This window comes from Lithobates pipiens, unplaced genomic scaffold, assembly GCF_037356315.1.
Source record: "Lithobates pipiens isolate NorthernLeopardFrog02 unplaced genomic scaffold, aLitPip1_a1.2 Scaffold_18, whole genome shotgun sequence".
NCBI lineage: Eukaryota > Metazoa > Chordata > Amphibia > Anura > Ranidae > Lithobates > Lithobates pipiens.
The window spans coordinates 612364388-612436476 of NW_027507758.1; the positions used below are offsets into that span (position 1 = coordinate 612364388).

The window sequence follows — 72089 nt, forward strand, 5'->3', positions numbered from 1 at the left end:
ATGATAAGCCTCATGGAAGTATGGAAATACTGTCTTTGGCATTGGTTCCCACCACAATAGGAAAATTCTGGCTTTCTTGACCTCTATTAGTAGTAGATCACAAGCTTGTCCTTATTCTCAGAGTAGGTACCCGGAACCCACACAATGACATCACCTGTTAAAACTCGCTATATGCATTTCATAGAATGACTTCATCAGGGGCACTCAGGATTTACTGTTCATAGAGCTCAAGGCAGCCAAAAGTTTGTGTTGTGGTGGGACCCTATGCAGATAAAAGTATATACTTTTTTTGCCGTGTATTCAGTTCAAATGAGGGAATATGTGATTTCAAAGTCCACAAGAATATACTTTTTACTTTACACTGTTTTTTTAACGTTTAACGTTTAAAAGATGGATCCAACTAAAAGTGGTATTGCAGTTTTTAGCATTGTTTTGCAGAATTGCAGTCAGACATGACATCAATATGTGACATTATTTCAGGAAGAGGGTACATCTGTCTACAGCACAAACACTGAGATGTAAATGTGGAATTCATTGTCTGCAATCACTCTATAGTGTATATAAAGAGGATGTGACCGGCTTTTTCTTATCATTATCACCAACACCCAACACCTTCCCTGTGAAGAGCCATGTTACTTGATCCTGAGCTGTACGGACCTCTCCTCATCTCATGTCTTATATTGGGGTACTTGAGGTTATTATCTCCTGGTGTCCTACCTGGTGTCCTATCCTCCTGTCACCCCTCTACTGTACTGCTCTGTGTAATGCTGATGTGTGTGGCACCTTGTGGATCTGAGATCCAGAGACCTTCCCCAGCTTGTCATCTGGATCTTGTTAGAACCATTGAAGATTATGAATATGTGCAGGATGGAGATATTATCATTGGAGGGGTTTTCACTGTGAACCATTTTATGACAGGACTGGGGCCAAAAAAAGATTATGTTAACAGTATGATGGTGTGTCTAAGGTGAGCGGCATTGAGATTCTAATCATCTTGGAGATTATAAAGAGACTTTGGTGTGCTTACTTCATGTATATTTGTCTTGTTTGAATGCTAATGCATCATTTTTTGTACATGTAAGTGGTGTGCAGACAGCAGACCTGACCACATTCACCGTTGCTGTTAGTGTATGTCTGCCCTGATTGTGTGTGCACTCCATTTTTGTTGTGTGTTTTCTGACTGCTTATCTGTTTGTGTGTCAAGCTTGATTAAGTGTGTGCCTCTCATTTGCTGGTTTCTGTCATTTGGAGTGGTCTAGAACAGGTGTCCCCAAACTTTCTAAATAAAGGGCCAGTTTACTGTCCTCCAGACTTTAGGGGGGGGGGGGAGCAGACTGTGGCCATTGGGAGTAGAAATTACCCTGGTGTCAGTGGGAGCAAACAATGCATGCATCTTTGGTATTAAGGGGATGGATAGTGCCCCATTGTTGGTGTCAGTGGGAGGAATAGCACCCTATCATTGGTGTCGGTGGGAGGAATAGTGCCCCATCATTGGTGTCAGTGTAAGGAATAGGTAAGGAATAGTGTCCCATCATTGGTGTCAATGGGAATAATAGTGCCACATCATTGGTGTCAGTTTGAGGAACAGTGCCCCATTGTTGCCATCAATGGGAGAAATAGTGCCACATTGTTGATGTCAGTAGAAGGAATATTGCCCCATTGTTGGTATCAGTAGAAGGAAAAGGCCCTCGAGTAGCAGTTTGGATACCCCTGCTCTACAACTTCCACAAGATATAATCCAGGGTCTGCGTAATCCAATGATGACAACTGCTAAAGAGGCTGGCCTGGGTTCAGATTGCAGGAGGTTTTGTGAAGCCATCCTTAATTGTCAAATTCCAAATGCAGCACCCACACTACATTGATATCTATAGAAGTGTATGCGCCATGGGTACCCAAACACATGTGGGATGTGTACCAAAAAATAGCATTCAGCAGGCAGTGGGTCTTTTAAAGTGGTTGTAAAGGCACCTTCATGCATTCTATGAAAGAAGGTAAGCTAAGCCCCCTCTTGATCTAGCAATGTCCACAAGAGCCTTGCCTCTCCAGGGAACACTCCTGAATGGCTTTTGGCAGCAACGGAAGACATTGTCTCCCACTACTGTCAATCACAGCCAGTGAGCCAATCACGAGGCAGAAGGAGTGGGGCCAAGCCACGGCTCCATGTGGGAATGGACACACAGAGCCGCAGCTCAGGAATGAGCTTCCTTAGGTGCCCCCACAGCAAGCTGCTTGTTGTGCGGGCACCCAGCGGGAGGAAAGGGCCAGGAGCACTGGCGGGGGACCAGAGAAGAGGAGGATATAGCTGCTCTGTGCAAAACCATTACACAGAGCAGGTAAGTATAACATATACAGTATCTCACAAAAGTGAGTACACCCCTCACATTTTGTAAACATTTTATTATATCTGTTAATGTGACAACCCTGAAGAAATGATACTTTGCTACAATGTAAAGTGGTGAATTTGCTCTGGATCTGGGATCCATTGAAGGCTGCCTATGCTGCCTATCCTTTTCCTCCTGAATCTTGATGATGCTAGCTTCCAACAATATTTTTGGTTTAGGGCACCACCAACACCCAAGGCCCAATTTTTCTGCCCCTGTTTAACAGGGACATGTAATTTCAATTTTTTAAATAAGTGTTTACAGCAGGACCCGTTCCTGTTCCCAATAATAGTAACTGTGAGGGGTTAGTGTTCTGGCACCACCAACAACTAAGGCCCATTTTTTCTGCAGAGTATATAGAGAAGTATAGTATATACAGTTTTTCTCAAAAGTGAGTACACCCCTTACATGTTTGTAAATATTTTATTATATCTTTTTTATGTGACAAGACTGAAGAAATGACACTTTGCTACAATGTAAAGTAGTGAGTGTACAGCTTGTATAACGGTGTAAATTTGCTGCCCCATCAAAATAACTCAACACACGGAGGGGCGTGGCATCCGAGCTACAAGATGGACGTGTGAGCTGAGAGCTCCACTCGGCCGCCGGAGAGAACCGTCCATCCGAACGTCCATCGGTGACTACCGACAGACCTGCCTCGCTCGTTACATAGTGCGGACACCAAGGCATCAGTCAACTATGCCGAAGAACAAAAAACATCCACAGACGCCGCGGAAACTTCCGAACTTCTTCGGAGCGCGCGGACCTTCACAAAATGGCGCCGGAGCACGAGAGGACAACTCTATGCAACAGGCGACGATCGTTGAACAGGCCCTTCCTCACCGATCGCATCCTCGTGCTGCCTCTCTCAGCGACACCTCATCAGGGTCAGCCAGTCCATCCACAAGGAGCCCAGTAAAACCAAAACCGAGGATCTCCTCACCAGACAACCGTGACATGGAGGTAAGCGGGCCCTCTGATGTAGGCCTCGTTCCTCAAGTACATAATCCAGACCCCATTGCAGCGTATCCCACCTCAGACCGACCGGTATCTGATACAGTCTTAAAGGAGATGCTGTTATCCCTCAAGGCCTCTATACAGGCAGATATCACTGCTGAACTCACTTACTGTCGCAAATAAGTTTTAGCTCTGGGAAACAGAGTAGATCAGGTGGAAGGCAAAATGGGAGAATACACTACCTCCTTCAAAACTTTGGTGGAGGCCCATAAGTCCCATAATGAAGAAATCTCCTGGTTGAGAAACAAAGTAGCTGACCTCGAGGACAGGCCCAGGAGGTCCAACATAAAAATTAGAGGCATCGCAGAGGCCATACCCTCGACCCAATTGCTGCAGTATGTGCACACACTATTCTCCACCATTATACCTACACTATCTACTCAGGACTTAACTATTGATAGTATCCATAGGATCCCCAAGCCGGCATTCCTCCCTGATAGCTCTCCTAGGGATGTATTGCTTAAAATGCACTACTACCATGTCAAAGACCAAATCTGGGCTGCGTCCCGCAAAAATGAGAACAAACATCCGCAATATGCAGAGCTAATTCTCCTTCCTGATCTGTCACGGCATACCCTTCAACAGCGCCACAACTTAGCCACTGTCACAAAGGCTTTAAGAAATCATAATATTCCACATAAGTTGCGTTACCCGGCAAAATTGTCTCATGAAGGGGTCACTCATATAATTTCTACCCTGGCTGAAGGGATCACACTGTTGCGAAAATGGGGCATAATACCTCAGCAAGGCCTACTCGAGCCACAGGTCACGCAACTTGGCTCTTCTCCTGATGAGTGGCAGGTGGTCTCCCGCAAACGGGCGCCTAAAAAAGTCACCGATGGAACTACGTGAATCACATCATAGTCTTTCCGGTTCTCTCCTTGGACACAAGGGCTCTACATTACTTTGCATCCCTTGTTTTTTCCCCTGGAATATATTACCTATGCAGCTATGTCTGCGCATGAATCGATATCAAGATTCTTTTCTTAACGTTTTATTTGTTGTTTGTTATTACGTTTCCAGTTCTTATCTACTTAGCACCGCTTCTGCATACCCTCATCAAGTACCTCCTATTTCAACGTATCCAAGACAACTATGGCAGTACACTATGAACCAATCCCATGGAGATGAGTCACTCCCAACACCATTCAGAGGACACAGTGAGTACGGTCCCTCACATTACAACCTATTCCTGTTAAATGACTATCACCTGTGTGTCCATTAACGCCAGGGGTCTCAACCACCCTGCTAAAAGATACTCTCTGTGGTCGGAAGCCCAAAAGCTGAAGGCCGATATTTTGTGTGTGCAAGAAACCCATTTCCAACTAAACAACCACCCCAACTGCACACACATAAATTATCCGCATATCTTTCTGGCAACCACTCCACATAAGAAAAAGGGTGGTGTTCTCCTGGCAATTCGTAATACCATCTCTTTCAATTTCTGAAACTCCTGGATTGCTGAAAATGGTTGTTACATTATTCTTCAAGGGGATATCAACTCTAAGCCCTACACCATTGTGTCGGTATATGCCCCTAACAACCACCAGGTCAGATTCCTCAGCAGACTGCTCCGCAAAGTGAAATCCACCCAATATGGGAGTCTTATTTTGGCTGGGGATTTCAACCTGATTGTTGATCCCAAATTAGACACCTCCACCACCAGTCGGCCTGGCCAGGCATATATGAACAAAATTCTCCATGCTGCTGACTTGTACGACGTGTAGAGAAGTACACATGGTAACGAGCGAACATATACCTTTTTTTCTCACAGACACGGTTCTTACTCGAGAATCGACATGTTTTTGACTGATAAGTGGACTCTGCAGGATGTCTCCTCCGCATGCATTTATGACATTATGTGGTCAGACCACGCTGCTATCTCATTGTCCGTACATGAGAAGGGTGTCTCCCCCTCCCCACCTATCTGGCGCAGCAATGTTAGATTATTAAAAGACCCTAACACTCAAAAATTGATCGCTCAACATTTACTGGACTATTTCCATGACAATGAGCATTCTGTAGAAAGCCCATTTACACTTTGGAATGCTCACAAGGCATTTGTAAGAGGTATCCTAATTCAGCTGGGAGCTAGAGCAAAAAAGCGATACACAGCGACCCTTGACTCTATTACAGCTGACATTTATAAATTAGAGTTACTAAACATGGTGTCCCCCTCACAATTGTTATCCGAACAGCTTTCTGCACTTAGAGAGAAGTTAAGGGAGCATCTCTCCCAAAAGTATGATATATACTTTCGTCGCCTACAGCTGTCCTCTTACGCCAACGCAAATAGAGCAGGTAAATACCTTGCTAACAGGATTAAGACAATACGCACCAGAAACAGAATTTCGCACTTAATACACCCCATATCCAAACACAAAATTCTTAACCCTCAAGATATTGCAAACCAATTCGCACAATACTTTAGCGAATTATACAACCTTAATACTGACCCTCATACCGTACAGCCCACCGTATCCAAAATACAACGCTTCCTAAAAGATTTAAATCTCCAGATGCTCTCCGAAAGTACAGCTTTCTTCTCTAAATTCCCCATTTACTACCCCTGAAATAGAATCTATTATTGCCACGCTTCCAAATGGTAAATCCCCTGGACCTGATGGGTTCTCCAATGAATACTTCAAAACATTTCCCAAAGTTCTTGCCCCTTACCTACAAAAAGTCTACACACAAGCAGCAGACAACGCATCATTTCCACAAGAGATGTTGAAAGCCTACGTAACCACCATCCCCAAACCAGGGAAAGACCCTACCACCCGAGTAATTTTAGACCTATTTCTTTACTTAATACAGATATAAAGATTTACGCAAAGCTGTTAGCCAAACGCCTAGAGTAATACATACCATCTTTAATTCAAAGCGATCAGATGGGTTTCATACGGGGGAGACAGACTTCTGATGCGACGAGACGTATTGTTAATATTGTTCATTATGCTGCAGTGTCTAAAACGCCTTCTCTGCTGCTCTCCATTGACGCAGAGAAGGCGTTTGATAGGGTGGAATGGTATTATATGAAAGAGGTGCTCTGTAGGTTTGGTTTTGATGGCCTTATATCCAATGCAGTGTTGGCCTTGTACTCTTGTCCATCTGCCCAGGTCTTGACTGCCGGTATGCTGTCCAATCCCTTCTACATTTCGAATGGCACCCGCCAGGGGTGTCCACTATCTCCTACTATCTTCAATCTTATGATAGAACCCCTGGCGGAGGCCATTAGATCGAAAGCTGACATCTCTGGCTTCAAAATAGGTTCTCGCAACCATATTATTAATTTATTTTTGCGGATGACGTCATTCTGATGTTGACGAATCCGTCCCAGTCCCTACCAATTATTCATGAAATTCTGCAGACTTTTGGGGAGATCTCACATAATAAGGTCAACTTTGCAAAATCATTGATTCTGGACTTGGGAGTGGACAAACGTACAAGAGACCAACTTCAACGTGACCTTCCATACAAGTGGAGGGAGGATGGTATACCATACCTGGGTATCACAATAACCAACTCCATAAACAAAATGGCCACCTCAAACTTTGGGACCCTACTAGTTAAGGTTAAAGAGACCCTTCAACATATTGCTAAAACAGAACTCGCTTGGATGGGCAAATTAGCTGCGTGTAAGATGTTGGTACTTCCTCATATACTATATATGTTTAGGACCATACAGATCCACGTTCCGAATCACTTTCTTAGAGATATCTCCACTCTTTTGTGGAGATTCTTGTGGAAAGATAAGAAAGCACGATGCTCCCCCGTAACCTAATTTCCCACAGACGTGCTGGAGGAGCAGGGTTAATAAATATCTACGATTATCTGTGGTCCACAAGACTAGACCAACTCAGACAGTGGTTTAGAACCTCAAACAAACCATTATGGGCTGAGCTGGAACAGGCCATGGCTCTGTTTCCTGACCTTGTAGCACTACTTATGGGAGACATATGGAAACCATGGGATATGCGCACCTTCTCTCCCACCATCCAAACCTCCCTGCAAGCATGGAGGTTCTTCCTAAACCAGAGTCACAACATCCTCCATACTGTGGGCGGCACAGTGGTGTAGTGGCTAGCACTCTCACCTAGCAGTAAGAAGGGTCGCTGGTTCAAATCCCAACCACGACACTACCTGCCTGGAGTTTGCATGTTCTCCCTGTGCCTGCGTGGGTTTCCTCCGGGAACTCCGGTTTCCTCCCACAATCCAAAGACATGCAGGTAGGTAAATTGGCTTCTGTTCAAAATTGGCCCTAGGATATGAATGGGGACCTTGGATTGTGGGCTCCTTGAGGGTAGGGACAAACATGAGTGTGCAATGTACAGGGATGGGGACAATTGTATACACTCACTCAGGTTGAACTGGATGGACTGGTGTCTTTATTCAACCTTACAAACTATGAAACTATAGATTACCAATTTCCCCTGAGCCTACTTGAAGCCAGAATCCCGATGCTGTCTTTAAAACAGTTCCCTAGGTATGGTATCCATACCATCCAAAACTTGTGCTCTAATGACAAAGCTCTCACTTATACTCAGATAATGGATAAATTTGGTCTCCCTAATCACCATCTTTTCTCGTGTCTCCGAATTGCACATTTTCTGAAACATAACCCTCTCCCTACAATTACAATACCACCCACTGCGTGGCACTTCTTTACCCGAGAGTCCTCAACAAACAAAGGCATATCGATCTTTTACACCCTTCTGCAGGACAAGAAGTCCTTCAAGAGGACTAAACAGATCAATGCTTGGGAAGCTGACTTAGGAAATACATTCTCAGATGATCAATGGACGACAGCCTTCCGTGAGATCCAAAAAGCCTCACGCTCTTTCAATTACTGGGCTATGACCATTAGAATTCTTAATCGATGGCAGTACACCCCTTGTAGATTGACAAAAATCTTTCCGCATACTTCTAAACTATGCTGGAGAAACTGCGGGCAGTCAGGACACCTACTCCATATGTTCTGGGAGTGCCCCAATCTAGTGAGCTTTTGGAACCAAGTATTCCAACTCATAACTTCCCTTACTAATATCACTACTACTCCTAACTCAGCTTTAGCGATCCTCCATTTAGGTATTGAAGAGTTTCCTTACAACATGAGGATGGTAGTCTCTAATATTCTCCTAGCAGCGAGATCCTTAGTCTTACAACACTGGAAAACTGCCTTGACTATAAACATTACGGACTTGACTAGAGTAGTTCAACGACATTACACCCTAGAGCGTGCATTAGCTATAAATGCTCTAAAATGTTCAGAATTTGATATAACCTGGAGTATCTGGAGTGCTAAATATCAGAGGTTTTAATCCTTGTTGATACTTGTTTTTCTTTGACTGTCTCAGTGCTCGAACTGAGTCTGTATTCTTATACCTGATAAGATTCGATCTATGCAACGGTGTGTGCTAATGTAACTGTTTCTGTTGTTATAACTTGCTTTTGTCTTGTTTTTCTTTTTTTTTCTTTTTTTTTTTTTTCTCACCTTACCTTGTTACCTGCTCTTTTTTTTTTTCTTTCTTCTATTTCTGTATTATGAAAATCTCAATAAACTTCAATGGTTTAAAAAAAAAAAAACTCAACACACAGCCATTAATGTCTAAACAGCTGGCAACAAAAGTGAGTACACCGCTAAGTGAAAGTGTCCAAATTGGGCCCAAAGTGTCAATATTTTATGTGGCCACCATTATTTTCCAGCACTACCTTAACCCTCTTGGGCATGGAGTTCACCAGAGTTTCGCAGGTTGCCACTGGAGCTCTCTTCCACTCCTCCATGATAACATCACGGGGCTGGTGGATTTTAGAGACCTTCCGCTCCTCCAAGCTCAATAGGGTTTAGGTCTGGAGACATGCTTGGCCAGTCCATCACCTTTACCCTTAGCTTCTTTAGCAAGGCAGTGGTCATCTTGGAGGTGTGTTTGAGGTCATTATCATGTTGGAATATTGCCCTGAGACCCAGCCTCTGAAGGGAGGGGATCATGCTCTGCTTCAGTATGTCACAGCACATGTTGGCATTCATGGTTCCCTCAATAAACTGTAGCTCCCCAGTCCCAGTATCACTCATGCAGCCTCAGACCATGACACTCCCACCACCATACTTGACTGTAGGCAAGACACACTTGTCTTTGTACTCCTCATCTGGTTGCCGCCACACACGCTTGACACCATCTGAACCAAATAAGCTTATCTTGGTTTCATCAGACCACAGGACATGGTTCCAGTAATGTCCTTAGTCTTCTTGTCTTCATCAAACTGTTTGCGGGCTTCATCTTTAGAAGAGACTTCCTTCTGGGATGACAGTGTGTGGCGTATGGTCTGAGCACTGAAGGACTGACCACCCCCCCACCGCTTCAACCTCTGCAGTAATGCTGGCTGCACTCATACATCTATTTCCCAAAGGCAACCTTTAGATATGATGCTGGGCATGTGCATTCAATTTCTTTGGTCGACCATGGTAAGGCCTGCTCTGAGTGGATCGTGTCCTGTTAAACCGCTGTATGGTCTGGCCACTTTGCTGTAGCTCAGTTTCAGGGTCTTAGCAATCTTCCTATAGTCTAAGTCATCTTTATGTAGAGCAACAATTCTTTTTTTCAGATCCTCAGAGAGTTCTTTGCCATGAAGTGCCACGTTGAACTTCCAGTGACCAGTATGTGACAGTGAGAGCCATAAGACTAAATTTAACACACCTGCTCCCCATTCACACCTGAAACCTTGTAATACTAATGAGTCACATGACAGGAAAGTGGCTAATTGGGCCCAATTTGGACATTTTCACTTAGGGGTGTACTCACTTTTGTTGCCAGCGTTTTAGACGTGGTCCAGGGCCTCCAAAAATGTGGAAGCTAGGCATTAAATTTTCTGACTAATTTATGTCTCTTAAAAATCTGAAGGTGTTCCTTGCATTTTTGGCCTCTGTATGTGGCTAGGCTGTGAAAATGTCTCACGTATGAGGTATTCCAGTGCTCGGGAACACTCTGATATAAAGGGGATTGCACTGTAAAGGGCACTGAAATGAATATAGTGCCCTTTTACAGTGCAATCCCCATTATATCACAGTGTCCCTTTAAATGGCAGTGCCCCTAGCAATCACAGCCCCCATCATAGTGCAGTCATGCCCCCTTACATTAAATTCTACAGAGCCTCCCTTTACATCAGAGTCCACACAGCCCTCCTTATATCAGAGTCCACAGAGTCCCTTTACATCAGAATCCACAAAGCCTCCTTTGCATCAGAGTTTACAGATTCCCCTTTACATCAGAGTTCGTAGAGACCCCCTTACATCAGAGTCTGCAGAGACCCCCTTACATCAGAGTCTGCAAAAAAACCCATAATCAGAGTCTGAAGAGTCTGAAGAATTTCCACTTATGCTGTAAGGGGGGTGCCCTGTGGATTCTACTGCTAAGGAGAACCCTATTTTAAGGGGGTCTCTGATATAAAGGGGAATGCTGTGTACTCTGGCGAAAAAAGTAACTCTGATGTAAGGGGGTCTCTGCTCACCAAAGCTCCCCCTTGCATCAGAGTCCACAGAACACCATTCATACCCCAGGCAGGAAAGAGAGTGAGCTTACTCACTGCAGGTTAGAGGATCATACATAGGCTGTCAGCACCTTTTGGCTTCATGTGCACGGGACATTTTTACAACCTCTCCTAAATTATTTAACTTGGCAGATAGTAACACCTTGTTTAAAACGTCAGTTTTGCCACTTTTACATGCAGCATTTTGCCGCATTTGAGTTTAGAAGTGTTTCATATATATGTATATATGTTTATATTATTATTTTTTTTTAAATGGCCAAAAACGAAAAACGCCTATAAAAGAAACGTCTGAAAACATCAGAAACTTTGGCATCTGAACTAATTTTTTTGCCTTCAAAAAAAGGCCTATAAACGCAACTGCCTAAAAAATGACAGTAAACACAGTGTACACATAAGATAACATTGAATGAGTTCAAGAGCAAAAAAAAGTATCCAACTGCCTCTGAATGTTCATTTAGCAGCAGCAGTGTACATGGGGCCTAACTCTACTGGCTGGCTGTTGCTGGCTTCAAACTTCCTGTCCACACATCCCCAAGGGGGTGTGGGCTGGACAAACACAGGAGGAGAGGGGCGGGAGGTGGAGGAGCAGCTCTCTCTCTTCTCCAGTCCATGCAGAGGGGGCTGTCACTGCTGGCTCTGCGCCGTCTGTGAAAGAGACACAGTTTAAAGCCCTGCAGCCAGCAACCTTGCCGGTAGTTCCGCTGGGAGGGGAGACACAGGAACAAGCATATATCGGGAGGAGATCGGTGACTGCGTGTCAAGGCTGGCTTAGCCCTTCCTTCTCTGGACTGGCTGCTCAGCTGTTGGCTAATTGCCAGCTCTCTTCTCTCTCTTCAGTTACCAGCTGTTCCCGATGATGCTCATCTGGCCTGCCTATATAAAGTCTTCCAGCTCATTTCTCCTTTGCCTTCACGTTTGGTCACATCTCTAGGAACCATCTCCTGCTGTTGTTTCAAGACTGGCTTGCTAACATCCCTCCTGGCTTCCATCCTGCTTGCAGTTGCTCTCCGTGGATCCCTAACGTCTGGACTGGCTGATTACCCGATCTGGTTTATGAACTTTGGACTGGCTGACCAACCGATCTGGCTACTGGACTCTGGCTTGCTTGACTACGCTTTTTCCTATTTATCTTTTTATTTTTATTAATAAACAAGTGTGATTAGATTGTACTTTTGTCTCTGTCTGTTTCATGGTTCCTGACACTGTGGTCACCATTTGCCTCTCGCTCTGTTGCCCCTATGGGCAGTCCAGGCCTGCCATACTGGCCTGCCAGACTCGCGCATGTGCAGAAGGGAACCGGGCAGTGAAGCCGCAATCCCCTAAAATGTCCAAACGCCCGATCTCAAAAAATACGCCACAGACCTCTTTTCTACTTTACTACCGGACCTCCCGGCCATTGAGCTTACAATTGACCGTATACATTGTCTCCCAAAACCGTCCTTCTTGTCTCCTTAGACCCCTAGGGACATCCTGATGAGAGTCCATTTTTATCACACTAAGGAGCAAGTTCTCTATAAGGCCAGGTCTATGGGTCAACTGCCGCAACCGTATACTGCTCTCCAATTATTTGCGGATTTGTCTAAACATACATTAGACATGAGAAGGCAGCTATTCACAATTACAAAGGCGCTCCGCAACCATAGAATTGAATACAAATGGAAACAACCATCCAAACTTTCTATACAGAAAGATGGTACCTCCTACATTGTGTCCTCTGTCAACAAGGGCTTGGCGCTGCTCCGCACCTGGGGTATTATCCCAGAACCTGCACCCCTAGTGGGGGCAAAGAAGAATCTAGAGAGACTCCCACCTCAATGGCACTAACAGATTCGCTACACTCTGCATGGTCCACCAAAGCTATAACCGCCATGATGCTCCACTATGTCAGAGCCATACCTATTGGCCCTCAAACTTTTCCCCCTCAGTAACAATGCAGCAAAGTGTGCATTTTGCACTGCCGCATTCTTTAGTTTTTTTTTGGTTTTGTTCGCTTTGTTTTTTTTTTTGTTTTTTTTTCTACACAGCAATTCAACTCTACGGAAGAAGAACAGAGCACTCCACCATGCATCACTACTACTGCACCAACTGCGCAGGTCTTCTAGGACAGCAAGAGGCTCTAACAGCACCCGCGTTGCTTCATTACGCCTGTCTGACAGCTGCATCCCCTTACATTTAATATCGGATCTAGTGAGTACTATACTGCATCTCGCCACCACTTCTTTCACATGACCACGAAAGTCTTAACTCTCAATGTCAACGGGCTTAACCACCCAGCCAAAAGACACTCCCTATGGCGCACAGCCAAAAACCCATTCTTGCCAAGTCTTATGTGTACAGGAAATGCACTTCAAAAGAGGCGAAGAGCCCAAATGCACGCATCTGGACTATCCCCATATCTTCTGCGCTTCAGGTACCAACAAAGCCAGAGGAGTTCTTATCGATATTCATCGTTCCATAGACTTCAAACTTCAGGAATCCATCTGAGATATTAACGGCCGCTACCTTATTCTGACTTGCACTATTGACTTTGTTCCCTTAACTATAGCGACAGTCTATGCACCTAATCGCAAACAACTGTCATTCTTGAACAACACGATGCGGAAAATCCGCAAGGTACAGAAGGGCTCCTTGGTTCTATTCGGAGACTTCAACATAATTCACGACCCAGAACTAGATACGTCTAAACCTAAATGAGGAACCATCTCACAATGGGACTGTTTTTGCTCAAAAATGATCTCTATGATACCTGGAGATGCCTCCACCCAGATGACGGGGAATAATCTTACCATTCACCGGTTCATAATACCTACACTCGTATTGACTACATATTTACTGATAAATGGTTATTACAGAGGGTTGCGGAGTCTGACATTGCGCCTATAACATGGGTGGATCACGCCCAAATCAGTACCACACTTCACATAGTGAAATCACAACCAACACATAAAGTATGGAGGGTCAACGTTCAACTTCTTAAAATACCTACCTCAGCAGACACTTTAAGACAACAGATGGCTGAATTTTTTGCAAACAATGTGGGCTCGGTGTCAGACTCGGCCACCCTCTGGGCATAAGGCATTTTGTAGAGGGATTCTAATACAATTAAATGCTCAGGCCAGGAAGAGGAGGACGCAGCAATTAGATACCCTCACCGCAGATATCAAAGCTCTTGATGCCCTCAATCAACTCCGACCAACCCCGCAATTGAAACAAAAACTTCTGACGCTAAGACAGGAACTAAGGGCGGTGTTATTAGACGTCTATGAAAAACAATATCATAAATTGAAAGCCAGATACTATCATACTAGTAATAAAGCAATCCAAAATTCCCTACCTATACCACCCTAGCACTAACACCAAACTACAAGATCCCCAGGCTATTGCGGATGCCTTTAGCTGCTATTACAGCACATTGTACAATCTGAACACAGATACAAGCACCCTTCCTCCTACGCCTGAATCGATACAGAAATTCCTAGCCACGGTTCGCCTGCCATCTCTCACTGATGCCCAACTCGAGGCCCTTAACGCCCCGTTCACTACACAAGAAATCATAGCAACCATTGAATCCCTTCCGATCGAAAAATCCCCCGGCCCAGATGGATTAGGAGCAGAATATTACAAATTCCTTAACCACTTGAGATCCGCGCTATAGCCGAATGATGGCTACAGCGCGGATCTCCTTTGCCGGGACTACATCTATTGACGTCGTCCCGTGCATGAGGGGCGCGCGCGGCGTGCTCTGTGAACGGTGAGTCTATGAGACTCGCCTGATCACCGATCCAAGCAAGGGGTCGATCCCGACCCCTTATCACGTGATCAGCTGTCAGCCAATGACAGCTGATCATGTGATACAACGGAGCCCGATCACGGCCAGCCCTGCCAGTGCCCACCTGCCCCCTGCCAGTGCCCACCTGCCCCCTGCTTTGCCACATCAATAAAAAATGTGTCCCCCCTGTCAGTGCCACCCAGCAGTGCCCATAGTGCCACCCAGCAGTGCCCACAGTGCCACCCAGCAGTGCCACCCAGCAGTGCCACCCAGCAGTGCCCACAATCTGCCTCAACAAAGGTGCTGCACCCCAGTGCCACATATCTGTGCCCATCAGTGTCATCTACCAGTGCCCATCAGTGCCCAGCAGTCCCACCCACCCGTGCCACCCATCTGTGCCACCCATCCGTGCCATCTTATCTGTGCCCATCTTTGCCCATCAGTGCCGCCTTATCTGTGCCCATCGGTGCCGCCTTATTTGTGCCTATTAGTGCCGCCTTAACTATGCCTATTAGTGCCCACCAGTGCAGCCTATCAGTGCCCACCAATGCAGCCTATCAGTGCCCACCAATGCAGCCTATCAGTGCCCACCAGTGCAGCCTATCAGTGCTGCCTCATCAGCGCACTTCAATGAAGGAGAAAAATGACCTGTTTGCAAAATTTTATAACAAACTATTAAACATGATTTTTATTTTTTTATTTTTTTGCATCTTTTTTTGTTTGTTTAGCAAAAAATAAAACTCCCAGCTGTAATTAAATACCACCAAAAGAAAGCTCTATTTGTGGGAAAAAAATGATAAAAATTTCATTTGGGTACAGTGTTGTATGCCCGCGCAATTGTCATTCAAAGTGCATCAGCGCTGAAAGCTGAAAATTGGTCTGGGACTGAGGGGGGTTTAAGTGCCCAGTAAGCAAGTGGTTAAAGACACCTTAGCTCCTCATTTATGCCAATTGTTTAATGATGCTGCCTCCTCCTCGACCTTCCCTGCCGAAATGCTAAGAGCTTTAGTGGTTAACCTCCCAAAACCTGGTAAACCAGCAGAGGTTCCCCAAAATTTTCGATCAATATCCCTCCTTAATACCGACATCAAACTTTATGCAAAAATGATAGCGACGAGACTGATGACGTATATGCCCTTGCTCATCCACAGGGACCAAACGGGGTTTAACAAAGGAAGACAGACTTCCGACGCAACTACACGCCTTATTAATATTATCCATCATGTGGGACACTCTCGAACGTCTTCTCTGCTTCTTTCTTTAGATGCAGAGAAGGCATTCGACAGGGTCCACTGGGGATATCTCCGACAGGTACTAATGAAGTTCAGATTTGCAGAACATATCCTTTCTGCCATCTTAGCCCTCTATAGACAGCCCTCGGCTCAAGTTTACATTAATGAAATGCTATCCCTCCCATTTGACATTTCGAATGGTACAAGGTAAGCATGCTCCCTTAATTTTTAACTTAATTATCGAACCCTCGGACCCCTCTATTACAGGATTACTTATCGGATCAACAGATCATAGAATAAGCCTATTCGCAGACAACATAACCCTTAGGCCGCGTACACACGCGGGGACTGTTCGCCCAACTTTGTCCGTCAAACAGTTTCGGCAAACAGTCCGCTCAAAATTAGCATGGACGGACATGGCCACACACGACGTACGAACAGTTTGCTGAAACCGTGCGCGATGACGTGAACGGCACGTACGACGGGACGCAAAATACGACGTCCTATACATTGCATTACAACTTTCGGCGTGTAAATCCTTTCTGAGCATGCGCGGAACTTAGTTTGACGAATAAGCCTACACACGAGGGGACTGTTCGCTGAAACCAAGTTTCAGCGGACAGTTTTTCGGAAATTCCGAAAAACCTTGTTCAGCAAACTGTTCGCTGAAACTGTCCGCTGAAAGCCCACACACGGGCGGACTGTCCGTCGAAACACTGTTCAGCGGACAAAGTTGGGCGAACAGTCCCCGCGTGTGTACGCGGCCTTAGGCCGCGTACACACGGGCGGACTGTTCGCCCAACTTTGTCCGCTGAACAGTGTTTCAGCGGACAGTCCGCTCATGTGTGGGCTTCAGCGGACAGTTTCAGCGGACAGTCTGACGAACAAAGTCTAACGGAATTTCCGTAAGACAGTCCGCTGAAGCTTGGTTTTGTCCGTCCAAACTTGGTTTCAGCGGACAGTCCGCTCGCGTGTAGGCAAGTTGGATGGACTAAGTATCGCGCATACTCAGAAAGGGTATACACGGCCGAAGGTTGAATTGCAGTGTATAGGACGTCGTTTTTCTAGTCCCGTCGTACGCGCCGTTCACGTCATCGCGCACGCTTTCAGCGGACTGTTCATTCATCGTGTGTGGTCAAGTCCGTTCATGCAAATTTTGAGCGGACTGTTTGTCGGATTGTTTGACGAACAAAGTTGGGCGAACAGTCCGCCCGTGTGTACGCGGCCTTATACTCACGAACCCTACTACCTCTCTCCCACCACTTCAAACCATCTTACAGGAATTTGGCCCAGTATCTTACTATAAAGTGAATGAGACGAAATCACAAATATTGGACTTGGGCGTAGACAGTAACACTAGACGTTCCCTCTCTGCCACATTTCCCTACAAATGGTCGAATGACGGAATCCCATACCTAGGTGTGACTCTAACTAAAGCAACTAATAGATTATTTCATGCAAATTTCTACCCCTTTAGGCGACAATTCGAATCAGATCTAAACTCCCTAAGTAAATTTGAATTCTCCTGGGTGGGTCAAGATGATGATGCTGCCAAAATTGCTCTACCTGTTTAGAACTCTCCCTATCCACCTCCCTAGAAACTACCTGAACTCCCTTCAAGATATTCTGGGACGCTATTTATGGTAGAAAAAGAAATCTCGATGTCCACGACAAACTCTTATCAAACACATATGAGTGGGTGGTTCCTCCATCCCAGACCTCACCGACTATTATGATGCCACTATTCTAAGTCAGCTAAAAGAATGGTTCAGCCCCTCAACCACCACGCTTTGGGGAGATATAGAGACAACACTCATATCTCACCCCAACCCGCAACACTGGCTACTTAGTCAAAGACCCAAACAACCTATCCCGACCTACCTTCCGCCCACAGTTAAGGCCATCATCTCGACGTGGTACCGTGTCATAATATACCAATGGAAGGATAGCCCGACCACTAAACTGAACCCACTTCTGACGATCCTCCACTGACTAATCCCCAACCTTAATATTAAAGCATGGAATATAACACCAAAATCAATATATTATATGACCAAGAGGCCTTAAACCATACAATCAGCTTCAAAACGATTAAATCTCCCAGCGCCTGCTCAGTTCACTTATCTTCAAATGGCACATTGCCTTAATGCCAATCACCAGATCCGTGCTCGCATCCCTGTCAAGATCTGGTCGTACTTAACTAAGCCCACTGCTGGTTTGCAGGGAATATCAACCATCTACCCAGTGTTAAATGAAAAGAATATATTTACCCTAATACCCCCACTCGCTAAATGGGAACTAGACCTGGGATGCCACTTTACCCCATCTCAATGGATAGCCTGTTTCCAATCGATTCGTAAGGCAACAACCTGTGCTACTTTACTGGAATTAACCCAAAAAATAATCCAAACGGAGATACCTAACACCGTCGATCTTATCAAAATTTGGAGGTATTACCTTATCTGCTTGTTGGAGAAAGTGCGACCAATTTGGGTCATTACTTCATACTCTCTGGGATTGCTCTACCATACAAGAATATTGGAAAGAGGTGTTCCGGTTGATTTCGGAATTGACACCCCTCTTCGAGCCTCCCCAGAATTGGCCATATTAAACATAAACATCAACCTTATCATCCCTGCACATCGCAAAGTAGTAACACATATACTCTTGGCAGCTAGACTGTCACTTATGCCGCGTACACACGATCAAACAATCCGGTGGAAAAGTCCGGCAAACTCAAGTCCGCCAAGCAATCCCCCCGTGTGTAGCCTCCGGCATACTTTTTTGACCCGTAAGTATGGCGCACTTAGAATGCCGTGTTGCACACCAATCTTCCCGCCGGACTCGCATTTCGGCGAACAATCCGGCCGTGTGTATGCCAGTCCGCCGTACTTTTGAAATGAGTGGACTTTTCCCGCCCGGAGAAAAGTCCGCTCATTTCGAGCGGGTCTCCAGGTAGGCGGGGCCTGCGAAGGAGACGTTGAAGGAGACGTCCGGCTTTCTTCCTCGCCACCGGCCTCTTCTTCCAACTTCGGGGGTCTTGTCCCCCTCTTCAGTTCTTCTGCCGGGCCACCGCGCCTTCTTATAGCTCTTTTACAGGCGGTGGCCCGGTCTTCTGTCGCCGCCGCCGCCGCCTTCCGTTCTTCTTCTTCTCCAGGAGATGTTGACTCGACGATCTCTCCGCCCGCAATGCCAGGGACGCGCTGCGCGGCGACTTATATAGGGACAAGGGGCGGTGTCACATGGCTTTATGTCACATGGGTTGGTCACATGGGTTGATGTCACATGGGGACTGTGACATCGTAAGGGGCGTGGTCACCATGTGACACCAACCCATGTGACATAAAGCCATGTGACACCGCCCCTTGTCCCTATATAAGTGGCAGCGCAGCGCGTCCCTGGCATTGCGGCCAGAGAGATCGTCGAGTCAACATCTCGTGGAGAAGAAGAAGAAGAAGAACAGAAGGCGGCGGCGGCGGCGACAGAAGACCGGGTCACCGCCTGTAAAAGAGCTATAAGAAGGCGCGGTGGCCCGGCAGAAGAACCGAAGAGGGGGACAAGACCCCCGAAGTCGGAAGAAGAGGCGGCGGCGAGGAAGAAAGCCGGACTCCCCCGCTAGTAAAAGAGCTACCTGAAGATAGCGGAGGAGTCCGGCGAGAAGACCCCCGAAGACGGAAGACCCCCGGAGCTGTGCAATAAAGTATTTTATCTCGTGTGTTGTGTTTTCTTGTGCTTTTATTTTACAGGTGAATGGGTAGGGGTACATTGTACCCCATACTCATTCACATAGGGTGGGGGGCCGGTATCCGGGGGCCCCCTTATTAAAGGGGGCTCCCAGATTCCGATAAGCCCCCCGCCCGCAGACCCCGACAACCAACAGCCATGGTTGTCGGGAAGAGGCCCTTGTCTTTATCAACATGGGGACAAGGTGCTTTGGGGTGGGGGGGCCGCGCGGCCCCCCCTTACCCAGGCACCCCCCATGTTGAGGGCACACGGCCTGGTACGGCTCAGGAGGGGGGCGCTCGCTCGCCCCCCCTTTCCTGGCCGGCCGGGTAGCGTGCTCGGACAAGGGTCTGTTGTGGACTTGGGGGGACCCCAAGCCGATTTTTTTTCGGCATTGGGGTTCCCCTTTAAGTCCATACCAGGCGGCGGGGCCAGCGACGTCTCCCTCGCGGGCCCCGCCTACCTGGAGACGCGCTCGAAATGAGCGGACTTTCCTCTGCGTGTGTGGGCGAGTCCGTTCATTTCAAAAGTAGGGCGGATAGTACGGCGGACTTAGTACGCCGTATTAGTCCGCTCAAAAAGTGCCGTGTGTGGGCAAGTAGCCCGTTCGGAAAGTCCGACGTACAGTCTGGCGGGAAGTCCGCCAGACTAAGTACGACGGACATACCGCTACGTGTGTACGCGGCTTTACTAGGAGATGGAAATCGGAATCCCTGCCCTCCTTGAACGATGTCATAATTCTTACTCAAACCCATTATTCTTACGAACTACTGACTACCACCACGAACGCACGATATCTCAAAGAACAAAGGGCATGGGCCCCCTGGCTTCAATGGTATAAAACTTTCACCCAACAGACCTGAGTTACAAATGACATAGGTAGAGTGGATAGGTATCGACGTTAGATGACTGAATGCCACTAGACTATTCTCGGTAGTTTGAGAAGATATTAGTGCTTGATATTACAGGCAGTCTACTCTATGCAGCTCTGTGGGAGGTGTCAGACACCCCAAGGCACAGAAAGTTCCTGTTAAGGGGTGTCGGGGTTGTCGAGACAGTGCCCAGGCTGACAAAGCTGAAACTCTAACTGACTGCTACTGTTGTATGCCGCATTATTGCCTCGTATTTGGCTTGGATGCAACAATTGCTTACCTGTTCTCTCCAGTCCGAACTATATCTATTGGTGAATGTCCCTGTTAATTTTCGATATTTGCTGTGTATTGTTTGTAGTTTACTATTGTACTGTTTTATCATTGAAATCTCAATAAAAAATATTTGACGGAAAAAAAAAAAAAAAAAGGAGATAGATTTTCTTTCTTAATTAAATCATAGCCAACTGGTTTGAGGAACATCACCGCCGTTCCTCTGCCTTGATTGGCTAGCCACATACTATCAGTAGGCATGGTTTATTTTTATGTGCTTTAACCTTATTTCAAGTTTGCCACTACCACAAATTTGAGACCCAGAGAATTTATTTGCAGACTTCTCTGGCAGAATTTATTAAATGAACTGTATAGCCTTGAACTATGACCAACGGACTTAAAATATCAGTAGACATTGTTTACTTTGTATGCACTTGAAATCAAATTTGACTACATCTACAAGTTTCTCTGTTGACTCCTCATGGGATCAGACATATACATTGTATAATATAAGATGTTATCTTTTCAAAATATCACTTCCTCAGGCCCATTCCTCCATATTATCGATATTTCTTGACAATGCTTTTTGCCATCAGTGAAATGAATAAAGATCCGACAATTTTACCAAATATGACTCTGGGATTCCACATGTATGATTCATGTAATGACAATCGGAAAGCTGTGAAAAGCATCTTACAGATCTTATCTGGTCCAGGACAGACGGTGCCGAATTATTCCTGTAGGAAAAGCGGCAAGTTAATCGGCTTTATTGGGGATCAAAACTCTGAAACTACAGTGAACATAGCGCAGATACTGGCCCTGTATAGATACACCCAGGTATGGTTTCTCTGTAACTCCTATTTTAACAGTGGTATTTTAACCACTTGCCTACTGGGCCCTTTTACCCCTTCCTGCCCAGGCCAATTTTCAGCTCTCAGTGCTGCCACACTTTCAATGACAATTATGCGGTCAATGCAACACTGTACCCATATTCCTTTTTTTGTGTACACAAATAGAGCTTTCTGTTGGTGGTATTAAATCACGGCTGAATTTTTTATTTTTTTGCTGAACAAATAAAAAAAGATAAAAAAAAAAAATAATAATAATAATTTCTTACTTTCTGTTATAAAATTTTACAAACAGGTAATTTGTCACCTTCACTGATGTGCGCTGATGAAGCAGCACTGATGGGCATTAATAGCAAACAATGATGGGCACTAATGAGGTGGCACTGATGGGCATTGATTGACAGTACTGATGGGAACTGATTAGCATTGATACTCAGCACTGATGGGCATTAATAGGCAGTACTGATGGGCACTAATGAGGTGGCACTGATGGGCATTGATTGGCACTGATTGACAGTACTGATGGGAACTGATTAGCACTGATAGTCAGCACTGATGGGCATTAATAGGCAGCACTGATGGGCACACATGAGGTGGCACTGATTGGCCGCACTGATAGGCTGCACCGATGGACACTGATTGGCAGCACTGATGGGCATTGATTGACAGCATTGATTTGCACTGATTGGTAGCACTGATGGGAACTGATTAGCACTGATAGGCAGCACTGATGGGCACTGTTGGGGTTGCACTGATAATCAGGACATTGATGATTAGTGCCCTAATTATAAGTGAAGATGTCCCCTTTTACACAAGCTGGTTACCGGCTCTCTCCTCACTCTGTGACAATGTGTAGAAAGCAATGCTTATAACTGGCAAGTGTGTTTACATAGTGATCAGCAGTGATTGGACAGAGCTGATCTTGTGGTAAAGAGATGCTGTGATTGGCTGTTTACCCTGATCTGTGATCAGCTGTGTCCAAAGGCTAAGTGCACACTGCAGTGGGTGGGGGAGGGCGTGGTTCTGGGAGGACGTCAATAGAAGCCCTTCCAGAAGCTGAAATATAACTGTAAAAGACACCTTTCAGGTGCCATTAAGAGATCACTTTGCATTTTTTCAATGAATGTAAACCATTCTTTGATTGGATGAGGTGGAAAGACAGGGCAGTAATGTCATGCCCTTCACCTCATCTAATCAGAGAATACTTTGCGTTGCAAAGAATTCTCTTAGTGGTGGGACATTGAAAGGGTTACTTCACTAATCAAAAAGAAAAGTGGTGAGTGTAATATGGGTTACATATAGTATCTCACAAAAGTGAGTACACCCCTCACATTTTTGTAAATATTTCATTCTATCTTTTTATGTGACAACACTGAAGAAAATACACCTTGCTACAATGTAAAGTAGTGAGTGTACAGCTTGTATAACAGTGTAAATTTGCTGTCCCCTCAAAATAACTCAACACACAGCCATTAATGTCTAAACCACTGGCAACAAAAGTGAGTAAACCCCTAAGTGAAAATGTCCAAAATGTCCAAAGTGTTAATATTTTGTGGGGCCACCATTAGTTTCCAGCACTGCCCTCTTGGGCATGCAGTTCACCAGAGCTTCATACGTTGCAACGGGAGTCCTCTTCCACTCCTCTCTGATGGAGCTGATGGATGTTAGAGACCTTGTACTCCTCCACCTTCCATTTGAGGATGCCCCACAGATGCTAAACAGGGTTTAGGTCTGGAGACATGCTTGGCCAGTCACCTTTACTCTCAGCTTCTTTAGCAAGGCAATGATTGTCTTGGAGGTGTGTTTGGAGTCATTATGTTGAAATACTGCCCTGAGGCCCAGTCTCTGATGGGAGGGGATCAAGCTCTGCTTCAGTATGTCACAGTACATGTTGGCATTCATGGTTGCCGTAATGAACTGTAGCTCACCAGTGCCAGCAGCACTAATACAGCCCCAGACCATGACACTCCCACCCCCATGCTTGACTGTAGACAAGACACACTTGTCTTTGTACTTCTCACCTGGTTGCTGCCACGCACGCTTGACACTATCTGAACCAAATAAGTTTATCTTGGTCTCATCAGACCACAGGACATGGTTCCAGTAATCCAAGACCTTAGTCTGCTTGTCTTCAGCAAACTGTTTTGCAGGCTTTCTTGTGCATCATCTTTAGAGGAGGCTTTCTTCTGGGATGACAGCCATGCAGACCAATTTGATGCAGTGTGCAGCGTATAGTCTGAGCACTGACAGGCTGACTGCCCCACCCCTCCAACCTCTGCAGCAATGCTGGCAGCACTCATGTGTCTATTTCCCAAAGACAACCTCTGGATATGACACTGTGCACGGCTACTCAACTTCTTTGGTCAACCACGGCAAGGCCTGTTCTAAGTGGAACCTCTCCTGGTAAACTGCTTTATGGTCTTGGCCATCATGCTGCAGCTCAGTTTCAGGGTCTTGGCAATCTTCTTATAGCCTAGGCCATCTTTATACACATGTTCTCATGTTTTTGTTCACCAATTTTGGGCATTAGCCCTTTCTCAAAATGGTGTATTGGTATTGGTATGTGTGAATTGAATGATGAGAGTTGGATGCCCCCATTTGAGCTATACACATTTGTCTGTGGCGGTTATATAATGGAATCCATCCACGTAAATGTGAAGTGGTTTTCCCCCTTAAGACATTTTATAGTATATGCCTGATGATTAGGGCAGCATTGCCCTATTCCTAAATGGCGAATTGGAAGAGTAAACCAGGAGCTCAGAAGTGGGCGTTTACAAGTGTAGCCATTGTATACTTAAGGCAGTGGATCAGCGCGCCACCCGTACCCCAGGAAGAAGTCAGCTTTGACAAAACGACCTAGGGTTGAGCGGCGTGCTGATGCCATTCCTCGTTGGTCTAAGAAGGACGGGCAGTGGGATTGAGAGAGAGCAGGCCGGCTCGTTATTTTACACACACGCTTGTATACGGCTAAATTTTGAGTTTGAAATCTTGATTTTTACATGTTTTAATAAGTCTTTTGTGGAGTTACGCTATGGGACCTTTTCTGTCTGTTTTATCCCATTAAATCAATGCGGCTGGAATGAGAGATGCTCTAAGGTGGAGATATACTGATCGGAGTTACCAGCTGTTTTTTAAAGGTCCAGACTGGGGGTTAAATTTGCAGGCACGTTCGATCTCCTTAAAAAGAGATAGCTGGTAAGCCTCACTGGATCTAGTGGTGGAGGATTCTTTCCTTGGTGCACTTGCTTGATATTCTGAGGGTGCTGTGTGCGGTGTCACCTAAGTGGACTGAAGCTTTATTTCCCTATCCTCCTGCCTCTATATTTAACCATCGGCTTTCCATTCAATTTTGGACTATTTTCATTTGTTTTCTATCATTGTTTTTTATTTTCATTTGAGTTTTAATATCAATAATTTTTGTACACATGGTGGGAAATATGTTTTTTCGTGGTGGTAATGATTTATTTTATATGATTTTCAGCGCAGCTTTTTTTCTTAAATTGGTTTTCATTGTGTGTATCTCACATTAAGTTGCAGCAGGAGTTTTTCAATATTTTATTTTGTTCATGGATATCCATATAATTCTTTATAGGCAGCACTGTTTTTTTAACTTTTCATAGGCCATCTTTATGTAAAGAAAAAAAAATTTTTTTTTTCAGATCCTCAGAGAGTTCTTTGTCAGGGGGTGCCGTGCTGAACGTCCAGGGACCAAAATGAGAGATTCAGAGCGATAACACCAAATTGAACATACCTGCTCCCTAATACACACCTGAGACCTTGTAATACTAATGAGTCACATGACACCGGGGAGGGAAAATGGCTAATTGGGCCCAATTTGGACATTTTCACTTAGGGGTGTACTCACTTTTGTTGCCAGCAGTTTAGACATTAATGGTTGTGAGTTGAGTTATTTTGAGGGGACAGCAAATTATACAAGCTGTACACTCAATACTTTACATTGTAGCAAAGTGTCATTTCTTCAGTGTTGTCACGTGAAAAGATAGAATAAAATATTTACAAAAAATGTGAGGGGTGTACTCACTTTTGTGAGATACTGTAGCTGCTCCATCACTTCACAAATGAGAACAAAAAAGAGTATCTCCCATGGGATTCTGTTGCAACAATAAAAGTACAAACCAAATGGGTTTCTTTATAAAACATAAAAATAAAATGGATTTTATTTTATTGGACAACAACATAGAAGTTTAAAATTTTTGAATCCAGGTCTATACAGTCCAATTTCTAGTCTAATATGCAATTAAAGTGGTGTTGCCACCAAAAAATTAAAAGCTGCTTAAAATTCGTAAAAAAAATAAAAATAAAAAAATAATTGGCAAAAATTTTTTTTTTACTCACCTCTAAATACCTGTTGCTAGGGGGTCCCTCGTAGTCTGCCTTCTTCATTGCCCGGGCTGGTGACATCACTTCCCCTCACGCCACACATTCACCTGGGACCTGTCACGTATCCCAGGTGACTGTACGGCGGGTGCCCACAGTACGCATGACAGCGCCGTGAGCAGAGCGGGGAATGAGGGGGGGGGCTTCGTTCCCCCGCATCGCTGGACCCTGGGACAGGTAAGTGTCCGATTATTAAAAGCCAGCAGCTGCAGTATTTGTAGCTGCTGACTTTTAATTTTTTTTTTTTTAGGGATTACCCCACTTTAAGTCTTAAGCCGCGTAACACACGGGCGGACTGTCTGTCCAACTTAGTCCGCCGAAACACATTTCAGCGGACAGTCCGCTCGTGTGTGGGCTTCAGCTGACTTTTTCAGCGTGCAGTCTGGCGGACTAAGTATTTCGGAATTTCCGTAATATTGTTCGTCCAACTTTGGTTTCAGCGGACAGTCCGCTCGTGAGTAGGCTAGTTGGACGGACTAAGTATGGCGCATGCTCAGAAAGGATTTACACGGCGGAAGGTTGCATTGCTGTGTATTGGACGTCCTATTTCTAGTCCCGTCGTACGTGCTGTACACGTCATAGCGCAAGCTTTCAACGGACTGTCTGTTCATCGTGTGTGGTCAAGTCCGTTCATTCAAAAGTAGGACGGACTGTCCGTCGGATTGTCTGACGGACTTAGTTGGCCAGACAGTCCTCCCGTGTGTACGCGGCTTTATGCACAGAAAGACAACTCGTTTTGACTAATTATAGTCTTCTTCAGGGCACAGTAAGGTGGAAAAAACAATGAAGGCAACAAGTATATAGATTTCACAGAAATAAAAATGAAAGAAAACGTTCTTACACTATGAGTGCCTATAGACATTACTTACATAGTAGACGGGATAGAACAAAAAAAATCCGTAGTGCGTTTCAGAGGTCACAGTATGGAGGTCGATTTAAAGGCTCACGGAGGATCATAGTAAACAGTCCAATTCCTAGTCTAATATGCAAAAGAGTCTTGTGCCACGTACACACGATTGGAAATTAGGCCAACAAAAGACCGATGAGAGCTTTTGGTCGGAAAATGTGACCTTGTGTATGCTCCATCTGACTTTTTCTGGCCAAATTTCCGTCAGCAAAAGATTGAGAGCAGGTTCTCAATTTTTTGGTTGGAAAAAGTTCTGATCGGAAATTCCGATTGTAGCAATTTGGACGTGAAAAATTCCTACGCATGCTCGGAAACAATTCGATGCATGCTCGGAAGCATTGAACATAATTTTTTCGGTTCGTCGTAGTGTTGTACGTCACCGTGTTCTTGACAGTCGAAAGTTCAGCGAACTTTTGTGTGACTGTGTGTATGCAAGCCAAGCTTGAGGGGAATTTCGTTGGAAAAAAACATCCAAGATTTTTCTGACAGAAAATCCGCTCGTGTGTACGCGGCATAATACACAGAAAGACAAAAATATATATATATATATATATTGGATCTATTTTATAGCCACCAAAATTAGCAACGTGTTTTGACTAAAGGTGAAGTTGTCCTTTAATGTGGCACTACAACATTGCTGATGCAAGGTAAAGTGACAATGTCTTTAGAAAAATTAGCCAACACCCTTCTCCCCTTGTATTCCTTGCACCTGCATCCCCCTTGCAGCTCCTTCTCCACTGCTGATGAGATTAACTGGCACTTTCAGGTATGGAAGAGGGAGGCATGTGGGACCTGCTCCCCTCTAAGCCCTTGTACACACGGTCGGAGAATCTGTTGGAATGAGTCTTATCGGACCGTGTCATCAGATAATCCGACTGTGTGTGGTATGCATCAGACTGATTCCGTCCGAATCTCCGTCCGACCCAATTTTCCAACATGTTGGAAATATTTCCCGACCAACTGGGCCGGACGGACCTAATCCGATCATGTGTAGATCATTTTCATCGGACCAAGTGCCACGCATGCTCAGATCAAATTCCTACATCAAAGCTATTGGCTACTAGCCCGAATGTAGTCCCATCGTAACTAAATTACGCCATCACATTCTGAAAGATAGGATTTTTCGCCAACTTGGCCCGACCGTGTGTATGCAACAGTTTCGGACACAATCCGTCGGACTAAATCCGACGGGCAAAATCCGACGGATTTGGTTGGCAAAATCTCCGACCGTGTGTATGTGGGCTAACAGTCATTACTAATTGCTAGGCCCATACACTATGACGTGATAGGGGTCAGGCACAGCCTTTGCAGAGACATGGTCCCTTGTTTCAGAAAGGTGACAATATGTTTTTAGGTATATTACTGCAACAATCAAATTAACATGTATCTGTTTTTAAAATTGTAGATTTTTATATGGATACATAGTACAAGGAATCCAATATCTTTATATTATAGGTCAGTTATGGTGCAACCACTTCTGTTCTCAATGACAGAAATATGTACCCCACATTTTTACGGACAGTTCAAAGTAACCGGACCATTTATTTCATATTATCTAATCTTCTCCAATTCTTTGGCTGGACATGGGTTGGAATTCTATCTTCTGATGATGACAGCGGTAATGAGGAAACCCAACTTCTGACTCAAAATCTAACCATGAAGGGCATTTGTGTTGCCTACATGATCAAGATAAAGCCAGGTGTTATGAGCATTACAGAAAATACTTTTAAAAATAGCATTGAGACCATTAGAATGTCATCTGCTCAGGTTATAATTCTTTGTGGGACCTTTTCTTCATTTATGGCTGATCTTTTAAAAGAAGTGCGCCACATGCTCTATGATAAGACATTCATTTTTGGACCAAAAATTGCTTCCAATGCATTTCTTATGGAACATTTCAGAGAAATGCTTACAGGTAGTTTGGCTGTAGAGTTTTATAATCTGCCTGTTCCTGACATGAAGAGTTTTTATGACAGTTTTCAGGTTGTGAACCATCCTCAGGACATGCTACTGGAACACATATGGCTGCTATATCTACACTGTTCAGGAACCAATGAGTCAAGTAATAGATTTTATAGTAAGGTATATAAAGTGTCTCTTTTCAACTGCTCTGGGACTAAACGTGTCACTGAATTCATTAGTTTTCAAAACCCGGGTTTGACTGATCGGGTTTATAAAGCAGTTTATTCATTGGTTCATGCTCTACACAACATGTATCTGTCTATTGGAAGTCAGGCTCCAGAGAAGATAGCTCAGGTACTGTACATAACAATCTACATCAGTTAAGCAATGACTTTATTATGAAGGTGGTTTGCTGTCTATAAGTACTTACTGTATTTCTGGTATACATTTATCTAATAGTAAAAAAATAAAAATAAATAAAAAAATGTTTCAGGTAATACTTATAAGAGGATGGAGCAAAACCACAAATCTCCACCCTTAATAAAAGTGTTTCGCTGGTGCAGGGAATGACTTCATCCTCATGCCGATAAGACCCTAAGGAATTGTGAACACTCCAAATTTTGAATGAAGATGTTGAAGCAGAATGCTAGGAATGTCTTCTCAGTGGGACTTGGTGTTCCTTACATATATACACAATTTTTGTTTAAATGTTCATGGTTATGGTCGTTATCCTGTTGGAAGATAAACCTTCACCCCAGTCTGAGGTGCAGAGCAGGTTTTCATCAAGGATGTCTCTGTACAATGCTGCATTCATCTTTCCATAAATCCTGACTAGTCTCCCAGTTTCTGCCACTGAAAAACATCCCCACAGCATGATGCAGCCACCACCATGCTTCACTGTAGGGATGGTATTGGCCAGGTGATGAGCGGTGCCTGGTTTCCTCCAGACATGATGCCAAAGAGTTTTCTTTGTTTCATCAGACCAAATAATTTTGTTTCTCATGGTTTGAGAGTCCTTCAGGTGCCTTTTGGCAAACTCCAATCAGGCTGTCATGTGCCTTTTCCTGAGGAGTGGCTTCCGTCTGGCCACTATACCATACAGGCCTGATTGGTGGAGTGCTGCAGAGATGATTGTTCTTCAGGAAGGCTCTCCTCTCTCCACAGAGAAATGCTGGAGCTCTGTCAGGGTTCTTGGTCACCTCCCTGAATAAGACCCTTCTCCCCCGATTGCTCAGTTTGGCCGAGCAGCCCGCTCTAGGAAGAGTCCTGGTGTTTCCAAACCTCTTCTATTTATGGATGACGGAGGCCACTGTGCTAATAGGGACTGCAGAAATCTTTCTGTACCGTTCCCCAGATTTGTGCCTATCCCCAGATCTGTGCCTCAATACAAACCTGTCTCAGAAGTCTACATACCATTCCTTGGACTTCATGGCTTGGTTTGTGTTCTGACATGCACTGTTAACTGTGGGACCTTATATAGACAGGTGTGTGCCTTTCCCAATCATGTTATCATGTCCAATTGACTGCATTTAACACAGGTGGACTCCAATCAATTGTATAAACATCTCAAGGATGATCTGTGGAAACAGGATGCACCTGAGCTCAATTTTGAGCATCATGACAGAGGCTGTGAAAACTTACTGTATGTACATGGGATTTTTTTTTTAATACATTTGTATAGATTTCTAACAAACTACTTTCACATTGTCATTATGGGGAATTATTTGTAGAATTTTGAGACAAATAATGAATTTGATAAATTTTGGAATAAAGCTGTAACATAACAAAATGTGGAAGAAGTGAAGCGCTATGAATACTTTCTGGGTACACTGTACTTTTTAGGTACTTGCAGGAGTACTGGAAGTACTGTCAGGGATTCTGCAAGTCTTGTAACATGCCCCACCTCACTTACTGACAGCCTCCAGATGTCTCCCAGGGTCAGATTTCTTGGAATGTACATAATGGAAATCTCTATATAAGTAAGATGCATGCATTCTGTCTCCTGGATATTGTCTTGCCCATCAGAACATTCAATCCTGGGTGCAGGTTTTGCTAGACACCTGCAACCTTGCTCACTACACAGGTGTGCGGGGTCATTATATAGTCAGGTCTGAGAATTTCTCAAAGCTCTCATTTTGGAGGCAGCTTTCAGTTTGGAGACGGAAGGTCTCACCCAGGGTCAGGGGGCCCCCAGCCAGAAGAAACGAGACAGATGTCTCATCAAGGGGTCAGAGGGCCCAGCCAGAAGCCACGGGAAAGAGGTCTCATCAAGGAGTCAGTGGACCCAGCCACAAGCTAGCAGGTCTCGGTTCCAGGATTTAAGTTAGCAGCTATCAGGGGTGTCAAGAGAACCCCAATCCCTAGGCCAGAGGTGGGCCATGCAGCAGGGAGCTGCAACTGAAGGCTAGAGAGCTGAATGTGAGAGAGCTGAATGACACAGTCAAAGGAGGGGGCAAGTCATCCAGATATGTTCACATTCCCTCCAGCAGGTAGGTAATGTAGAGGGGTAGATCATTGCTAGTTTGGTTGGTGTCAGGTACCAGTTATTTAGAATTTAATGTACGGTTTCCTAGTGCAGTATGCATTTGGAGACTTTTAATGGTTTTTGAAGTGCTTGACGTCATTGTTGTGGTGTGTAATTGCGCTTTATAAGGCTTTCCCAGTGTAGCATAGAGTTTTAGATTTTACTGCAGGGTCAGCGATGCACTTGTAGATATAGAATATGCCTCTCTAGTGGGGTTCTCCATGTCATAGAACTTCATAAGGTGCCAAAAAAGGTGTTCTCTCACCACGATGTGCAGGAGAGGGCAGAGCGAATTCTGAGATATTTGATGAAAGACGTCTTTTGAAGGGATATGATGGCTCTTTTGCAGATGTTGGAATGAAAGAAGTGTGGAATTCTGATAGAGATCTCCAATTGTTTTGAGGCCAGTTGACAGCCAGTTTGATATAGGAATATCAGGCATGATTGCCTGCATTGTGTTGAGTTGTATAAAGTTCAGAAGTCAGAATGTTATGCCTCCATATTTTTGGTAAGCTGCTGGCCATGTTCTGATGGTAGCATTGAGAGTGCTGAGATAAAATGATGGCCCATGTTGTTGCAAAAGTAGAGCACTGGGGAGCCTCTTGGGGCAGGTAATTAATGCAGTTGCTTCTATTTGGAGCCAGGTATGTTGTAGATCAGGCTTCCACTAGAGTTTAACTTGGTCAAGAATGGTTGCCTTAAAGTACGCTGAAATGTTTGGTGCACCCATTCCCCCGATAGATGTTGGTGAGCACAGGATAGAGCGTTTGACTCTTGGGTGTTTCCCATTCCAGATAAAGGAGGTCAATATGGCTTGTAATTTGTTGAAGTGGGATTGCAGGAAGTTGATAGGTAACTTTCGAAATACATATAGTACATGTGGTAATAGGTACATTTTGGTTAGTGCAATGCGCTCAATCCATGAGGCTTGAATATTTTGCAAGTTCTGAGCTGTTTTTTGAAGTTTAGAGATAAAATGTGTGAAGTTCAGTAACAGTAGATGAGAGGTAGGAGTAATCTGGTGTTTGCCTAAATAGGAAAGTGTAGAGTCAGGAGCCCATGAAAAAGAGGTGTGATGAGCAATGCTATGTTTCGTATTTATATCAATATTTGCTCCTATCATAGAGGACTTGGAATAGTTGATTTTGTAAATTGAGGCCTTGCTAAAAAGGTCTAGAGTATGGTGGAGGTAAGGGAGTGATTGTGTCGGGTTGGTTATGGAGAGGATCACATCATCGACATATAGGCTGATTTTGTGATGGAGGTCATAAACTTTGATGACAGATAAAAGAGGGTTTGTGCAGATGGAGTGGGCCAGTGGTTCCATGATGAAGGTGAAGATTAGAGGAGACAGGGGGCAGCCCTGACAAGTTCCATTGGTTTTATGGAATGGGTCAGACAGAATTCCCGATGTTACAACTTTAGCATTAGGAGAGGAATAAAGTGCCATGATTGCTTGCATGATCGGACCTGAGAAGACAAATTTTATCAGAACTGCTTTCAAAAAGTTCCAGTCGACTCTGACAAACGCCTTCTCTGCATCCAAACAGATGAACAGAGAAGCTGTTCGATGGTATTCTACCCATTGTAGCAGGTTGATGTAGCGACAGGTGCCGTCAGACGCTTGCCTACCAGCCACAAATCCCACCTGGTCGGGGGGGGGGGGATGATCAGGTATGGAATGATAGACGAAAGTCGCGTTGCTAGAAGTTTGGCATACAGTTTTGTGTCCATTAATAATAGTGAGGTAGGCCTGCAGCTGGTGCTTTACCAGGTTTTGGAATTGTGGTTATGTGGGCTTCAAGAACTTCTGGGGGTATGGCGCCCGTGGAGACAATATGATTGATAGATAGGCAGAGGTGAGGGGAAAGTAGTTTGCAAAATTGTTTGTAATATTTGTTGCTAAATCCATCAGGACCAGGGGCTTTATGTAATGAGAGGGAAACGATGGCTTGTTCAATTTCAGATAGTTGAAAGGGACCAGAGATGCTTTGCATTTGTTCTGGGGATAATGATGGTAGATATAGATGTTCCAGGAACCAAGTTATATCTTCTGAAGTGGGGGAAAGTCCCCCTGAGGAGGCGAGGTTGTACAATTTGGTGTAGAACAGACTAAACCTGTTGGCAATGTCTTTAGGGTTGGAGACACGGGCACCAGTGGCGGAGGTGAAGTATGGGATTTTGGTGTGGATCAGGTTGCGTTTAAGTTGTTTTGCAAGGCTAGCACCAGGTTTGTTGTGGTGTGCATAGAAGTGCAACCTAAGCTTTTCAGGGATAAGTCGAAGTCTACATATAAGTGGTCGCTAAGCTTTCATCTCGCATTGCATAATTCAGTTTCTAGGAGTGTAGGGGGTTAGGTCTTGTATGCGATTTCAAGGAATCGTATTTGTACTAATAATTTATAGGTGGTAGCATTGCAGGTTTTTTTTGTGAGCCCTGAGTTTAATGAAAAGGCCTCTGATACATGCCTTATGCGCATTCCAACAGACTGTGGGGTCCGACACAGAGCCAGCAGTAGTTAAAGTGTAGTTTTCGATCTCAGTTGTGACATGTTTCTGGAGATAGAGGTAGAGAGATGATAAGTGTTGAGCCTCCACATGTTTCCCTTTTGTGTGGGGTGAGGAGGGAATAGTTTGAGTAGTATTGGGGTGGGGTCGGACCACGTAATAGTGTCTATTTTGGCATTATGGATATTTTGGAGGGTGTGTTTGTCTACCAGCGACATGTCTATTCTGGAATATAACTTTTGCGTGTGCGAATAGAAGGTGTAAGGAGGCATCTCTAGGGGTCACATAGGTCTTCAGATCAGAGTAAAGAGTAGAGAGCCATGGAATGTTTCTGAGATGGGTTTAAGGAGTCTAAATATGGGTCTACTATTTGATTAAAGTTGCCACATATATTAGGGTGTTTTTTCGAAAGGGTTCCAGTTTCCCAAAGTACAAAGAGAACCGAGCAACAGCAAAAAAAGAGCACTAAGTATAGGTAGGTCAATACTCATCTGGGATAAGTCTGTTGCTGAGAGGAAAATAAATGACTGGTATGCTTTTTACAGTACAAGGGCAATTGAAAGTAGAGTTGGAATAGTGCCAGCAGTGCAGGTTAGCGAGGTGGAGCATGGTTGGTATTGTTGTGGCCAGGACCGTGGAATTGCTGACAGCGTGGCTCAGGATCTGGTGGAGGTTAGGAGATAAGGCCTTAGTTTAATAGCCTTTTTATGCCTTCCTTGGGTGTGTAGATATGTATTGTTTGCTGTTGAAACAAACAACATTTGTATGCAATGTTACGATCTCTGAGAATTGTGGTGACTTGGGCAAATTCTCTCCGCTTCTGGGCGGCGGCAGACAATACAGTGGTGTGAAAAAGTGTTTGCCCCCTTCCTCATTTCCTGTTCCTTTGCATGTTTGTCACACTTAAGTGTTTCGGAACATCAAACCAATTTAAACAATAGTCAAGGACAACACAAGTAAACACAAAATGCAATTTGTAAATGAAGGTGTTTATTATTAAAGGTGAAAAAAAATCCAAACCATCATGGCCCTGTGTGAAAAAGTGATTGCCCCCTAAACCTAATAACTGGTTGGGCCACCCTTAGCAGCAACAACTGCAACCAAGCGTTTGCGATAACGTGCAATGAGGCTTTTACAGCGTCCTGCAGGAATTTTGGCCCACTCATCTTTGCAGAATTGTCCTAATTCAGTTACATTAGAGGGTTTTCGAGCATGAATGGCCTTTTTAAGGTCATACCACAACATCTCAATAGGATTCAGGTCAGGACTTTGGCTAGGCCACTCCAAAGTCTTCATTTTGTTTTTCTTCAGCCATTCGGTGGTGGACTTGCTGGTGTGTTTAGGATCATTGTCCTGCTGCAGAACCCAAGTTCGTTTCACCTTGAGTACACGAACAGATGGTCGGACATTCTCCTTCAGGATCTCTTGGTAGACAGCAGAATTCATAGTTCCTTTTATCACGGCAAGTCTTCCAGGTCCTGAAGCAGCAAAACAGCCCCAGACCATCACACTACCACCACCATATTTTACTGTTGGTATAATGTTCTTTTTATGAAATGCAGTGTTCCTTCTACGCCAGATATACTTGGACACACACCTTCCAAAGAGTTCCACTTTTGTCTCATCGGTCCACAGAATGTTGTCCCAAAAGTCTTGGGGATCATCAAGATGTGTTGTGGAGAAATTGAGACGAGCTTTGATGTTCTTTTTGCTCAGCAGTGGTTTTCTCCTTGGAACTCTGCCATGCAGGCCATTTTTGCCCAGTCTTTTCCTGATGGTGGAGGCATGAACGCTGACCTTAACTGAGGCAAGTGAGGCCTGCAGTTCCTTGGACGTTGTTGTGGGGTCTTTTGTGACCTCTTGGATGAGTCGTCGCTGCGCTCTTGGGGTAATTTTGGGCGGCCGGCCACTCCTGGGAAGGTTCACCACTGTTCCATGTCTTCGCCATTTGTGGATAATGGCTCTCACTGGGGTTCGCTGGATTCCCAAAGCTTTGGAAATGGCTTTATAACCCTTTCCAGACTGATAGATCTCAATTACTTTCTTTCTCAATTGTTCCTGAATTTCTTTGGGTCTCGGCATGATGTGTAGCTTTTAAGGATCTTCTGGTGGACCTTACTGTGCCAACAGGTCCTATTTAAGTGATGCCTTGATTGTGAACAGGTGTGGCAATAATCAGGCCTAGGTGTGGCTAGAGAAATTGAACTCAGGTGTGGACAACCACAGTTATAGTATGTTTTAACAAGGGGGGCAATCACTTTTTCACACAGGGCCATGATGGTCTGGATTTTTTTTCACCTTTAATAATAAACACCTTCATTTACAAATTGCATTTTGTGTTTACTTGTGTTGTCCTTGACTATTGTTTAAATTGGTTTGATGTTCCGAAACACTTAAGTGTGACAAACATGCAAAGGAACAGGAAATGAGGAAGGGGGCAAACACTTTTTCACACCACTGTATATCTGTGGAGAGAAATAGAGAACTAGGGATCTGGTAATGTAGCGGTAGAGCATGCTGCAGCCATAATTTTACTTTTAAAAAATGTATATGCACTAAGACATCATGAGGGACTGATTCTGGTAGGTAGTTAGGTTTGACGATTCTGTGGGCATGATCAATGGCTATATCAGCTTGTAAAAGTTGAGGATTGAGCTTGAGAAATAATTGTTGTATATAGTGGATCAGATTTGCAGGTTTAACAGTTTCGGGGATACCTCTAAACTTAATATTGTTCCTTCTTGAGCGATCCTCGAGATCTGCCACTTTTGCTTGTAATAGACACATTTCATAGTTACATAGTTACATAGTTACATAGTTAGTCAGGTTGAAAAAAGACACAAGTCCATCCAGTTCAACCCTAAAAACAAATAAATAAAATAAAAAATAATCGTACAATCCAGATACCCAATTTTATGCCCACAATTGATCCAGAGGAAGGCGAAAAAAAAACCCAGCAGAGCATGCTCCAATTTGCTACAGCAGGGGAAAAAAATTCCTTCCTGATCCCCCAATAGGCGATCGGATTTTCCCTGGATCAACTTTACCTATGTTAGTACCTAGTTATATTATGTACCATCAGGAAAGTATCCAGGCCTTTCTTAAAGCAATCTACTGAACTGGCCAGAACCACCTCTGGCGGGAGTCTATTCCACATTTTCACAGCTCTAACTGTGAAGAAACCTTTCCGTACTTGAAGATGAAATCTCTTTTCCTCTAGACGTAAAGAGTGCCCCCGTGTCCTCTGGGTTGATCGTACAGAGAACAACTCAACACCAAGTTCACTATATGGACCCCTAATGTATTTGAACATGTTGATCATATCCCCCCTTAATCTCCTCTTCTCAAGAGTGAATAAATTTAGTTCCTCTAATCTCTCCTCATAGCTGAGTTCCTCCATGCCTCTTATCAGTTTGGTTGCCCTTCTCTGCACTTTCTCCAGTTCCCCAATATCCTTTTTGAGAACTGGTGCCCAAAACTGAACGGCATATTCCAGGTGAGTGTCAGTACTAGAATCCCTTTAGGACCCAGCACAACTCACCTGACACAGCCTGTGTCTGGGAAACAACAGTGATTGGCCTGCTCACGTTTAAATCACCTGTATCAGCATTCAGTCAGCGCTCGTGTTAGAGTTCACTCGTGTTTGATCCAGCTGATATTTGCTCTGTGACTTTCGTGTTTGACCCGGCTTGTTTGACCCTCCGTACTTGCTTCTGATTCTGTACCGTTTGGATTCTGATCTACCTGTGTATGACCCAGCTTGCCTAGACTACGCTTTGCCTGATTCTACTAGTACCCTCATCTGCAGCAGTGAACCACAAGGTCCAGCAATCATCTATCCTCATCTACAGCAGTGAACTACAAGGTCCAGCAATCATCTATCCTCACCTACAGCAGTGAACTACAAGGTCCAGCAATCATCTACCTTCGTCTGCAGCGGTGTACTACAAGTCTCAGCTGACCTGCTCTGCTTAGACCTGCTCATGGTATGTGCTTTGAACTCTTTGTATAATCAGCACACCTGAACTGTTACTTGTTATCTGCACCTAGCCTGACATTAACACGAGCCAATACATAAAGGGAAACCTATCATGAATCCTGAACAGGCTCAGTTGTTTGCACAAGAACTTTGCTGTTTATCACATCAAGTTCAGGAAATGGCCACAGAGCTCACCAAGGTGCAATCTCCTTCTACTACCACCATTACTAAAACTCCATCTGAACCTAAAATTCCTTTGCCCGACCGGTTTTCTGGTGACCGTAAAGCGTTTTGCAACTTTAAAAACAGCTGCAAATTATATTTCAAGTTGAGGCCATCCTCGTCTGGCCATGAAACTCAGAGGGTTCAAATCATTATCTCTCTGCTACAGGGTGACCCCCAGGCTTGGGCCTTTAACCTGGAACCTAACCATCCAGCCTTACTAACAGTAGATGCCTTCTTTGAAGCCCTTGGGTTGCTATATGATGATCCAGATCGTGCTGCTACTGCAGAATCGACCCTGCGTAACTTAAAACAAGGAACTACCACAGCTGAAATGTATTGCTCAGAGTTTCGCAGGTGGGCCCCGGAATCTGGCTGGAATGATGCAGCTCTCCGCAGCCAGTTTAGAATTGGCCTTTCAGATGCGATTAAAGACGCTCTGGTCAACTTCTCCTACCCAGCCTCACTGGAGGAGGCTATGTGTCTAGCTATTAGAATTGACCGCCGCCAGCGAGAGAGGAGGCGAGAACAAACAATGGCTGTGGCAAACTGTATACCTTCCTTACCACCTGATTATTCCATCTCCAGTGCCAAATCTGAGGAAGAACCTATGCAGTTAGGCTCCACCCGGTTATCTGCCCAGGAACACAAACGCAGGCGTAATATGGGACTCTGCTTATACTGTGGCCTCAAGGGTCATATGCTCCGTTCGTGCCCTACACGTCCGGGAAACGCCAGGACCTAGGTGATTGCGGGGAGGTCACCTTAGGTCTACTCTCATCTCCCCAGGGGGATCATCGCATACTTTTACCCGCTGTCATTCACTTTGGGACAGGGGCTCATGAACTGCTGGCCTTGGTGGATTCTGGAGCAGCTGAGAATTTTATTGATAGAACTCTGATCACCTCTTTGTCCCTGGAAACTCATGCTCTAGATTGTCCAGTCCGCCTGATCTCTGTGGATAATCGGCCTCTCTCACAAGACCTGGTGCTCAAATCCACCAACCCTTTCCAGTTACAAGTAGGGGCTTTGCATTGGGAGAAGATTTCTTGTCTTGTCATTGACTCTCCATCCACTCCTTTGATCCTAGGCCTTCCTTGGCTTCAGAAGCACAATCCTGTAATTGACTGGCCAACAAGAGATATTCTGGCTTGGTCCAATCAGTGTAAAAAGAGCTGCATCCAACACCTTGTTCGACTTGATACCTGTCAAGTGGGAATAGAACAGATTCCACTTTGTTATAAGGACTTTCGGGATGTGTTTTCTAAAGGAATTGCTGACACTTTACCTCCTCATCGCAGTTATGATTGTCCCATTGACCTCTTGCCTGACACTACACCTCCTCGAGGGAGAGTCTTTCCACTGTCTGAACCAGAGAATCTTGCTTTGCAAGAATACATCCAGGAAAACCTAGCTAAGGGTTTCATCCGTCCCTCCACTTCTCCCGCAGGAGCAGGATGCTTCTTTGTCCCGAAGAAGGATGGAGGACTGCGACTTTGTGTTGATTACAGAGGTCTAAATAAAATAACCATTCCCAATCGGTATCCTCTCCCTCTCATCACAGAGTTGTTCTCTCAAATCCAGGGAGCCAAAATCTTCTCCAAACTGGATTTAAGGGGAGCCTATAATCTGGTGCGAATCCGTGCAGGCGATGAATGGAAGACGGCCTTTAACACCAAGGATGGTCATTACGAATGTCTTGTCATGCCTTTCGGCCTCAGGAATGCACCAGCCGTCTTTCAGAACTTCATGAATGACATTTTCCGTGACATGATGGGTCGCTTCATGCTTGTTTATTTAGACGATATTTTGATTTACTCTCCCAATCTTGAAACACATCAGAAGCATGTCTGCTCGGTATTAGCCCGACTAAAGACTCACTCCCTTTTTGTAAAGCCTGAAAAATGTATTTTCCATGTTAAACAAGTACCTTTCCTGAGCTACCTTTTATTGTAGAGGTAGATGCATCTGAAGTAGGAGTGGGGGCGCTTTTGTCACAAAAAGATCCTGTAAGCGCTGCCATCCACCCTTGTGCCTTCTTGTCCCGTAAATATTCCCCAGCAGAACGCAATTACGATATAGGCAACAGAGAACTTTTAGCCATAAAGCTAGCTTTAGAGGAGTGGAGACATTGGCTGGAGGGAGCTCGCTATCCATTCATAGTTCTGACTGACCACAAAAACCTTGAATATATCCGTTCTGCTAAAAGACTGAACTCGCGTCAAGCCAGGTGGTCATTGTTCTTCTCCAGATTTGACTTTACAATTTCTTATTTACCAGGTCCAAAAAACATTAAGGCCGATGCCTTGTCTCGTAGTTTTTTATCAGAGTCTCCTCCTCCGCTTCCTCCTCAACCCATTATCTCTGAGGATAGGATTTTGGCTTTTACCCAGACTGACATCTCTGAGGCCTTGTTACCAGCACAGGCTGAAGCCCCTCCCTCCACTCCCCCTGGTATGCTCTTTGTGCCCCTGGCTCTTCGTTTGCAGGTATTGCAACAAGTACATGCATCAAAACCCGCAGCACATCCAGGGTTTAGACAAACTTTTGAGATTGTCTCTCGCAACCTCTGGTGGCCATCGCTTAGGCAGGATGTGTTAGCCTTCGTCCAGGCCTGTGAAGTTTGCGCCAGAAGCAAGAGCAGTACCTCTAAGCCCCCCGGTCTCCTTCGTCCTCTACCAATACCTACCTGTCCCTGGACCCATTTATCTATGGACTTTATCACAGACTTGCCTCTGTCCCAGGGATGTTCCACGATCTGGGTGGTGGTAGACAGGTTCAGTAAGATGGCCCACTTTGTTCCGCTTCCGAAGCTTCCATCTGCTAAAGAACTGGCATCTTTATTCATTAAGCACATTTTCAGGCTCCATGGGGCACCAGTTAACATTGTCTCTGACCGTGGCTCTCAGTTCATAGCCCAGTTTTGGAAGGCCCTTTGCTCTCAGCTGGGGATTAAATTATCATATTCTTCAGCATATCATCCTGAGACTAATGGCCAAACAGAAAGGACTAATCAGACTCTAGAGAAGATGGTACGTTGTCTGATGGCCAAAGATGAGGTGGAGTGGGTCAACATCCTTCCATGGGCAGAGTTTGCCTTTAATAATTGTGCCAGCACATCTACAGGGACCTCTCCTTTCTTTTGTGTTTACGGGTTGCATCCTCGTGTGTGCTCCTTTGATCTTCCGCCCTCTGATGTTCCAGATGCCAACACCACTATTGAACATTTCACCAAAATCTGGTCCGATGTAAATCATGCTATTTCCCGCTCTGTGCAGGCTTTTAAGAAAACTGCTGACAAGAAGCGCTTAAAGGCTCCAGAATATAAAGTTGGTGACAAAGTGTGGTTATCATCTCGGAATCTGTCCCTACATGTTCCATCTAAAAAGCTTGGCCCAAAATTCATCGGGCCTTATGAAATCTCGGAGATTGTTAATCCTGTGTCCTACAGATTAAAACTTCCCCCATCCATGCGCATTCCAAATGTCTTTCATGTTTCATTGTTGAAACCTGTTCATTCCAGCCTCCTAGTAAATGAACCAGAACCTGTGGATATGTTGGACAGTCAAGAATATGAAGTGGCATTTATTCTTGATTCCAGACGAGTGCGCAATTCCTTACAATATCTTGTTCATTGGAAAGGGTTCGGTCCAGAGGATCGATCTTGGGTACCAGCTCGTGATCTTCATGCTGACCGACTTAAGAAGAAGTTCCATCTCCGTTATCCAAGTAAGCCTGGGGGTGCAGGAGCAACCCCTCGAGAAAGGGGGGGTACTGTCAGTACTAGAATCCCTTTAGGACCCAGCACAACTCACCTGACACAGCCTGTGTCTGGGAAACAACAGTGATTGGCCTGCTCACGTTTAAATCACCTGTATCAGCATTCAGTCAGCGCTCGTGTTAGAGTTCACTCGTGTTTGATCCAGCTGATATTTGCTCTGTGACTTTCGTGTTTGACCCGGCTTGTTTGACCCTCCGTACTTGCCTCTGATTCTGTACCGTTTGGATTCTGATCTACCTGTGTATGACCCAGCTTGCCTAGACTACGCTTTGCCTGATTCTACTAGTACCCTCATCTGCAGCAGTGAACCACAAGGTCCAGCAATCATCTATCCTCATCTACAGCAGTGAACTACAAGGTCCAGCAATCATCTATCCTCACCTACAGCAGTGAACTACAAGGTCCAGCAATCATCTACCTTCGTCTGCAGCGGTGTACTACAAGTCTCAGCTGACCTGCTCTGCTTAGACCTGCTCATGGTATGTGCTTTGAACTCTTTGTATAATCAGCACACCTGAACTGTTACTTGTTATCTGCACCTAGCCTGACAGTGAGGTCTTACTAATGATTTGAACAGGGGCAAAATGATATCTCTCTCTCTGGAGTCCATACCTCTCTTAATACAAGAAAGGACTTTGCTCGCTTTGCAAACAGCAGCTTGGCATTGCATGTTGTTATTGAGCTTATGGTCTACCAAAACCCCCAGATCCTTCTCCACTATGGATTCCCCCAGTTGTACTCCCCCTAGCATGTACGATGCATGCATATTCTTAGGCCCCAAGTGCATAACTTTACATTTATCAACATTAAACCTCATCTGCCACATAGTCGCCCAATTAGACAGTGTATTGAGGTCGGCTTGTAAATTGGAGACATCCTGTAAAGACGTTATTGCACTGCATATCTTGGTGTCATCTGCAAAGACAGAAATATTACTTTTGATCCCAGACCCAATATCATTTATAAAGATGTTAAAAAGTAAGGGTCCCAACACTGAACCTTGGGGTACACCACTGATAACCTTAGACCATTCAGAGTAAGAGTCATTAACCACTACTCTCTGAATTCTGTCTTCTAGCCAATTTTCTATCCATTTACAAACTGATATTTCCAAACCAGTAGACTTTACCTTACACATGAGCCGTGTGTGGGGAACTGTATCGAATGCTTTTGCAAAATCCAAGTATACCACGTCCACCGCCACCCCTCTGTCCAAGGTTTTACTTACCTCCTCATAAAAAGAAATCAGATTTGTCTGACAACTTCTGTCTTTCATGAATCCATGTTGTCTGTTGCTTAAAGTGTTTTTGTTCAGCAAGAACTCTGTAATCTGCCTTTCCAGCATGTCCATGTGTTCCTCTACATGCTCCAATCTAGTGTGCACAGAGGATAAGATGAGCGAAGCTCATTGCGTAAGTCTTTCTGTAGAGAAAGGAGCATATGCTTGGGGGTTTGCTCTAAGGCACTGGCTGGATGTGCAGCTAGGTGTTCCAGATCCTCATCATCATGAGGAGATCTGTCAGGGGCATCCCAGTGCTATTTTTTGTACAGTGGGGCTTTGTTAGGTGAGGGTACTGGTGATTGTGTAGCCCGCTTACCTCTGTCAGTAGGTGAGACTTGGTAAGGGGCTAAATTGGGCTCCGTGCTGTCCATATCCTCTGTGGTATGAGCAGGGTCCTCTGTCTCAATGTTCATCTGCAGAGACGGACGCTGATCCGGCACCATCTTGTCTGTGCTGCATGGCCGACTGTGTGAAAATGTCTGTGAGTCGGCGTGACTTGTACGGGCAGTGGTGTTTCTTTCTGGACATGCCGTTCAGACACCCTGTGTATCGACTCCCCTCTGATGTAGGGTAGAGGGGAGAAGAGTCGCTGTGACAGGCAGAAGGTTGCTTTGTCCCCCGAGGATGAGCGGAGCTTATGGATCCAGCAGCCATCTTGCTCCTTGGCTAGCCACGCCCCCACGATTGGCTATTTTAATGAAAGCTGTAGAGTTAAACAGATTTAGAAATGTCACTTTAACATTTGAAAGATTCTATGACATTTTGAATTTAAATCTACTTTAATGAGTATTAGGATATTGGATTACAGGAAGATGATGTATGATTTTTTTCTTTCATTTAACAGCTTTATTATTGGGTTAAAAATCAAAGAAGCTCAAAGGGTGACCTACTTTTTAAAGAAAATGGTGAACTTGTCACATTGTTCAGAATTATGAATTGGAGGTCTTTAAACAAAAGTTATGCAAATCAAAGACAAGTTGGCAAAACCTTAACAACAAACAGATCTCAGAAGAATTTCTTCATCATGGTAGAGAATATTATCTGGAAAAGTGGAACTAATAAGGTTAGATATACTCTTTATCTACTTCAATAACGGACACTTTTAACCCTTTCCTGCCCAGGCCTATCATCCTCTTTTTTTACACACTATGATTGCTTATAACAGTAATATTAGCAACCATTTTTTATGAACGAAATAATTCATCCAGTGTGTACTAATGTGATTAGCTGTGATTGGCCACAGAGCTAATCACATGGTACAGATGGGCTGCGAATAGCCTTGCCTGTACCATGATCACACCGTGATCACAGAGATCAACACAATAGTACACAATGAATGGCTATAAATGGAAGCCATTCATTGTGTACAATTGCCATTTGGTGCACTGTGATTGGTCACAGCAATCGCAAGGTACTGGCAGCAGCCCGGTACACTGAGCTGTCATCTGCTGTGTCTGGTGGACTCAGTGGGTGATAGATTGTGCTGCAACTCGGCTCGTGGGAGGTGGGAGAGGCACGGTTCTGGGAGGAAGGTATATGACTAAGGTTGCCTCCTCATCCCTTTAAAACCATATTAATTGCACAGGTTCTATGACTGATTTAGGTGGTAATTAAACTCAATTGGTGCCTTATAAGCACTAAATTAGCTTCTGAACATGTGTAATTCATATGTGTTTGGGTTTAAAGGGATGAGGTGGGAACCCTATATATGCCATCCACCCAGGATAGCACTGCTCTCGCTGAGCCGTCATTTGTCTATAGGCTGGGTGGGAGGTGATTCAATTACATAGAAAAAAGTATATCTGACAGGTAAAATTGCAAGTCACACCCTATTGTGAGCAATCGCACTGTTCAATTCGGTGCCGTGTTTATCTGAAAAAGTAGTTCCTGTGCTACTTTTGGCAATTTCAGGTGCGACTTGCATAGACATCTGTGCATGAAGCCCCACAGATGTCTTCCAAGTCCCAACCAAAGTTGCTCTGACATGTGGCTTTAAAATCATGCAATTTTAGATGAAGTTGCACAATTTCAAAGCCACAGTCAATGTGAATGAGGGCTTATGGTTAATTTTTTTCCCTTAAAATAACAAACTTGTCATAATTATCTGCTCTGTGTAATGGCTTTGCACATAGCAGCCCCGAACCTCCTCCTCTTGGGTCCTCCTCCGGTGCCTCTGGCTCCTCCCCCCACAAGCCATTTGCTTTTGGGGAACTTGTGCATGCTCGCCACCAAGAACTGCTCTGTGTTCATAAAAACATACAGAGCATGCCTCGGACCTGCCCCCCGCACCAATGGCTCCTACTCCTGTATCAGAACCAATGAGGAGGGAGAGAGCCAAGAGAACTTCATCTCTCATGCACATCATTGGATGGAGATTGAGATCAGGCTCAGGTAGGTATTTTGGAGTAGGTGCATGCAGAAGGTTTTTTTACCTTGCTATAGTGGTCATCAACCCTGTCCTCAGGCCAGGTTTGCAAGATAACTGAAATACATCACAGGTGATATCATTTGCTGCTCAGTGATTGCAGCATTCTAGTCTGCATCTCCCCAAAGAGATACTTAAAACCTGGCCTGTTAGTGGGCCCTGAAGACAGGGTTGATGACCACTGCCTTACTGCATAGAATGAAGAAAGGTAAAAAAAACAAAAAAACAATCTTCTGCCTTTACAACCACATGATTCCAGGGTTGGAGAGTGCCGAATTGCATGCAGGAAGGAGATCAAGAAAAGACAGAGACTTGCGAGAAGTATTCAAAGAATAGGGGTGAGAAATGGACCAGAGTGGTGGGGAAGGTCATTTGTAGTTTTGAATGGAACTGCCATTTTCCATGTCACCAAAAATATTGGCAGAAAATTAAGAAATGTCAGTGACATTTCATACTTTATTGTATTTTTTTGTTGTTTTGAAGGCTTTAAATGACTCCTAACGCTTACAGAAGCTCCTTCCAATTATCATGGACCTGTCCTTTAGTCAAATTATGAAGTCCTTCATTAGCCTCATTTTTATCATACACAGTTTAAGGATCAACTGCACCCAAGATGAGGAAAAAATTCTAATTTAAACACTGAATGAAATAAACTTGGAACATTTGCAAACCATAAATGAAACGTACAGTAAGATATATGAGATGAAATCACTAGTAGACATGATCATTCTGAATTTGTTCAACGAATATCAACAATTTAGTGAATTTAGAAATATACGAATTAACAAAAACCCATTTAACACATTTTTCTGAATATTTCGTAAATTCGAATATTCAAAAATGTGTACATTCGTAAATGCATAAATTCATGAATTCGCAAATTTGAAAATTCTTAAATTTGAAAATTCGCAAATTCAGAAATTCCAAAATCCGAAAACCCAACAGTTAGAAAATCTGAAATAATAACTAAAAATAACTTAACTATTACACTATTAAATTATAGGTATTGTAATTTCCTTTAAAATTTGGCTGTTAGTGAACATAACAAATACGAATTTATCTGTAGTTACGAATTATCCGAAATAATGACTGCCGTATCTAAACGAATGGTACGTAACAAATTAATAATAATAAATAACAATGATAAAAATAAAAACTTGTTATTATTATTTATTATTAATTTGTTACGTTCCATTTGTTTAGATGCAACATTCGTTATTTCAGATCATTCGTAACTTCAAATAAATTTGCATTCATTACATTCACTAACAGCCAAATTTCAAAGGATGATGTGTTCATTAATCTAGGTATTTTGTTTCATTCAGTTTGGTTGATTTGTTCAATTCGGATTCAGATTTTGTATGCAGAATTAGTTTCATGTCTTTTTTGAGTTTTCTTGAAATGTACCTTTTTTTTAAACGATTCAAAGCGTTCGTATCGCTCAATTTTGAATCAGTTGAATCGAAAAACTTTAGTTCTTTTTTTTTTCGAATATGGCAAAGTGAACACACACAAAAAAAATCTTTATCAAATGAGTACAATGACTCTTTAAATCACCTTTGGCAAGAACATCATTATTTCAAAATGGTAACTCTAATAACACACACAGTCCTTGATTTCAGAAATGTGTTTACATTTCGAATTCAACTGGAATTCGAAGTAAAATTTGATTTGAATTTCAATAAAAATTTTGGAAATTCAGACTAATTTCATTTCGTTATTCAGAGCATTTGGTAACCTCTGTTTATATTGTAATTCATGTACTTGGATATACAGTATCCTAATATCTGAATAAGGAAAAACGTGTCAGAATATTATATATAATAATATTGTGTCTGAACGTAAAACAAACTACACATGTCTAGACATCAGTGATGCAAGAGGGGCAGCAAACATGAGGTCTCATACTACATGACTATCAGCCCACGTTAATGTACTGTATATGGAGTAAAGGGGTTGATTCACTAAAACTGGAGAGTGCAAATTCTGGTGCAACTCAGCAAAGAAACTAATTAGCTTCCATTTTTTTTTTCGTCAAAGCTTAATTGAAGAAGCTGATTGGCTACCATGCACAGCTGCACCAGATTTTGCACTCTCCAGTTTTAGTAAATCAACCCCAAACACTAATAGGCAAGTCAAATGCAGCATGCTTTCAGGTAGACATGTGCAATTAGTTTTGTTACAAATTCGTTTTCGGATGAAATTCAGCATATTCATTAATTCGGAAGCATCCAAATGAACGAAAGACTCTTTTGACAAATGCATACAAAAACAAATTTTCATAAAGAACGAAAATCCAAAAGAACAAAAATCTGAAAGAACGAAAAGCCAAAATAAAGAAAATCCAAAAAGAACGAAAAACGATTCAACCTGTGACTTTATATGATTACATTCAGATAATTTAGTTTTTCGTATTTTCTATTATGATTAAATTATTAACTTTTATTATAATTTTTATTGTTATTATTATTTATTATTATAAACTATTCAATTATAGGTATTGGAATTTCCTTTCAAATTTAGCTAAATTTACTCTTAGTAATATGAATGCATCCAAAATTAAGAATTTTCCAAAGTAATGAATGCCGCATCTAAACTAATGGAGCGTAACAAATACGAATGCATCCCTAATTACGAATTATCCGAAGTAACGAGTGCCGCATCTAAATGAATGGAATGTAATGAATATGAATGCATGGGAAATGATGAATAATCCTAAGTAACGAATGACGATCATAAAGAATGATCCGATAAATAAATAAAAAAAAGAAAACAAATAAAATGAAAACAAAAATAAACACATTTTTGGGCACATGTCTACTTTCAGGTCCTTCTGGGTATCTATTACTTTAATTCAGTTTACGTCAAGAAATGCAAAAGCTTACATACAGAATCCTTTGGAGAAATAGGAATGAGAGTAATTTGGAAAAGGTTTACTGGTGTAAACCCAATAAATACTTTCACGTTAGGACAAACTAAAAAGCATCTGGTAAGAATTTAGCACAAGAAAAGCACACAAAAATAAAAGGTCATGTTTTTATATAAAGACAACATTCCATGATGTCACATTGCCTCCTTTTGATACAAAATATGTAGGGTCGTATTATTTCTATATTGTAGTTCTACACTAGCAGAAGCATAGAGATAAGTAGGCACAGCATGTGAATCTCTATAGACTATTTCCTAATCTGCAGATCCCAAAGTCTCAGTGTTCGGAGAACTGTTTACCAGGAACCAGGAAAGTCCCAAGGTCTGGAATCCATGCCTGCTGCTATGACTGTGTCCGTTGCTCAGAGGGAGAGATATCCAATGTCAGCGGTATATGGATTTTTATACAATTACTGATGTTGTTTCTTCCATATATGTCCATATTGAATAATAGTTTTATAGATATTTAATGGGAGATGCCATTCTGAATTAATTTGGTTGTGTCTCTTCTTCCGCTCTGGATGCTCTCTATGTACTTTGAGGACTACTCCGACCTTGGCATAATAAAGCTTTCTCTAAATCTGATCGGTAGAATTATTGGTAGTTTTTCCTTAGTTCCTTAGAAGGTCCCAGTCCCAGAGTTCATTCAACAACTTATAAAGCCCCCCCCCCCCCCCATGCCACCTTCCAACCTCGTGCACATGTTTATATGTTTTCAAACACAGGTTGTTGGTTAACACAAACCATTTGATGGTTAGAATTGTTGAATAATTGGGTAATTTGTAAAAACTATTTTGCCCATCTGTTAGTTTAGGTTTTATGATGTAACACTTTGTATAATAATTTATGATGTACTCCTATTATCAGGACAATTCAGCATTCACCAGCAGATAATAAAGACATGGTCATCTAGTCTACATCAAGACAAATATATTTCCCTAGACACTTGTTCTTACAAGCCGTAATGAAACTTTCAATTTGTATGAACACGTCAGGACTGAAGATCAAAATAAATCCATACCAGATGATAATCATTCAAATGATGATGACCATACCAAATGATAAACAATCAAATGATAAGCAAAATAAAAAAAAAAAACAACTATACATCACTGAATGATCCATATCACTGAATGATTTATTTTTTTATCTTCCAGACAGTGAAAACTGCCAGCAATGCAGTTATAATGAATGGCCCAATGAGAAGAAGGATCAGTGTGTCCAAAAACGGCTGGATTTTCTGTCTTACTCAAATGACCATTTAGGACTGGTCTTTGCCTTGTTCTCCTCCATTCTCTGTGCCATAACTGGACTGATATTACTAGTTTTTATTTTACACCAAGACACGGCCATTGTAAAAGCCAACAACAGGAACCTGAGCTTCACTCTTTTGGTCTCCATCATGTTAAGCTTCCTTTGTGTGTTTTTTTTTCTTGGACGGCCTGCTGACATATCCTGCTTGTTACGTCAAATCTCATTTGGGATCCTTTTCACAATTGCCATCTCTTGTGTCCTTGCCAAAACCATTATAGTTTGTGTAGCATTTAAGACCATCAAACCTGGCAATTTGTGGCAACACTTGTTTAGGACCAAATTTTCTAATGTCATTGCCATCATATGTTCATTCATTCAAATCATTATTTGTGTCATCTGGTTGTCTGTTTCTCCTCCCTTCCAGGATCTTGACACCTCTTCTTATCAGGACAAGATAATTGTTCAGTGTAATGAAGGGTCAGTTATTGGGTTTTATTCTGTTCTTGGTTACATGGGGTTTCTGGCAGCTGTGAGTTTTGTTCTGGCTTTCATGGTGAGGACATTACCGGACAGTTTTAATGAGGCCAAGTACATCACTTTCAGCATGCTGGTGTTCTGCAGTGTGTGGACTGCCATGATCCCAGCCTATCTGAGCACCAGAGGGAAGTACTTGGTGGCTGTGGAGATATTTGCCATACTGAGCTCCAGTTCTGGAGTTTTAGGTTGTATATTTTTCCCTAAATGTTACATTATCTTATGGAGACCAGAACTGAACACTAAAACAAGTATAATGGAGAGAAGAATTTTTAAATAAATTGTACTCCTAACTAAAACATAGAATATAGTATATGTATATGAGTTTTCTTCAGCTATTGCATCTATTGCAATTTTGTAAATGCATTCTGGTCAGTCATGTGACTCAGCATGTTTACTTTTAGACTTTACGTTTGCTTTAACTTCAAAACATTAAAAAACAACCCCCCCCCCAAAAAAAAAAAAACCCTTACCTGTGTGAAGCATGGCTAAAAAACAAATCATTGGATTAATATGGAAGGGTTACCCCTGTCTCTTGCAATGAAGTTCAATAATACCCATATATCCATGCTTAACCTCTTCCTGCTTGGCCACTGCATATAAGCGGTACGACAGGAGAAACATCAATCTGGAGGGACATGCCTCGGTACAATCATGTGACTGCTTTGTCTGTGTAACGAGCAGCGGGGCTCTGCCCTGGTACCATGTAATCATTGTAACCAATCACAGCCATCACATGTCCAGTAATAAATATGACTGTCATTCAAGCAGCCATTTGGAACTACTGTGATATCTATGATTGGTCACAGGGATCACACAGTACAGTGTAAGACGTTCCCCACTGCCAGGCACACAACAAGCTTCATCTTTCATCCGAACACAGTGTACATTCCTTGAGTTTTTGTTTTTTTATTAGGGAAAATAACTTGGATGGGGATAGGAATTATGGGATGCACAACTTGATAGAGACTAAACTGGGGACAACTTTCTCCCTATATACACAGCTCAATTGATTCTTATCCTTAATTCTGTAAAACTCCAATTGATTTCTTGTCCTTGGTCTATACAGCTCTGATTGATCCCTCTTTTGCAACTAATAGTCTCTATGGTAGGAACTCTCAATCCCTTAAAAAGTAGCACAGGCTACAAATCTAACCCAATTATAATTTATGAGGATTTGAATAAGGTCCTGGATCTGACATTGGACTCCACTAACCCCACCTGTAGATCCTCTTCGTCTTTCCCTTCCCTTATCACCCAGGAAGACCTTTTTGATGTCTGGAGGTATATCCATGGCAGCAAGAGAGATTCCACCTTCTATTCCTCTCCATATAATGTTATTCCAGACTTCCTGGTAGACTAATACATCGTACAACGCATATCCCGGCCAATATCCAGTTGACTACATGGTCAGACCATGCTCCAATAATGCTGGAACTATCTACATCCACTAACACACTCTCTCAATCCTGATGGAGACTTAATGAAACATTATTGATGCAACACCTTTATCAGACACAGATGGACTCTGCTATCTAAATCTTTCCTTGCTACTAACCAAGGTTCAGTCTCTGACCCTACTCTTATCTGGAACACCCACATTAGAGGTCACCTCATTAAGATCTCAGCCCATGAGAGACATCAGTGCAACAGATCTATTGTCCAACTTATCTCTCAAATACACCTTCCTGATTCCCAAAATAAACAAATGTATCCTGTCATCGCAGCTTAATTATAAGAGCTCCACTCCCAACTTAGCAACCTATTTAGACATTCCTATGATTTTTAAGACAGGAGACTTTGTCTCCTATATTGTTCATTGAATAACAGAACTGGAGCTTTCCTAGCAAAGCAGAATCGAAAAACTCAGAGATAGCTTAATAATGTTGAGGATTCTACTCATAGTTACATAGTAGGTGAGGTTAATAAAAAACACAAGTCCAACCTATGTGTGTGATTATATGTCAGTATTACATTGTATATCCCTGTATGCTGCGGTCATTCAGGTGCTTATCTAATAGTTTCTTGAAACTATCAATGCCCCTTGCTGAGACCACCATCTGTGGAAGGGAATTCCACATCCTTGCCACTCTTACAGTAAAGAACCCTCTACGTAGTTTAAGGTTAAACCTCTTTTCTTCTAATTTTAATGAGTGGCCACGAGTCTTGTTAAACTCCCTTTTGCAAAAAAGTTTTATCCCTATTGTGGGGTCACCAGTACAGTATTTGTATATCGAAATCATATCCCCTCTCAAGCGTCTCTTCTCCAGAGAGAATAAGTTCAGTGCTCGTAACCTTTCCTCATAACTAATATCCTCCAAACCCTTTATTATAGCTGTTGCCCTTCTTTGTACTTGCTCCATTTCCAGTACATCCTCCCTGAGGACTGGAGCCCAGAATTGGACAGCATACTCTAGATGAGGCCGGACCAAGAATTATCGCTTTATCCCTGGAGTTGATCGCCTTTTTAATGCATGCCAATATTCTGTTTGCTTTGATAGCAGCAGCTTGGCATTGAATGCCATTGCTGAGCCTATCATCTTCTAGGATCCCCAGGTCCTTTTCCATCCCCCCAGTGTATAGATTGCATTCATATTTTTGCCACCCAAATGCATTATTTAAAATTTTTCTACATTAAACCTCATTTGCCATGTCGTTGCCCACCCCATTAATTTGTTAGGCAAGGATGTGGAATTCCCTTCCACAGATGGTGGTCTCAGCGAGGAGCATCAAAAGTATCAAAAAACTGTTAAACAAGCACCTGAACAACCAAAACATACAGGCATATACAATGTAATACTTACATATACTCACACATAGGGGTTGGACTTGATGGACTTTTTCAGCCTCACCTACTATGTAACTATGTTCTTAACTCCCCACCTCACTGACTCCCTAAACTATATTATGTACAGCGGTACCTGCCCCTGCAGAATTCCAAGAATCCATTATAGTGACTATCCCGAAACTTGGCAAACCATCTGACAACACAGCTAATGTCTTCTCCATTTCACTCCATAATTCGGACACAAAATTATGCACCAAATTATTAGCCAATCGTATTGCACAGCTAACACCGTCTCCTATTCATTCGGACCAAGTGGGATTTGTCCCGAGTTGCCAAAGCTCCAATGGCACCCACTGCTGCATTAATCTTATTCAGTGGGTGGAACATCACCGCATACCTTCTCTACTGATTTCATTGGATGCTGAAAAAGCTTTTGATCGCATACACTGGACCATTAAGGTCAAAGAGCTTTTTACCCCTTTATACTCTTCTCCTACAGCCAAAATTTGGACCCCATGTTTCCTCTCACCCCCGTTCTCTATAACCTACGAAATGAGGCAGGGATGTCCCTTATCCTCCATCATTATTTCCCTCATTATGGAACCTCAAGCCAAGCATATCTGCTTTGATCCTTCAATTTCAGGAATAAATGTTGGCGATGTACAGCATAAGATAGGTCTTTATGCTGATGATGTGATTTTTTTTTAACTGACCGTTTTAGTACACTTTCCTTATATAAGCTCAACCACTCTAAATGCCGTATGCTCCCTGTTGGCTTAGATTCTTCTATAAAAACACCAAATCACCAATGCCGCACCTTTCTTGTGGACTCCTTCATCCTCCTTACAATATTTAGGAATCCAATTAACCTCCCCTAGAAGTAACCTGTTCCATAAAAATTACTCCAATCTCATAGCCAAGATTACTCAAAATAGTTCTTCTCTACAATCCTTGTCTCCATTGTGGGCAGAACCTATTGCTTTAGAAAATATGTTTTTGTTGCCTCATGTACTGTATGGGTTTCAGGCCCTCCCTGTCCCCTTCCTCTCAGCTCACTTAAAAAAGTTATTAACTAATTTGAACTCATCTGGCATGGTAAATGCCCCCGGGTAAAGTATATGACTCTTCTTCACCCCACCAAGCTTGCAGGCCTTGGAGCGCCTAACATCGCACTATAGTACAAAGCCTCCATCTTGTCACAACTTCGCTCCTGGTGGGACCCTAACTCTACAATTTCCTGGAACCAAATTGAAGCGACTACCTTAAAGTACATATCCAAAAGCTGTCCTTGAAGTAGTTATTCTTTATCCCTTAACGCGAGGACAGTTTCTGGACATCATCAAGGCTGCCCTCAGAATCTGGACCTCTTTAATGGATCACTCCCAAAAACTCTCCTACGGTCTTACATGTAGCGGTACCCTCGTAAGGACTGCTGATTTGGTTACTAGCATCCGCCAATCACCCTGCTGCCAACCTCCCATTCACCATTTTAAAGACAATGAACAGTAATTTTTCTCTGTTTTGTTGCTTTTATTGTAGGGTACAACTTGGATAGGAGAAAAGGGAAATATGAGATGCCCATGATACAACACATTCTTGAAATTAGTTGTGGCCTTGGCCTTGTATCTTTGTATTTCTGTGCAATATCTTCTTTACTGACTGTTACTTATTTTCTTTGTATAAATCCTTCACTGCATAGTTACTGAGTTTCCTTTCAAAAACAACAAAAGGAACCACTCTGAATAATTCCCATTTTTTAAACCGGAATGATATTTTCTTTATGAATCGAAGAGCCAGAACTGCACACAGCTGCTCCCTCCAGCCTCCATAAATCCGACAGTCACCCAGTCTTTGGAAGGTATTACCAATGTGCTAACCAGGCCAGAGATGACACGTTATCTCCCCCAGATGACCTTACACATGGCAATAAGCGGACTACTGATTCCAGCTAGTCCATCACTAACAATGCTGCATTCCCAGGCCACAGCATTCTGCTCTGCATTCTACTCTGCTCTGACAAGTTTCTCTTCTTATGTTACACTGATATTCTCCTCCAGAACAATTCTGTGACCGTGGTCACAGAATACTGCTCTACTCTCTTCCGCTTGCCTGCTACTTCCTCTGTTTGATCTTCTTTACATCCAAGTTCTGTGTTCCCCGGTCACAGCAGCCGGATGCCTCTTTAGAGTTGAAGATCTGTATCTTTAGCTCCTTCCCAGTGGTTCCTCCATCCCTCCTCTGCGTTCATCACATCCCCCACGTGGAGACATGTGGAACAGCACCTCAAAAATCCATTCTGTCTTTCTGTTCCACAGAACTCCTCCCTGGAAGCATGTGACCCCAACTTATAAGGGAGGCCTGCCCCCTGCCAATACCAAAAGTTAATTGGTCAGAGCTCCTCACATGAGCTGCCTGCCACTCAGGTCTCAGGTCCCACCTCTCTTCCAGAACAATCCATCTGAAAGCAGAGAAGTAATCTCTGAGCCAAAGTACAGGTGGCCACACCCCCACTACACTGAACACTCCCAAATCATAACAACCAGGCCTAGCCTTAAGCACAGGCATGGCTAAATGTACCTGCAGCTATAGAAATACTACTCTAGCACCTTTAGGTAGAGGGTGCTACATAATTATATCCAGTTGAAATCTATGGAACTTCTCATTCCAGAGATATTGATCTCCTCCTGGGAAACTACAGGCATTCTTACAGTAGGAGAATTATACTCCTCCAATCATCTTCGCTCCTTTCAGGATCTATGCTCTTCCTTCCCAATACAACGTTCCACGTTCTTCAAATACCTGTAAATCTGACATGCCCTGCAAAGTATACAGATCATCAACTCTTTATCTTTGGACTCAATCTTGGAAATCTTCAACTCTCCTCCGTCTACCCATAAAGGGTTTTCTCCCATATAACCTGTTGTTCACATCAAATGCTATGGATAAACCAACAATAATGCTGTTTTGGGAAAAATCATCATCCACCCTCAAGCAATGGCAACACGCCCAATCCTTACTAGACATGTGCACACTGAAATATTTTGTTTCAGAATTTAGTTTTCGTATTAAAAATAAATTTATTTAGTTACTCCCGAAATTCTTTTTTATTTATTTTGTTTTGTTAAAAAATGCATTCCTCCAAAATATCAAAATAATTAAGGTTGAATCTGTCATTGAAGGCTTATGGTGTCTGTCGAATGTTCTAAGAAGATTTGATGGATCAGCTAAACTGTACGACGCAATCGTACATTTCCGGTAAATGTTCCGCCTACAAACTATAGTAGAATTCTACTGTTGTATGACACTAGTAATAATTATATTTATTAATTATTATTACTAGTCAACCAACATTAGAATTCTTCTGTATCCTATAGGCAGAGAATTTGACCATAAATGTCCGCTCGCGGTGACTGTTTTGTCGAATCGTCATGTCAAATCTTTTCTCTCTATGTCGAATAATCTTGGACTAATAGACCTAAGGTTAGACACATTCGACCATTTTTGCTATTGTCTCTATAATATCAAATCTTTTCTCTCTATGTAGAATAATCTTGAAATAATAGAGCTAAGGTTAGGCACATTCGACCACAGGTTCGATGGACACAGATTGCTATTGTCAGCATCATGTGGAATCTCCTATCTATATCAAACTGTTGCAATGAAAATGAAAATAAAGCATTTGTTTATGTCCGATCTTTCGGTTTTCGGATTCTACGCGTTCGTTATCATTTTTTAATTCGGATAAAAATGAATGTCTAATCCTTACCCCTGAAATTTTCCCGCTGTATTACACACTGGGAATCCTTGCAGAAACGTGTACACCAGTCAAGCTTGCTACAATATTTCCCAATCAATCTCCTCTTTGCTGGAGACAATGTAGATCCTCAGGATCCCTACCTCACATTGTGTGGCATTGCCCTGTTATCTTGAGTTTCTGGTCTCAAATCTTTCTGTAAATTTCCAAAGTTACTGGTATTAACACTGTACATGACTAAACTAGCTTTACTTGGTATAGGTGTGGAATCCTGGTCTTCTGAGTTTCAAGCTATACTCACTCATATCTTTATTGCCACCCATCTAGTTATTACCTGCAAATGGAAAATGCCTACCTCACCTGATATTTCTACTGGCATTTTAAATGATCACACTCAATATGAGTATTTCCTTGATAAAGCCTATATGCTACAAGATCATTTTTTCGCCAGTGGAACCCCTGACTTCAACACTCAACTGTTTACTACAACTATGCACAGAAATTAACTCTCCCCCCTAAATTTCTTATCGACCCATAGGATTCCACACATTTCCCAATGCAATACAACACAGAGTGTGTGTGGTTCAACTCCTACTGTGGGCGTCAATATTCCGGAATGTGTAGACACTGTATATTCAATATGCTTAATGTCTTAATTCATATTTCTTGTACCAGCTCCCCCCCTCCATCTTATCCTTTCCTCCCATCTTTATCTTCTTTTACCCCTTCTATTGACAACCGTTGCCTTATTGTATCTCGTTGGATTGTTGTTTGATTTGATGTGTCAACAAAACTTTTCAATAAAGACATATTGAAACTAAAACCTGGAAGTTGTTCGGTTTAAGTGCAGAGTATTTCACTCTTCAGTTTTAATAAGCGCACCCACCCCCCACAGTTCACAGTGTCATATTGTCCCTGATCACAGCCACACCAGTTACAGTGTCCATGATCACTGCCACACCAGTTACAGTGTCCATGATCACTGCCACACAAGCTTCTCTGAAAACCACCACGGCAGTAATTTTGTCTCTAATCACCGCCACACCAATCATATTGTCCCTAAACAGCACCACGCCAGTTACAATTTTCCTGATCACCGTCACACCAGTCATATTGTCCGTAATAACCGCCACACCGGTTACAGTGTCACTGATTCCCACCACACCAGTCATATGGTCCCTAAACACCACTACACCAGTTACAGTGTCCCTAGTCACCGCAAACCCCAGTTTCACTGTCCCCAAACCTGTGTAAGCCAGCAATAGTGTTCCTGATTTTTGCCACACCAGTCCCTGTGTCACCTGACTAATGTTAGTCAGCAGCAGTGTTCCTGATTGCTACCATACTAGACCCCAGTGTCACCAGACCAGCGCAGCCAGCAACAATGTTCCTGATCACCACTACACCAATGCAGCGTTGTCTCTGCCTGCTGCCTGTACTGACCCTGGCCTGTTTATTGACCACATTTCTGCCCGTTGCCTAAACCAATACTTTGTTTGCTTACTGCCTGCAGCATGAACTGACTACTTGCTTGGCTTACAGGAAACGGGGACTGGTATGGGTGATGCTACACTCTGCATCTTCCTAAATCATGTGGCAAAAAATGAACTCTTCAAAAGACTTTGCTGGTGCTCAAGGGCCTTCAAAAATCTCAGAGGTAGTAAGGAAACTAGATGTTTAGTTTATGCCCCTAGAAAGCCTGAAAGTGCTCCTTGGATCATTTTAGATTCATACACGGGAGGAGTAGCAGAATGTGTTTCAGGGTGTAATTTTAATGCCCTGTACACAGGATTGGATTTTCCAACAACAAAACCGTGGATTTTTTTCCTAAGGATGTTGGCTCAAACTTGCCTTGCATACACACGGTCACACAAATGTGCCCAAAATTCTGATTGTGAGAACGCAGTGATGTACAAGACATACGACGAGCCAAGAAAAAGGAACTTCAATAGCCAGAGCGGCTCCTTCTGCTTCATTCCGAGCATGCGTGAACTTTTATGCGACGGACTTGTGTACACACGATCATAAATTTTGACAACAAGTTTTGTTGGAGGAAAATTTGGGAACCTGCTCTCAAACATTTGTGGGTGGAGATTCCAAAAGAAAATGTTCGATGGAGCATACACACGGTCAGACTTTTCCGACAACAAGCACACATCCAAGATTTGAAAATCTGATCATGTGTACGAGGCAAAATATGCCTATGCTGTGTGTTTGAAAAATTGTATTAGGCCTCATTCCCATGAGGCGGAACCGCTTCTACGGAATCCGCCTCTGTCTGCCAGCTCAGCGGGAGATCTCTCCGTTGATCTCCGCTGAGCCGGTGGATGGCAGGTCCCTCTCTGCTCACTGAGCGGGGAAGGGCTTGTCGAGCGCTGCTGGTTTCTATGGAGAGATCGGATGAAAATGGACAGCATGTCAGTTTTCATCAGATCTGACCCGATCCGCCATCGACGGATCCGGACGTAGGGCCATCCATCTGCTTTTGGTGGCTCGGACCAGGTCGGATGTCAGCGGACATGTCACCGCTGACATCCGTAGCTCCATAGAACAGCATGGAGCTCCCGTTCACATCCGCCGTCAAAACTGACAGGCGGAGCTGAACGGTCCGACAATGTGAAAGGGGCCTTAATTGACAAGTTTGTGTTTGTTTCAAAAGACTCATTATGCCTTTCAGAAAAATTTCATGGAGCAGTTGCTTTCCAAAATGGGGTAATTATGTGGGTGTTTCTAATCTCCTGGTGCACAAGGGCCTCCAAAAATGTGATAGGTAGTCAAGAAATTAAATTTATGCTCTTTGGATTTTGGGCCCTTCTATACATCAAGGCAGTGAAAAAGTCTCACATGCGGTATCCCCATACCCAGGAGACATAGCAGAATGTGTGTTGGATGTAATTTTAAGTATGCCTATGTTGTGTGGGAGAAATAACTTGTTAACCACTTAAGGACCGGAAGATTTTCCCCCTTAATGACCAGACCATTTTTTGTGATACGACACTGTGTTGCTTTCATTGCGTGGTCTTGAGACGCTGTACCCAAACAAAATTAACGTTCTTTTTTTCCTACAAATTGTGGCCTCCTCAAACGGTGACAATACAGTGGATGCATTCTTTATGAGCAGCCATTGGCATGGGGAAAAAAATTGGAGCCGGCCTGAGCCTGTCATTGTGCCATAATCACGCAGGTGCTTATTGGTGGCCCCCTGCTGTATGTGCAGCTACTGCAGCATTTCCAAAGTTCAGTTCCACCTTGTGGGCATGTCACAAATCAGTTTTACGATTTATGGGCAGGTGGAATTCCTGCTGAATTTCAGCCAACCGAGCACTGGCTGTGTATGACCGCCTAAAATGGCTACACACTCTTCTGGCCTGCTTTAGTAGATCTTCAACCCTGGGTACCTATTTTGGTAATGCTGCGTCACCAAATTGAGGACATGTGCCAGGCATGGCACATGTGTCAACTTTCTCTGTCTAAGGGCAGACAGGTGGTTTGTGCCATTATCACATGCCAAAATTCCTGGCTCCAGCTGGTGGCATGAACCACACCCAAATGGTTGGTGTTTTTGCCACACTTGATGCGCTTGAGACAAAGTTTGCAAATAGCAAAAGTGCAATCGGCTGCACATCTACAAAAAAGGCCCAGACAGCTGAGCTATGGGAAGTGGGCCGGGAGATAACAGCTTCACAATGTGATGGAATAGGGTGGCTGCTCTCTACTCTTCCATGATGGGTGCTTTGTTGGGGTTGTGCCTCACCCTCACTTTCCTCCTCTGCTCTATTCAGGATCCAAATCGAGTCAGTGACCTCTTCATCACCATCACCATCTCTTCCATCCTCATTACCACTGGAGATAACTTGGCAATATGCTGTGGCTGGGGAAACATGACTGCCATTTTTTGTACCAGTGTTCTCCCCTCTCTGTAGGCTCATGTTCCTGCCTTCCTCAACCTCAACCTCAGACACAGAACCAGCATCAGAATTGAGTAATGGCTGTGTATTGTCGAGGAGCAAGTGGTTGACACTGTGTTCAAATAACTCTGCTGACCCCTGCCTGATGCTGGGGCTATGGCAGGACAATATGGACAAGGAGGCAATTTTTTTCACTCTGGCAGCTGAAGGGGACTGTGCACTAGTCTCTGCTTGGTGAAAGGAGGATGAGGAAGATGAGGACGGTTTAGTATGCCAGTCCACCACCTCCTCTGCATGCTGTGGCTGGATAGCATGGACAATATCACTAAACAGAGGAAATAATGCCCTGCCTGAGGACTGACCATGTCCACCTTTACCTGTAGACACATACGCTGCTGGCCCCCTTACAGTGCAATGGGTCATCTGCCTCTCCTTGCTTTGATCCCAGACATGATGGGGGAGTGGGGGGGGGTGCTTACTAACAAAATGTAATAAAGATGTTTAAATGTGTATGTGGATGGATTTTAATCAATGGAAAGTGGTGTTTGGTGCATTTTAATTTGAGTATTCCCAACACAGACACTCTCCACGGATACACAGATTCTGGTCATTCAGCGGGCCGAACAAGCAGTCAAACGGCCTTTTAATTCCGTTGTTCGGAGAATTTGTGAACAGCCAATGTTCGGGCCAAACTCATGCTTGGTCCGAACCATTTGCCCAAACCTTATAGGTGAGTATAAACGGACACAAGGGTTGGCCAGCTCAATATTGAACCCTACGGATTAAGATTGGGATGCTATTAAAGTTCATGTGCTTGTAAAGGCAGTGGGCATGGTCTGGTCCTGGTCTGAGGTGGCTACCTTATCTTTGAGCTCTGACACATCGAGGTCCAGCATTTCTTCCACCAGAGGTAAACTCCAACAAAAAATGGTAAGAACACACAACAGCGCCTCAGCTAAATGGTCCTGATCACCCAAAGATCAGGGAACCCAGCTAAGCTGGAATATACCAGAGTTACTCTGCACGCAGCTACAGAGGGATGCCATGTCCCGCTCTCCTAGTAGGAGCCCTCTCCACTCACAGGAAAGGAGCATTGCTTCTTTGAGCACATGAGCGATATCAGCCCCAAGCCTTAACAATCTGCACAAGATTGTTGCCACCATTAAAGCGGAGTTCCCACAAAAAAAATAAAAAAAAATAAAAGTTAGCAGCCAAAATACTGCAGCTGCTGACTTTTAATAATCAGACACTTACCTGTCCCAGGGTCCACTGATGTGGGGGATCGAAGCCCGGCGCTGCCGGCATTTTAACTGTGGGCACCCGGCTGTGGCTTAACAGCCGGGCACCCACTGCACATGCGCAAGCCACGCCACGCTCCGTGACTGGCCTTGCAATCATCTGGGACCTGTCATGTGTCCCAGATGATTGCCTAGAGGGAGTGGGGAGAACTGATCTCCCTTCCTGCGCCGTGGGAAGTGACGTCAGGAGCCCAGTCGCTGAAGGAGGCAGATTACGAGGGACCCCATAGCAACAGGCATTAAAGAGGTGAGTAAAAAAAAAATTATAATTCTCCAAATGTTTTTGTTTTATTTTTTCATGCACATTAATGATTTTTTATTTTTTTGGGGATGGAACTCCACTTTAAGAATACCCTGTCTGCAGCTATCTCAGGTCTACAAGCCGACATATGTGCCACGAACTCTAGAGTGGGGGAGGTAGGGAGAACAACAGCCCACCATAACTTAAGGGTGAGAGGTTCCCCAGAGATTATAGAGCTCAACCATCTTGCCCAAGCTACAGTAGCCCTTTTTAACTACCTTCTTGGGAGGCCACCAGATGCCTCAATAGAAGCGAAATGCATCCACAGAGCACTTAGGCCACGAGGCCAGGACAAGAGATGTGGTTTGCTGTCTGGTCAGTTTCCCTCAAAAAGAATAAATCCTCAGGAAAGCACACAGAGGCCACTTGATACAACAGGGCACTGAAGTCAACATCTATCAAGATCTATCAAACATAACCCTGCAATGCAAGAAAAAGAGCTGAGACCTCTTTTGGTCCTACTACGCTCAAGGTCTATCAACTACCACTCGAAATTCCCTTTCTGCCTTCCTTCAAACACTCACGGCCGCTCAGCTAACCTGACAGTTCCTAAAGCCCCTGAACACTTCTGCAACGCCTTGAATATCCCGATGATTGATTTATCTGATTGGCACAGCAACTTCCGCATATCACCAGTGAGATGTGCCACCTCCATGGAAGATATCATGGCGGCCCTGTGTGCTGACGCTCTCTCACCCCGTATTAGCCGCCACCAGCTGCCCAGGACACTCCGAGGAACGACATCCCCACAGCCTCTCTGGCTCACCGTAGGGCTCGACGCTCTGCATGCCACTGGTTAAGGTCTGTACACCTTGTTCTCTGGTTATCTTTCTATCATCCTTTTATCTCTCACCCCCTGTTATCCAAGTGTACCTCACCTAAGTGCTACCCAAGATTTACTCAAATGTTCCCTTACTCTATGAGCATACCCCAAGCCCTTGAAAGATTGGAACTTCCAAACATATCAACAAGCCCCTAATAAGCTGGAAAACTCTTCACCACATGCCATCCTAAAACTTAAAGATGCTCACTGGTCAGATGGCTATCAGACCAATTTCACCTATCCCGAGAACTTTACCTCAACTGATACCTGCTTTGTTCCACATTTCCCACAAAGACACTTCACAAACCTTTACACAAGTAGCAATACCTCTCAACCTCTCCTCTTTGAACTAATCAAAACTGTTGAGTGATCTTGACCCCTGATAAGAGCCAAACTATTCATATTACCCCCTGAAATACACCCAACCTCATGGAATCTGAGACTCTATGCCTTCAAACTACCTCAACATGGCCATTCATATCTGAGATGCTCAAACTGAACACCCAAAACCTTCAACCTGCCATCATCTCCATGTTTCCTCAGAATCAAAGGATCCTAAAAAGGACTGCTAATTGTGAACTACATATTTTACAGATGTTTGTGATCCATCGTATGAGGCTTTCTACTCCCCAATGCTCACTTCCAGCTCCCCCCACCCCTATATTCCTCTCTCCTCTTTCCTTACTTACCCATTTCCTCAATCAATTAATTCTACCTTCTTCCCTCATCTCCACCTTCATTTTTTTTCACCCACTCTATAAAGCTACATCACCTGTAAGTATGCCACTTGCCTTCCAGAATGACAACCAACCAGAAAAATGCATAAGATAATGTTAGAAGTTTTTGAGGTAATTAATATCTTAAAAGATAAAAGTTTCTGAAAATATACGTAAGTTATATGTTTGGTGGTAAGTGATGGTTTCTGAAGGTCACAGAACAACACAGAGTTTAGATAGGAGTGGTTTTGCTGAGTAGGTATTTCTATTTTTGAGTTACTATGTCAGAACAATGGGTGGAGTTATGCTACTTATCTATAGACTGAACCATATTGGGTATATATGCAAATGTGGGTGTTATTAGGATATGCTGACAAAACATCTTGAAACAGTATAAGAATGGACTAGGGTTATAGGAAAGGGAGGATTGGTGGGAAGAGAAAGGATTCTACACTTTGGAGAATGTAGATCAGAAGACCCTTTCCTCCTTCTGAGGCCATCACCATGCCATATGTTACCAGATGTCAATCTTGTCTTTGCTTGTCTTTCTGAACAATAAACGCACTATTGGATGAACGAAGGATTCTTCAATTTCTACTCCTGAAAGTACGTTTGAAATGCCTTGAAGGAAGACAGACTTTACTGATTCACATATTACACAAAGACTTTGCTATTCATTAAGAAACGCCCCTGTGAGTGAGTATGTAGAGTTTACACTACATTTACATTTTACTATTCTACACTCACATTTAACATTGTCGTGCCAGCCACAATGATCAATTTTCCCTACTCCTTGAAAAAGGGGAATGTGCACACAAATTTCAAGTTTTGGGAACAAATGATCAAAGAACCTAGAAGGAGGGGTTTGCGTCAGATGTGGACAAACGGTCCAGAAGAAAAACAGTGGAGGGTGAGTTTTTTCTCTTTGTTTTCTCAACTCTCTGTACGCAGAAAATAAAAAAAAGATACAGCCTACGAAGTTGATTGACAAGGCCAGTTGGACAGTATACTTCAAGTTATTTTTGGAAAATCCAGGACTTTGTGAAGACGTAATTTAGTTACGTACATGAAGATATCTGCCAAGGTTAGTTCCTAAGAAGGTGAGAGAGTCTCACATAAGAAAATATTGGGTTGTTACCCAAGAAGAAAAAAGTGTTGAAATAGGAACAAAAACTTCACGTTATTTGAAAAAGTCACCATTGTAGGTACAGAAGCAAATGTACACTTTGGGTGAGCTAATATGGAAGTCGGATTTTGATGTTTGAAGATGGAAGGTCCAAGCACAAAGGCAAAGAATAGATCAACAGGCAAGACACTACAGCACACTACAGCACACAATTCATAAAAAAGGCAAAGAGCTACAAGAATTGAACGGAAAAATGAAGATAAAGCAACGGACAACAAAGTTAAAAGGACATTATTCATCTCTTGTTTTATTTTAAGTACACACAGGACTATCATACTAACAAGGGGTGAGTGTGTTTGTTAATATAAAAGGGCAATATGGCAATGGTTAACATCTCTAGGCTCAGAAGTAAGTCTCAGTACGATCGGGAAATGTATATATTTCATATGTATGGAATATAGGAATACATGCAGTAGTAAGGTAATTAATTAATTTATGCCAGAGTGTAAAGAAGTTCATTAAGAAGAAAATTAAGTTTAATGCTGCATGTATATGTTTTATGAATATTTAAGCTCTGAACAAAGTTTTCAGAGAAAAAATATTGATTAGGATTGTGGAAAGAACTGTATGAAATTGAGATAATGGAAAAAAACATGATGTTTAGTGTTTTACAAAAATTCTACAGATTTGGTTTTAGGAAATAATAAGTTAAGGATTGAACAATTTTTACAAAAAATCCAAACTTGGATTTGGTTATTAAATTAAAAGTAGTAAATTGTTCTAATTTACTTAAGGTTACCCAGAGAAAATATTAAAATATGAAAGTTTTTGTTCAATCTAAAAAATTGTAAAAAAATAACTATTGTTAAAAGTTCTTGTAAATGAGTAGTTCTGGTAAAAGTAAGAACTTTGGTTGCGGGAGGAGTTTTCTCGGGGAAATGGTCAATCGCAGGTCATGGGAAGGATCCAATCTGTGAGTTTCACAAGATTGTCTTCTAAACAATTTTTTGTCATTATTATAATCAGTAAAGTCATATAACATAGTGTACATGATTTTTCGTAGATGTACAAACAAAATATGTTTAAAAAGTGTTAAAAAGGTTAAACATTTTAAAAAACGAGAAACAAGATTGTTACCGAATTGTACAGTGTAGGGTGTACAAAGCATGGTAGCCAAGACTGTCAGTAACAGATCATTCTCTGAAGAGTATGTGACATGTGAGGAGTGTATTACCAACAGAGAGATGCAGATCAAGTTACAGACTGGTCAGTCATGCCATGACATTTTTCACTTTTATGGATCAAAGCACAATACATTTTTGTGTTAAATTTTACAGATACGTTAATCGATGAGGAAAATATATATTTAAAAGGTATTATTAGTTACTAAAAGAAATTGTTTTGAAAAATAAGATTTTTTAGGCCTTAATAACTTTTTTCGAGAGTTCATTGAGATTTTTGCAGACAAAGTATCTGTCTGAGTAAATTTTAATGAATTATATAGGCTTACTGTAGGGCAAATATATTTTTTATAACAAAAGATAACTTATATACTAACATTTGAAAATCTGAAGAAAGCCCTTATAAATTTAGTATTTTTGGTAAATATAGAAATCTCTCTCAGTCATTTTACATTTAAGTGTATGTGGATGATGAGAAGATTTCATTTGTATTTATAAATAAATGTGTTAGGGGTGCATTGTCCAATGCTACAGATCTGAGACATTGTGGGTTTAGCACCATTTGTTTTGAAAAACATCTTATGTTACACTAAAGGTGTTATTTCAAGGAAAACAGGAGGTGTCAATACACACAGCTTTGTCTAATGGCAATTGGATGTTAAAAAGATCAGTTGTAGTGTGAGGGACAGAGCCACAGTTGTGTAAATAAATCATGAGAATGTCACTTTTTCAACTTTTAGTGGACGCATTGAAAGCTGAATTTAAGACTGTCATGTGTTGGTTTAGCAGTCAGTGACAGAGCAGGTGTGGTTCATTCAATCATACTGTATGAGGAGAATGCTGGGTTCTGTAAAGAAACTTCAACATGATCAAATTTCTTTCAGAAACAGAATATTTAGGAAAGCCCAACCTAAATCAATGTTCTTATACAAAATTAAAATAAATTGTCAGTGTAGAGGAAAAAACAGTAATCTGGCAAGATTATTCTTTTAGAAGATTTAATATTAGTCATAGGATAAAGAGAGGGACTATGACATGTTGTGTTAGTTAGAATCAGTACAGACTGATAAAGGAGATAAAATTTATTGTAAAAATAATTGTATTCCAACAATAATTGATAGAGTTATTTTTAAATGAAAATATTTATTTTTGCATATCCAGGTACCTGACTGATTGATTGATGTTTGTTTTAACTTATAAAAATTCTGAACTACTCATTTTAGAACACTTTGTCATCAAACTTCTGAACATTGTTTTATTTGTTTATAGAATTATCTAAAGTGAAAGAGGCCTAACCTGATGCTACAAAGTATTGAGGGATTTGGCAAACATATATAGATTGATTATATTAGTTTTTTCATTTGCTACAGGAGGATTACAAGAATATTGTTTTTTTTAGTTAATGTTTCTTTTTGATAAATTAATTGAGGTAATTCTAGAAAAAATAATATTTTTTATAAAAGCTAAGTTGTTGTGAACTTATGTCATATTCCATTGGGGTTGGTTTTCAAACCATGGAATCAGTTAATGATTTAAAATTTTATAGGACAGGTAGTGAAGGACATGTATGCTATTTTAGGTTTAGTAAAGTTTTTGTTTCTTATCATCTTAAGTACTCAGGTATTGTAGAACGTATGAATAGTATTGGTTAAGATGATAAAGGTATATATTGGGTGACGTATTTACCTGCTATAGTTTTAGTTTAAAAACTTTATTATTTTCTAAACATAGGGTTTGTTAATTTTTTGAGTTAATGACAGTCTTTTGAGATTAGCATACTTAGTTTTTTTATATTATCTGTTGTATAGAAAGTAGTGTGGTTGCAAATTTTGCAAACAACAGGTATAGGTATTTCAGAAGTTTGTTCACAAAACATGGCTAGGCCTTTGCTAAATTTAAATAGAAATGATGTCTTGAATGAGATTTTTACTTCTAATGAGTATGTTTAGAAATGTATTCCAGTAGCTAAAGTTATGGTTAATAATTCTAGATCTGAAGGTACCAAGGGTGTCAACAGAAATGTCAACTGGGATATAAATTGGGAAGATTATTTTGTTATTTTTAAGGTACGTTGGGATTATAGTTTTTTGTTTCAAAAATAATTGGTAAAAATAAAAATAATTGGTAAAAATAAGAATAAAATGGGTAAACACAGAAAGGATTATCATTCTAAAATGGTTTACTTTGATTAATGAAAATTATTTAGGAAAACATAACTTTTAAAAGAATTTGATACTTGTTTTCATTTTCTTTTATAGACACGTCTTTTGTTTCTAAATTTAAAGAAAACTTTTTTTTTTTTTTTTTTTTTTAATTCTTCCATGACAATGCAATCAAGCACAACAAAATTTCTATTTGTTACTATTTCTTGTTTTTTCAAAAATTATTATTTTTTAATTATGTTATCTAGGACTATCATTTTTTGGTGAACTTGCATCAAAAGCGACATATTGATCGGTCGATCATTATGTGAGAGGGAGTTAGGATGTGCTTCTCATAAGATTTTTTTTTATAAATTATCTGAATAATGATGATAGTAATAAGATAATAGGAAAGACAAAAAGGTATAATTAGAAGTAAATGAAGAAAAGGAATTCAATGTGTCTAAACAAAGTTATTGTTGAATTTAAATAATTTTGGAATGTTTAAAAAAAAAAAAAAGTTGCTTGCTGGTCATGGATAGATGGATAAATAAATTGAAAAATAAATAGAATGATAGAATATATAAAATATGACAATCAAACAATGGGAAAGTTTTTATTTATTTTATTTCAAATCTGTATTAGGGTTAGAATGAAACAATTTTATAAATTGATTAAGGAAGAAATGAAAAAAAGATGAAAAATTATGACAAGTATTTTTAGTCGGAAAATGACTTCTGGTTTATCTGATCCAGTGATTAGCTGTGGTACATCTGGAGAAACTGATTCAAAATGTGTATGAAAGGGCCATAAGTGAAGTGTGAGTGATTTAGCTAATATTCAAGTTGTGTGAATGTCATTTTGGTACCAGTTGTTCTTTATGACCAGAGTTTATGACTAAAGGTCAGTAGGTCAGTGGTTTCACAGATAAGAATACACATAGAGAGTGTGTCATATATTGGAACAATATACTTGAAAAGAAGATCATTTTTAAAGTAAGATCATAGATTATCCATAAAATATTTATATGATATGGTTAAAGTTATAAGAGTTTCACAAGAAGTTAAATACATTTATAAAGTTGAAAGAAGAAAATATTTAATATTACATGATTTAGATGGAGAATTAATTAAAATTAAATATAATAGTTTATACGTTCTCAATGGAATGAAATATTTAAATATTTTTCATAGAAACATCTCAGAATTTTTGAAAATGTTTATGTACAAATTCTGACTCACTAAAATGTATTAATGAGTATTGTATTAATGTTTATTGTATTGTTTGTATTGGAAAAAAGAGAATCAGAGACATTTATTATTTAAGATGAATGCACTTATTATTTGTTGAATATAGTGCATTGAGGGGGAATGTTAGAAGTTTTTGAGGTAATTAATATCTTAAAAGATAAAAGTTTCTGAAAATATATGTAAGTTATATGTTTGGTGGTAAGTGATGGTTTCTGAAGGTCACAGAACAACACAGAGTTTAGATAGGAGTGGTTTTGCTGAGAGGTATTTATATTTTTGAGTTACTATGTCAGAACAATGGGTGGAGTTATGCTACTTATCTATAGACTGAACCATATTGGGTATATATGCAAATGTGGGTGTTATTAGGATATGCTGACAAAACATCTTGAAACAGTATAAGAATGGACTAGGGTTATAGGAAAGGGAGGATTGGTGGGAAGAGAAAGGATTCTACACTTTGGAGAATGTAGATCAGAAGACCCTTTCCTCCTTCTGAGGCCATCACCATGCCATATGTTACCAGATGTCAATCTTGTCTTTGCTTGTCTTTCTGAACAATAAACGAACTATTGGATGAACGAAGGATTCTTCAATTTCTACTCCTGAAAGTATGTTTGAAATGCCTTGAAGGAAGACAGACTTTACTGATTCACATATTACACAAAGACTTTGCTATTCATTAAGAAACGCCCCTGTGAGTGAGTATGTAGAGTTTACACTACATTTACATTTTACTATTCTACACTCACATTTAACAGATAACATAAAGTTGTACACCCCTTCCCTGATTTATCACATCTATTGCCTTTAACCTAATGGCATGCTCTGGTTTAATGTATTCCAAACTGATGAGGATCCCAGGGGAACTAATAGATGCATGGTGATTCACTACAATCATCCTTATTTATGGCTCAATCACCCCTCAGGCCAACCCCTCTCATATCTATATCAATAAACACCTAAACACAATACTAACAATAAATCACCAGATAAGCTATACATAGAATGCTCTCTCTGGTTCCCTCTGGAAAACTCTTTATCTAGTTGTGTTCATGCTTATTGTTTCTTATTGGTTAAGTATGTTAGACTAAGGTTTAAACATGGTACAGTTTAAAATACAAACGAAACCTAAATGTGCTGTTGGCACTATCAGTCAAAATTATTTCATTTAATTGCCTTACACATTCCCTCTAAACCGAAAGTAAGGGATTTCTCTATTAATCTTCCACTCTGGGCCTGCTTGACTTAGTATACTCAAAACAGAACACTTCATTTTTATTTTTTTTAAGTTTCTTTTTTTATTCACACATTTCGTAGTTTACAGTGTAGCAAAACAGACATTTCCTCCAACACTCAACCTCTCTCCCCAATACTTTCCACCCCCCTTGAAAGCAATAAATGTAATATCAATTATAGGCATGTTAACTGAAGCCTGTGTGGGGAAGTCATCCTACAGAAGGACCTGTAAAACAGAACTCTACTACTGAAACATGAACCTCCCCACAGTTATATGATATCCAAAATCCAGAAGGAAATCCTTTCCTCCCACACTTGCTTATTATTAAACAGCCTATTTGACTCTCAAACGCCCTCTATTTGCACTCTGACAAACACTGGCAAAATTCCTTTACTGTCTCTTGAAATTGACCCATTGTCAAGGCTGGGCTCAGCCCTTCCTTCCTCTGAGCTGGACTTGTCAGTCCTGCCTACTTAAGCCATCCAGCCCAGATGATCTCTGCTTTTGCCTTGGTCAACATCACAGAAATCTCCTGCATTCCTGTTAAAGACTTGCTTGGCTGACATTCCTTCTAGCTTCAGATCCTGCTTGCTGTTCCATTACACTGATCTCTGGCTTCCTGACTTTCTGGCTTGTCTGACTATCCGTTCCGGATAACGAACGTTGGCTATGTTTAGACAATTTTTGTTCTATTTACTTTTATTATTAACTACTTGTTGCCTGCCCCACTGTCGGCGGGGTGGTGCAGCTCCTGTTCTGGGTGGACGTCATATGGCGGAGCCCAGAATGGCCACTCTTGTGTGCCCATGGGGGCACGCATTGCGGCAATCAGTGGTGCGGTGTTTCAGTCTAACATACTGCTACACCGATCTCTGACAGAGGCTCTTTACTACGTGATCAGCCGTGTCCAATCATGACTGATCATGATATAATCGGGAAGAGCTATTGATCACCTTTTCCTCACTCGTGCCTGACAGACACGAGTAAAGGAGAGCCTATTGGCTGCTCTTCTGACAGGAGGGTCTGTGCTGATTGTTTATCAGTGCAGCCTGCCCCTTGGATGCCCACCCAGGACCACCAGGATGCCGCCAGGACCAACAGGAATGGCCACCACACTGGACCACCAGGTATGCCACCCTAGACCACCAGGAAAATGCCAATCAGTGCCCACTGCCCAGGAAGCTGTCAATCATTGCCCATCCCCAATGCCTGCCAGTGCCATCAGTGATGCCTATCAATGCCATCAGTGCCCATCAGTGCCAT

The 72089-nt window shown here is 42.5% G+C and overlaps 1 protein-coding gene across 1 annotated transcript; it reads left to right on the top strand.

Annotated features, from left to right (window-relative positions):
* Positions 1–764: 764 nt before the first annotated feature.
* LOC143986829 (vomeronasal type-2 receptor 26-like) lies at positions 765–50580 on the top strand. Its single transcript, XM_077485237.1, has 5 exons — positions 765–967; positions 21355–21646; positions 28418–29218; positions 48779–48902; positions 49670–50580. Exons 1-5 carry the CDS (start codon positions 765–767, stop codon positions 50578–50580), a joined length of 2331 nt encoding a protein of 776 aa, XP_077341363.1.
* Positions 50581–72089: the final 21509 nt, after the last annotated feature.

Bases quoted from the DNA above. Each gene is read 5' to 3' on its own strand.
- LOC143986829 (XM_077485237.1), top strand. From the start codon at position 765: ATGCTGATGTGTGTGGCACCTTGTGGATCTGAGATCCAGAGACCTTCC. The intron at 968-21,354 runs GTGAGCGGCATT...TCACTTCCTCAG, and splicing joins AGTATGATGGTGTGTCTAAG to GCCCATTCCTCCATATTATC. The intron at 48,903-49,669 runs GTATATGGATTT...TTTATCTTCCAG, and splicing joins AGAGATATCCAATGTCAGCG to ACAGTGAAAACTGCCAGCAA.